This window comes from Arvicanthis niloticus, chromosome 5 (assembly GCF_011762505.2).
Source record: "Arvicanthis niloticus isolate mArvNil1 chromosome 5, mArvNil1.pat.X, whole genome shotgun sequence".
NCBI classification, from domain to species: Eukaryota; Metazoa; Chordata; class Mammalia; order Rodentia; family Muridae; genus Arvicanthis; species Arvicanthis niloticus.
The window spans coordinates 49300931-49373019 of record NC_047662.1 but is presented as its reverse complement, the minus strand read 5'-3'; the positions used below and the strand labels follow the sequence as shown (position 1 = coordinate 49373019).

General features: G+C 40.1%; 2 protein-coding genes across 2 annotated transcripts; both read right to left on the bottom strand.

Moving 5' to 3' along the window:
- Nucleotides 1–36266: 36266 nt before the first annotated feature.
- LOC117708706 (PRAME family member 12-like) lies at nucleotides 36267–40141 on the bottom strand. Its single transcript, XM_034502586.1, has 3 exons — nucleotides 39855–40141; nucleotides 37748–38329; nucleotides 36267–36873 (listed from the first exon to the last, which is right to left on the bottom strand). The coding sequence occupies exons 1-3, from the start codon at nucleotides 40139–40141 to the stop codon at nucleotides 36267–36269; spliced, it is 1476 nt and encodes a 491-aa protein (XP_034358477.1).
- Nucleotides 40142–62577: 22436 nt separating this feature from the next.
- Nucleotides 62578–65337, bottom strand: LOC117708705 (PRAME family member 12-like). Its single transcript, XM_034502584.1, is given in 3 exon segments — nucleotides 62578–63127; nucleotides 64025–64606; nucleotides 65051–65337. Coding segments are annotated over 3 exon segments (1419 nt in total).
- Between the last annotated feature and the right edge of the window lie 6752 nt (nucleotides 65338–72089).

The window sequence follows — 72089 nt, the reverse complement described above, 5'->3', positions numbered from 1 at the left end:
GTTCCTCTTTCTCCACATCCTTTCCAGCATCTGCTGTCAACTGAGTTTTTGATCTTGGCCATTCTGACTGGTATGAGGTATTCACCAAAGGCAGACACTGATGTGGATGTCAGGAAGTGCATGCTGACAGGAGCCTGATATAGCTGTCTACTTAGAGGTCTGCAAGAGCCTGACACACACAGAGGTGGATGATCACAGCTAACCAATGAACTGATCATGGGGTTCCCAACAGAGGAGTTAGGGAAGACTGAAGGAGCTGAAGGTGTTTGGGGCCCTGGCCTTTTGGATATAGCAAACATACCAACCAACCAGAGCTCCCAGGGTTTAAAGTACCAGTTGGGGGAGCACATAGGGAGGGACCCATGGCTCCAGCTGCATATATAGGGGAGGAAGACCTTGTAGGGCATAGGTGGGAGATAAGGTCCTTGGTCCCTTGAAGGCTGGATGCCCTAGTGTGTGGAATTTTGAGAGTGGGGAGGTGGGAGTGGGTGGGAGCACATCCTCAAAGAAGCAGGAGGAGAGGGGATTGCGATAGGGGGTTTCTGGGTGGGAGGGGGAAGTGGAAAAAGGGGATAACATCTGAAATGTAAATAAAATATACAATAAAAATTAATTTCAAGAAACAAAACAAACAAACAAAAAAACCCAACCAAAAAAAAAAACCATCATCATCAACAACAACAACAACCAAAAACAAATCATACCAAGCCAAGCCAAAACAAAACAAACAACAAAAAGGAGCCTCCTCTACGAGTGAGTTGCAGGATAGCCAGGGCTATACAGAGAAACCCTGTCTCTAAAACCAAAACAAAACAAAGGAAAAGATTAAGTTTTATTTTTTTTTAACAACAGACAAACATGACACATTAGTAAACAAACACTTTTTTACATGTAATGATCTGGTGATATAGCTCAGTGTTCTCTGCCCTTACTGTAAGGACATCACTACAAATCCTTATGTGAAATCCCTGGGTTCAAACCCTCAGGCAATGCTCTGAATCTGCCACAGTTGAGAGTGCTTGTTATGCATGCAGCCTGGGATAGATCTCAGAACTCCAAACATCAGGTGCAGAAGCACACACCTGCAATCCACCAGCCTTTAGAGAATGATGGAAGGACAGATTTAAGGTCTGTGGAGATTATTTCTTGGACTTCATATACACCTGCTTCCTGGTCCCCCAAATTAAAAAAAAAAAAAAATAGAAACGGATATGTGTAAACTTGAAAGACAAATGTTCTGCCAGACTTTTCAACCCTCGACTATTTTGTAGTTTGTGTATTTATTTTAGATTTGAAATATTTGGTTTCTAGCAGAGAGGAAAAGCTGGGTGATACAATGCTGACCCTGGACAGGTGGGTGCTTGGGAGAAGCTACCATGCTGACAGACAGTGAGAGAAGGGACGGTTTGGAAAGTAGCAATCCTCCTGTTCTTGTCTCATGTTGTAATGTGTGAATGTCCCCTCCCTGGCTTCAGTCTTTGATTCCATCTTCTCTAGGAAGAGCTGAGCTGGTTCCTTGATGAAACTCCTAGCTTCTTCTCCAGAGCTGAGCTGGTCACTTAATGCCCCCCTCTAGTTTCCCCTCTTGAGCCGAGCTAGTCCTTTCAGGACCACTCTCTTCCTTCTTCTCTAGAGCTGAGTTGGTTCCTTCATGACCCCCACACACACAGGTTCTTCTCCAACTCTAAAATTACAGGTGAGGATACCATTCCAGTAAAGTCAGATCTGCATGCTACAGAAACAGTCAACTGAACCACACCATCAGTACCTCTCAGAAGATGAATGAACTCACACCATCCACCTGCCTCAAGCTTCTGATTAACTGACTCACTAAGTGTCTGCCACAGCATCCAGCCTCATCAGAAAACAAGGAATCTTAAGAGTGTGGGGGTAAAATCAGTTTGGCAACTGCTTATGATTGGCTACAGTGAGGTTTGCTTTTGTCATCCTCCCTTATTAGAAATCAGCACATCAATTTCACAAGTTCTCTAATCCTTCTCTAATCTAATGAGGTCAGGTTTTTCCAAGACCTAATGAGTGAGGATTGCTTTGTTTGTTATTGTTTTGAGTTGACCCTCTCTCCTATAACACAATATGACCTAGGACTAGTCTGTGGCTTAAGCTGGCCTTGAACTCCTGAGCATCTGGCTCTATGTAATGATGCTGGCCTTACTTAGCTGTGCAGCAGCATACAGTGTCTGGTTAATGTTTTAAACTTGGGTGCTTCATATCAAGTTTAGTGATTGAATATTCCTTTTGTAAGACTAATTATCAGTTATAGTTGATCTCTGGAGTCTAGCAATACAGCTGAATGAGGAATGATGCTTGCTACAAGCCCAACAGTATGTGTTGTTACCAAGGACCTGATGGAAGAAAAGAGAATCTGCTCCTGCAAGTGGTCCTCTCACCTCCATTCAAACAAGGACATAGTCTCTGTGTCTGTGTGTCTTTCTGGTTTTTTTTTCTTTCTTTTTTTTTATTAGATATTTTATTTACACTTTAGATGGCATCCCCTTTCCCCATTCCCCACCCCCACCCCCCTTAGGAAACCCCTATCCCATGCCCCCTTTTCCTTTTTGCATTTATACATTTTTAAAAATAATGTTAATCATAGGCTTTATAAGTTTGGAATTGTTCAGTCACAGGTGTAACCCACTGACCAACCTAGATATAACAACTATCTTTGACTGGTGGAGATACTTGAACATCTGGCTCCCTGTCTCCCCCCTCTTTCTCTCTTTCATCACCTAGCTTCTCCTCTCTTTCTTCTTCTCCTCTTCTTACTCCTTTTCTTCCTCTCAGTACTCCTCCTACCTTAGCTCCTCCTACACATCACCCTTCCTGTTAAAATGAAACTTTTCTCTCAAAATACAATTAGAGCATAATTATGCCAATTTGTACCAGTGAGGTACAGGATAGTCCTAATACCCAGTCCATCCTTTTGTTGACTAACCAGCTCCTCTGTCATCTATTCTAACTAACACATTTAGTTCTGAACCTGGTTTTAGGATGAATGTCAGCTGACGACCATCCACTCAAATCTTTTCTCTTAAGGTCAATAGCTATATGTTTTCAACCCCATCAGAAATCCAGAATGACTGAGTTAACTATAATTGTGGGAAGCACAAAGGATAGCTTCTAAAACTTAGCCAATTTATAGAGACCTCTGAACACCTGGACACTCGCTCTACTTCAAAACGTTGGAGCATCTGTTCTTCTGCCTTCTGGCCCAGGATCATCTGACAGACCTTAGTGCTGCAGAATTATTAAGGGCTGATTACTCTGTCTAGGCAGATATAATCAGTCGACTATTCTGCAAGTGTGTCCTTTTCTGGACAGTAATTTGTTTGTAGAAGGGAAGTGGCAATTCTTGCCTAGTGGCTGTCTCACCACAACTGGAGTAACTCCAAGGATGCTCAATTTCTTCTTAGAATTCAATATAGGAAGCTGTCCGGAGCAGACAGGTCTCTAATGAAAATGAACATTAATACTGAAATGTTTGTCATGTCAATTCTAAGGATTTCTGATGTTTTGAAAACCAGCTATCCATGTAAGGTAATCTGGACTGTTGCCTGTTAACTCCACTCAGCTATTTCTAAATAAAACATAGAGAACACCCTTATAATAAACTCCAAGTCATGAATTTGCTATAGTCCCTTAACTCACAGGCTGACCATCTCAAATCAGTTAAAAAAGTTAAAGAAGGACTGGGTCTAAGCTTTGAATTCCTAAATGTGTTATACTGGTACAATGCCTATGAGAGTAACAATATTCATCTCACTCTTATATCACTACGAAGCTCATGCCAATGAAAACCTTAAAATTTGTAAACAAAGTAAATTGGTGCCATTTAAGAATCTATATCTTCATCTTGATATTAATTATACAGATTTCTACTAATAGGTTATGGCTATGCAATAAACCCTAGCTAATCCTCTCTATTCCGACAAAACCACTACTTTTCCCTAGAGACACAGCCCAACATTTACCACCTTAGTCCCCATGCCCAGGGAATAGGGGCGCTGACTCATCATTAGCTTCTTCAAGCTGATTATGGGCGTTGAGATATTAGAAGAGGAGTTGGGGGGGGGGGGAGAGAGCAAATTGACAATCCTCTGATGCTGTGTCTTCGCTGCCTCCAGATGGAATTCCCGGACCTCAGAGGTTTGAGCAGGTCTGCCCAGCTTGCTTGTTGAGTAGATACACCAAGGCTGATCATTCTGCAATATACAATTCTCAAAACAAATTTTAGTATCAAGATAGTTTTTTTTAAAAAGAGGGCTGACATTTTATTAAGAATGTTGGTTCTAACCGCTTTTCTATTTTTTCCCCTCTTTTATTGGATATAATATTTACATTTCAAATTTTATCCCCTTACCATATTTCCCCCACCACCCAGGAACCCCTTATCTCATCCCCCCTCCTCCTGCCTCTATGAAGGTGTTTACCCACCTACCCCCAGCCCCCCTCCCCACCCTCAGATTCCCCCCCCCCCAGTGCTCAGCCTTCAGGGTACCAATGATCTTGTCTCCCACCTATGCCCAACAAGGCCATCCTCCCCTACATATACAGCTGGAGTCATGTGTCTCTCCCTATGTGCTCCTAGGCTGGTGGTTTAGACCCTGGGGAGCTCTGGCTGATTGGTATTGTTACTCTCCTCATGGGGCCACCAGCCCTTAAGGCTCCTTCAATTTACTCTCTAACTCCTCCATTGGGAACCTTTGATCAGATTAATGGATAGCTGTGGGTATTTGTCTCTGGGTATGTCCGACTCTGAGAGACCTCTAAGGAGACAGCCTTATCAGGCTGCTGTCAGCTTTCCCATCCTGACATCCCTATCAGCGTCTATTTTTGGTGACTGCCCATGGAATGAATACCCAGATGGAATGGTCTCCCTACAACCCCCCTTCAGATTCTGTCCCACACTTTGTCTCCATATTTGCTCCCTTGGGTATTTAGTTACTCCTTCTAAGAAAGACCTAGGCATCCTCACTTGTTCTTTCTTCTTCATGAGCTTCATGTCGTCTGGTAGTTGAATCTTTGTTCTTTCAAATTTTTGGGCTAATCTCCACTTATCAGTGAGTAAATACCATGTGTGTTCTTTTGTGATTGGGTTACCTTACTCAGGATGATATTTTCTAGTTCCATCCATTTACCTAAGAATTTTCCAAATTCATTATTTTTAATAGCTGAGTAATATTCCATTGTGTAAATGTACCACATTTTTTGTATCCATTCCTCTGTTGAAGGGCATCTGGGTTCTTTCCAGCTTCTGGCTATTATAAATAAGGCTGCTATGAACATAGTGGAGCATATGCCTTTGTTATTTGTTGGGGCATTTTCTGGGTATATACCCAGAAGTGGTATAGCTGGGTCCTCAGGTAGTGCTATGTCCAATTTTCTGAGGAACCGCCAGACTGACTTCCAAAGTGGTTGTACCAGCTTGCAACCCCACCAACAATGCAGGAGTGTTCCTCTTTCTTCACATCCTCGCCAGCATCTACTATCACCTGAGTTTTTGATCTTAGCCATTCTGACTGGTGTGAGGTGGTATCTCAGTGTTGTTTTGATTTGCATTTCCCTGATGACTAAGGATGTTGAGCATTTCTTAAGGTGCTTCTCGGCCATTCGAGTTTCCTCAGTTGAGAATTCTTTGTTTAGCTCTGTACCCCATTTTTAATGGGGTTATTTTGTTGTTTGGCGTCTAATTTCTTGAGTTCTTTGTAAATATTCGATATTAGCCCCCTATCGGATGTAGGATTGGTAATGATCTTTTCCCAATCTGTTGGTTGCTGTTTTGTCATGTTGACAGTGTCCTTTGCCTTACAGAAGCTTTGCAATTTGATGAGGTCCCATTTGTTGATTCTTGATCTTAGAGCATAAGCCATTGGTGTTCTGTTCAGGAACTTTTCCCCTGTGCCTAGGTATTCGAGGGTCTTCCCCAACTTCTCTTCTAATAGTTTCAGTGTATCTGGCTTTATGTGAAGGTCCTTTATCCACTTGGAGTTGAGCTTTGTGCAAGGGGATAAGAATGGATTAATTTGCATTCTTCTACATGTTGACCTCCAGTTGAGCCAGCACCACTTGTTGAAAATGCTGTCCTTTTTCCACTGGATGGATTTAGCTCCCTTGTCAAAGATCAAGTGACCATAGGTGTGCGGATTCATTTCTGGGTCTTCAATTCTATTCCATTGATCATCCTGTCTGTCTCTGTACCAATACCATGCAGTTTTTATCACTACTGCTCTGTAGTACAGTTTGAGGTCCGGAATGGTGATTCCCCCAGAGGTTTTTTTATTGTTGAGAATAGTTCTCGCTATCCTAGGTTTTTTGTTATTCCAAATGAATTTGTAAATTGCTCTTTCTATCTCTATGAAGAATTGATTTGGAATTTTGATGGGTATTGCATTGAATCTGTAGATTGCTTTTGGCAGGATAGCCATTTTTACTAAGTTAATCCTGCCAATCCAGGAGCATGGGAGATCTTTCCATCTTCTGAGATCTTCTTCAATTTCTTTCTTCAGAGACTTGAAGTTCTTGTCATACAGATCTTTCACTTGCTTGGTTAGATTTACTCCAAGATAATTTATTTTATTTGTGGCTATTGTGAAGGGTGTCATTTCCCTAATTTCTTTCTCTGCCTGTTTATCCTTTGAATAGAGGAAGGCTACTGATTTGTTTGAGTTGATTTTATATCCAGCCACATAGCTAAAGTTGTTTATCAGGTTTAGGAGTTCTCTGGTGGAAGTTTTAGGTTCACTTAAGTATACTATCATATCATCTGCAAATAGTGAAATTTTAACTTCTTCCTTTCCTATCTGTATCCCTTTGACTTCCTTTTGTTGTCTAATTGTTCTAGCTAAACCTTCCAGTACTATATTGAATAGGTAAGGTGAGAGTGGGCAGCCTTGCCTAGTCCCTGATCTTAGTGGGATTGCTTCAAGTTTCTCTCCATTTAGTTTGATGTTGGCTACTGGCTTGCTGTATATTGCTTTTACTATGTTTAGATATGGGCCTTGAATTCCTGATCTTTCCAAGACTTTTAACATGAAGGGATGTTGAATTTTGTCAAATGCTTTCTCAGCGTCTAGTGAGATGACCATGTGGTTTTTCTCTTTGGGTTTATTTATGTAGTGGATTACATTGATGGATTTCCGAATATTGAACCATCCCTGCATTCCTGGGATAAAGCCTACTTGATCTTGATGGATAATTGTTTTGATGTGTTGTTGGATTCGGTTTGCGAGAATTTTATTGAGTATTTTTGCATCAATATCCATAAGAGAGATTGGTCTGTAGTTCTCTTTCTTTGTTGGGTCTTTCTGTGGTTTAGGTATGAGTGTAATGGTAGCTTCATAGAATGAATTGGGTAGTGTTCCTTCTGTTTCTATTCGATGGAATAGCTTGAAGAGGATTGGTATTAGGTCTTCCTTGAAGGTCTGAAAGAATTCTGCACTGAAACCATCTGGCCCCGGACATTTTTTGGTGGGAAGATTTTTAATGACTGTGTCTATTTCTTTAGGCGTTATGGGACTGTTTAGGTGGTTTATCTGCTCCTCGTTTAACTTTGGTACCTGGTATCTATCTAGAAAATTGTCCATTTCCTCCAGATTTTCCAATTTTGTTGAGTATAGGCCTTTGTAGTAGGATCTGGTAATTTTTTTACTTTCCTCTGTTTCTGTTGTTATGTCTCCCTTTTCAGTTCTGATTTTATTAATTTGAATGCTGTCTCTGCGCCCTTTGGTTAGTCTGGCTAAGGGTTTGTCTATCTTGTTGATTTTCTCAAAAGAACCAGCTCCTGGTTTTGTTGATATTTTGTATAGTTCTTTTTGTTTCGACTTGGTCGATTTCAGCCCTGAGTTTGATTATTTCCTGTCGTCTACTCCTCTTGGGTATACTAGCTTCTTTTTGTTCTAATGCTTTCAGGTTTGCTGTCAGGTTGTTAATGTATGCTCTTTCCACTTTCTTTTTGTGAGCACTTAGAGCTATGATTTTTCCTCTTAGTACTGCTTTCAATGAGTCCCACATGTTTTGATATGATGTGTCCTCATTTTCATTTAAATCTAAAAAGTCTTTAATTTCTTTCTTAATTTCTTCCTTGACCAAGTTATCATTGAGTAGAGCATTGTTCAGTTGCCAAGTGTATGTGGGCTCTGTGTCTGTGTGTCTTTCTGTTTATATGTCTGTCTGTCTTGTCTGTCTGTCTGTCTGTATGTCTATGTGTCTGTATGTCTATGTGTCTGTCTGTCTGTCTGTCTTTCATACTCACATGTACATAAAGAGTATAAAAAGATATTTCTTCCTAATTTCTTAATTAAAAGATATTTCTTCTTAATTCCTTGATTCCACACTTGTTTTTTAAACTGTTAATGGGTTTAATTTGTCTTATTGTCTTTATTTACCAAGAACTCCCCTTGACCATGTACTCCACAATTATGGATTGTGGGAAACTATTGGCTAAGTTTTGACAAACTGTTTCTGTCAGAGACTTAAGGGATGGCTCATTGATTAAGGCTCTTGCAAAGGATCAAACTGTAAGCCACAGTGTCTCGTATGTAGTTTTAAATAGAACCTATGCTAAATCCTGCTAAGAGTTGGCATTGGTGGTCTTGCCCACCTCCATGGGTAGCCCTAAGCTCCTGCTTGCATTTCTCAGGTCATGAACACCCTGTGGGTGGCCTGCAGAATCCCAGCTACCACTCACTCAGCTCCTCTTAGCTCCATGAAACTAAAACACCAGAGACTTATATTTTACCAGCCAGATTTATAATGGCAAATCTCCAACCTCAAAATGTCCATGCAAAGAACACATAGCTGAATAATCCAATTATAAGCTGCACTCTTAGGTTGGACAAATATAGCACTGGACAACTCGATTGCCCATCTATGAAATCCCTAGCTACTTTCAGGTCCTCTGTTCCATTTCAACCTCTACTTTCTCCATCTTCTTCTCCCTTCATCCTGTCTCTCTTCCCTTCTTCTCCTCCTCTCCCTTCTCTAAAACTTTCAGCTATATCTTTTTCTTCCACTGCTCAATCATGGACTCCTGAGAGAGCAGAAAGAACAACAGCAATCCATGACAACAGTGTTTTGGTAAGGAAATCTACAAATACCTGTAAGCTCTAGCACCTAAAGATTGCCACCTTCTTTTGGACCCTTAGACTACTGTACACATGTTTGGACATAAGCACATGCGTACACACAACATTTTATGTGAATAAACAAAGAATAACTTAAAAATACAGAAATTAGACTTCACCAAAATTAAATTGTTTATACATTGATTACACATAATTTATGTCTATAGGATTTTAATGTGTTTTTCCTTCTAGAGTCTGAAGGCATGACAGGTGATATCATGCGTGGGAAAATTATACAACATCCTCCACAACTGAAGGTCTGAGGAGGAAATTGGCTGTGTATTAGACATTCATTTTTCTGTTTTCTACTATCACTTTTATTATTCATACCTTTAATTTATTTTGGTTCTAGAGAGGTTTTCTCCAGGAAGCTCTGGCTCGTCTGGAGCTCACACTGTAGATGAGCCTCAGTGCTTACACAGAGATCCTCCTGCCTTTGCCTCATCATTGCTGAAATTAAAGACATGAAACACACTGTCTACCTGTGTATTCCTATCTTTCATATTAATTGAATGGGTCCTTGTAAAAGTTGTGTTTAATTTATTAGGACTGGATAACATTTGCCAATAATTTAGGGACAGCAATGGAGGTGTAGTTCCTTAAAAGGTGAAAAGAGAAGGGTGGATAAAAAGCTCAGGGAGTTAGAGAAGACACTGGAATCCTCAAGTTACCTCCTTACCCTGATGGAGCAGGAGACCTGTCACCACTGTTTGTGTATGTTAAGACACCCAGTCCTTCTCCTGTAGCCCAGTCACTCCCCACTGTGGACATTACAGCATTTCTGTCTCCTCTGAGGAGAAGATCATAAAGTGATTTTGGCTCCAAGGGTTGCTTTGCCTTCATCTCAAATGGTTTTTGTTTGTTTATTCTTGGCTTTGTTTTCTTGAGATAGAATTATGCTCTATTCTTGACTTTGGCCTGTCACTGGCCACTTGGCTCAAGGTGGTTGAAATTTATAGTCCTCCTGCTTCTGTCTCTTGAAATCTGGAGTTACATGAATGTGTCTCCAAGTGCCACCTCAGCCTCCTGATTTGGCTAAGTGAATAATTCTATTTCTCTCTCTCTCTCTCTCTCTTATTAAAATGTATCCAGTTTAATATTTCTGATTTTTAAAGAAAAAGTTTTAACATTTTCAATATTTTTTCCATGTGAATGTTTTGCCTACATTTGTGTAATTGTATCCACATATGCCTTCTGTATTAGGAGATCAGAATAAATATGGATCCCCTGGGACTAGAGATGTGGTTGACTTAGGTCACTATGTGCTTATTGGATCTATGGTGAGAACCATCTCTCCAGCTCCCATTTCTGTATTCTTTGTTTGCTGGTACATTTTTCTGTTTTGAAGCAGGTTCTCTAGTAGCCCAGGCTCATCTAGCATCTATATGTAGCTGAGATGAACTTGAGGCAGAGTTCCTTCCTTCTGCCTCTACTGTCAGATGACTTGAATCTTAGGTATGAGGTAAGGTGGCCTCTTTGTATAGTGCTAGATGTCTCCTGTCTCACAAGATACAAAATGTACATGGATTTTTTAAAATAGAAAATTAGAACAACTTCTGAATGGGAAGATTTTCAAGGGATTCTAGTTAAACCTGAAATAGCCTATGCAAGTATACAAGATGGACAAACTTTTGCAATGTCTTGCCTTGTCACAATATGTTATTGGGGGGCTTCTGTGAAGGTACTGGCAGAAAAACCCAAGGCTCTAAGTGGATGAGTCCTCTCTCCAGCCCCTTGATATAAATTAACATTTCCTTTATCCTGGGTGGAAGAATAATCCTGAGAACAGTGTGGGAAAACAGGCCATTGCTCATCACACCTACTCTGGCAACTGAGGCTGGTGGGTTGAAAGTTATGCCAGCTAGGACTTTTGAACTTCATAAGACTCTGAAAGAAATTAAAATCAAAAGGTACAAATTAGTTGGCAGCTCAGACTTGGTGGGCTGAGCTGAGGTATACAAATCTCCAGTTTCAGACTAGACTTAAATGCATAGGGATAAATTATGTCTAAAATGATGGAACCTACCCTTCTGTCCTATGCCTTCTGCTAGAGCAGATAACTAGCTTTTCTGCACCTCTGAAGACCCACAGTCTGAAGGCCTCCCAGTAGTTCTGTTGCACACAGGACAATAGGTAAGGGTCCCTCCCAAAACCTGCAGAAGCTGGGGACACTGTTGAGCCCAGTGGACTCTGTACTCACCAACCCCCAAACTTCCAGTCCCCTGAATTTCACTCTCATTCCAGTCTGTGCCTTCTGCTGGGAAGATCCCCAGGTTGTCTGCTCCTCTAAAGACCTCACAGTCTGAAGGCCTGTCATGAATTCTGTTGCACACCAGGCAACAGACACCACAGCTTGAAGACTTACCAGAACAGCTACAGGCAGTACAACAGCTTGACTGCTTCTGAAAGCCTCACAAGAAGTCTGCTACACCCTGGGCCACAGGCCTCCCAGGTGACATGTTACAATTCAGAGGCACAGCAGGCAGGCTACAGACAGAGACATCCATGCCATCTATCACCAGAGATAACCAGATGGTGAGTGGCAAGCACAAGACTATACACAACAGAAGTCAATATACTTTGGCATCATCAGAACCCAGTTCTCTCATCACAGAAAGCCTTGGATACATCAACATACCTAAAAATCAGGAAGATAACCTAAAATCCTTTGTCATGAAGATAAGAATCCTTTAAGGAGGATATAAATAACTCACTGAAAGAAATACTGGAAAACACAGGTAAACATGTAGAAGCCCTTAAAGAACAAATAAATAAATCCCTTAAAAATACAGGAAAATACAATGGAAACAGGTGAAGGAATGGAACAAAGCAGTCAAAGAACTAAAAGTGAAAGAAGAAACCATAAAGAAAACACAAATGCAGCCAACCCTTGAAATGGAAAATGTAGGGAAAAGGTCAAGAATTACAGATGTAAGTATCACCAGCAGAATACAAGAGATAAAAGGGTGAATCCCAGGTGTAGAAGATACCTTAACAGATATTGACAGAACTGTCAAGGAAAATTCAAAACATAAAAACCTCCTAACTCAAAACATCCAGGAAATCCAGGACACAATGAAAAGACCAAATCTAAGAATAATAGGAATAGAGAACAGCAAAGATTCGCAGCTCAAAGGACCCAAAGGCTTATTCAACAAAATCATAGTAGAAAACTGCCCAACCTAAAGAAAGAGATGGCCATGAATGTAAAAGAAGCCTATAGATCAACAAATAGATTGAACCAGAAAAGAAAATTCTCTTCTCATATAATAATCAAAACACTAAAGACAGAGAATAAAGAAAGAGTATTAAAAGCTGTAACAGAAAAAGGCCAAGTAGCATATAAAGGCAGACCTATCAGAATTACACAAAACTTCTGAACAGAGACACTAAAAGCCAGAAAGAAAGCCTGGAAAGAGGTCATGCAGATCCTAAGAGAACACAAATGCTAGCCCAGGCTACTATACCCAGCAAAACCCCTAGTCAATATAGATGGAGAAACCAAAATATTCTAGAACAAAATCAAATTTAGATAACACCTATCTACCAACCCATCCCTTCAGAGTTTTCTAGAAGGAAAACTCCAACAGAAGGAGTGGTACCTATACTAAAGAAAAAACAAGGTATTAATCATCTCATAACAAAGCCAAAAGGAGAGAGTCACATGCTCATAATGCCACCTACAACAAACATAACAGGAAGTAACAATAATCTGTCTTTAATATCTCTTAATATCAATGGAATCAATAACCACCTCCAAAAAAGACATAAGTTAACAGACTGGATACAGAAACAGGGAACAGCATTTTGCTTCATACAAGAAATACCCCTCAAGACAGACACTACCTCAGAGTAAAAGACTGGAACAAAGTCCTTCAATCAAATGGTCCCAAGAAACAAACTGGAGTTGCCATCCTAATAGCCAATAAAATAGACTTTCAACCAAAAGTTATCAAGCAAAATGGGGAAGGACACTTCATATTCATCAAAGGAAAAATCCACTAATAAAAAGTCTCAATTCTGAACATCTATGCCCCAAAGGCAAGGGCACCTACATTGATCAAAGAAGCTTTACTAAAGCTCAAAACACACATTGAACCCCACACAATAATAGTGGGAGACTTCAATATCTCACTCTCACTAATGGACATGTCACTAAAACAGAAACACAAGGAAAGTAATAGAGGTTATACACCAAATGCATTTAACAGATACCTACAGAATATCTCACCCTAAAACAAAAGAATCCACCTTCTTCTCAGCACCTCATGGTACCTCCTCCAAAATTAACCATATAATTGGACACAAAACAAACCAAAACATCACAAAAAGTAAACATAATAACAGAAAATATAGAAATGAAAAAAATAAAAACCACCAGCTCCTACTACAAAAGCTCATATTCACCAAAACTGGAAAATCTAGATGAAATGGATAATTATCTAGACAGATACCACATCCAAAGTTAAATCAAGAGCAGGTAAAATATATAAACATGTCTATATCACCTAAGGAAAATGAAGAAGTCATTAAAAACCTCACAAAGCCTTCTGGTCTGGGCCCAGGAACTGAGCATATCCAAGAAGGCAGCTCTGCCCTCAATCACACAGAACCCAGAGGAAGTGGGGCTCCCAGGTGCTCTAACTCTGGCAGTACCTTAGGTGAGCAGACAGCAAGGCCCGCCCCAAACAGGAAGTAACTGGGACCCACAAGGACCCAGGAAGTCACTCCCAGCTGGGAGCACTGGTTTGCTTTGGTCTGGGCCATAGCACTGAGCAGATCTTGGGCGGCAGCTCTGACCCCAATCTCTAAGAACCGAGGGGAAACGGGGCTCCCAGAGCTCTAACCTAGGGAGCATCCTGTCTGCACTTGAGTACTGAGCAGATTTTGGGTCCCAGCGCTTATCCCAGTAGTTACACCCACCCCACAAAGTTTTGATACAACCAAGATAATAGGAAAGACAGGGTCCAATCAGGGAAAGGGCAGGTAGCACCAAGGAGATACAGATGGCAAAAAGCAAGCACAAGAATATAAGCATCAGTAACCCAGGGTACTTGGCATCATTAGAACCTAGTTCTCCCACACTAGAAAGTCCTGAATTCCCCATATCAATAGGAAAGCAAGATTTAGATTTAAAATCACTTCTAATGATGATGATAGAGGATTTTAAGAAGGACAAAAATAACACTCTCAAAGAATTTGAGGAGAACACAGGGAAACAGGTAGAAGTGCTTAAAGAGGAAACACAAAAATCCCTTAAAGAATTACAAGAGAACACAACCAAACAGGTGACGGAATTGAACAAAACCATCCAGGACATAAAAATGGAAGTAGAAACAATCAAGAAATCACAAAGGGAGTCATAGACACAAGCATCACCAACAGAATACAAGCGATAGAAGAGAGATTCTCAGGTGCAGAAGATACCATAGAAAATATCAACATAACTGTCAAAGAAAATGCAAAATGCAAAAAGTTCTTGACACAAAATATCCAGGAAATCCAGGACACAATGAGGAGACCAAACCTAAGGATAGTAGGTATAGATGAGAGTGAAGATTCCCAACTTAAAGGGCCAATAAATATCTTCAACAAAATTATAGAAAAAAACTTCCCTAATCTAAAGAACGAGATGCCCATAAACATACAAGAAGTCTATAGGAGGCCAAATAGACTAGACCAGAAAAGAAATACCTCCCGTCACATAATAATCAAAACACCAAGTGCACAAAACAAAGAAAGAATATTAAATGGGAGAAAGGCCAAGTAACATATAAAGGCAGACCTATCAGAATTACACCAGACTTCTCACCAGATACTATAAAAGCTAGAAGATGCTGGACAGATGTCATACAGACCCTAAGAGAACACAAATGCCAGCCCAGGCTACTATACCCAGCAAAACTCTCAATTACCATAGATGGAGAAATCAAGATATTCCATGACAAAACCAAAGTTACCCAATATCTTTCCACAAACCCAGCATTACAAAGGATAATAGCAGGAAAGCTCCAATATAAGGAGGGAAATTATACCCTAGAAAGAGCAAGAAAGTAACCCTCTTCCAAAAAATCCAAAAGAAGATAGCCACACAAAGATAACTCTAATAACAAAAATAACAGGAGACAACAATCACTGTTCCTTGATATCTCTTAACATCAATGGACTCAGTTCCCCAATTAAAAGACATAGGCTAATGGACTGGATACATAAAAGGGACCCAGCATTTTTCTGCATACAGGAAACCCACTTCAGTGCGAAGACAGACTCTACCTTAGAGTAAAAGGCTGGAAAACAAATTTTCAAGCAATTGGTCCTAAGAAACAAGCTGGAGTAGCCATTCTAAAATCTCCAACCCAAGAACACAAAGGCGGGGGGTTGGGGGACTCATGACTCTACCTGTATAGGTAGTTGAGGGTGGCCTTGCCAGGCATCAGTGGAAGTAGACAGCTTTGGTACCTGAAAGTTTGGATTCCCTAGTGTTGGGGAATTGTAAGAGCAGGGAGGTAGGAATGAGAAGATGGTGGGAGCACACCCTCATAGTAATTGGAGGAGGGGAATGGGGTAAGGGGTTAGGCATCAGTGGAAGTGGAGGGCCTAGGTGCCCAAAAGTTTGGATTCCCTGACATTGGAAAATTTGAGAGCAGAAAGTCAAAAATGGGAGGATGGTGGGAGCACACCCTCATAGAAACTCCCAGAATTATATGGATTAGACATGACAGAAGCAGGCTGCCAGAAGACTAGATTCCAGTATTCAAACAAACAATTATCTTGATACTAAAATTTGCTTTGAGAATTTTTATATTGCAGAATACATCACCTTGGTGTATCTACTCATCAGGCAAGCTGAGCAGACCTGCTCAAACCTCTGATGTCCTGGAATTCCAGCTGGATGCAGTGAAGACACAGTGTCAGAGGCTTATCAATTTACTCTTCCCGCAACTCCTCTTCTAATATCTCAACACCCATAATCAGCTTGAAGAAGTTAATGAAGAGTCAGCACCCCTATTCCCTGGGCTTGGGGACTGAGGTGGTTAATATTGGGCTGTGTTTCTAGGGAAAAGTAGTGGTTTTGGTGGAACAGGGAGGATTAGCTAGGATTTATTGCATAGCCATAACCTACTGGTAGAAATATATATAATTTTTATTAAGATGAAGTTATAATTTCTTAAATGGTACAAAATTTACTTTGATTTCAAATTTAAGGTTTTCATTGGTATAAGCTTCTTATTAATATAAAAGTGAGATGAATATTGTTACTATCATAGGCATTGTGCCTGTATAACACATTTAGGAATACAAGGCTTAGACCCTGTCCTTCTTTAACATTTTTAACTTATTTCAGATGGTTAGCCTGTGAGTTAAGGGCCTATAGCAAATTCATGGCTGTGAGTTTATTGTTAGGGTGTTTTCTATATTTTCTTTAGAAATAGGTGAGAGGAGTTAACAGACAACAGTCCAGATTGACTTACATAAATACTTGGTTTTCAAAACATCAGAAATCCACAGAACTGATGTTACAAACATTTCTGTATTAATGTTCATTTTGATTAGAGACCTGTCTGCTCATGACAGCTTCCTGTCTTGGATTCTAAGAAGAAATTGAGCATCTTTGGAGTTACTCCAATTGTGGTGAGTCAGCCACTAAGCAAGAATATCCTCTTTCCATCTACAGACAAATCACTGTTCAGAAAAGGACACACTTGAGGAATAGTTGACTGATTATGTCTGCCAAGACAGAGTAATCAGCCCTTAATAATTCTGCATCACTAGGTCTGTCAGATGATCCTGCGTGATAAGGCTGAAGATCAGTTTTTTTTAAAAAATGTGTTTCTTGGAAGTGGAACTCATATGAAACTTCTGAATTGTAACTGGAATTAAGAATGCTCTTCTCTCTAAAACAAGTATTCTGGGTTCTGTATAACCATTGTCTGTGTATGTCTATTGGATGTCATTCTTTATGCATTTCTGATTTAGCAACATTGGTCCTTAGAGGTAAATTCTTCAGAACACAGTCTAACTTCTCCACAGAAGTCACAGTTTGTTCACCCACGATCAGGACAGCAAGCTTTTCTTGAAATGACTCTCTTGAAAATTCAAAATACAAATTTAGCAATTAAAGAAATGATTTTTGATTTTCTCAGTAGAACACTTAAATAGATTAAAAGGCAGACAAATGTCCTGAATGAAGGATATTTTAAATGATGATGGAAGTTGACCACACAACCACCATAAAGTTTAGTGGATTCTTTTTCAAATCAGAAAACATCTAAAGCCACCTAAAATATAGTCCTTTTGAATTAAAGATTATTGTACAAAATGGGTTTCATGCTTTGCTTGATTATATCTTTTCAAAATTTATTATCATGTCAGCCTCAATAAAAAGAATTTATCAGTTTTTAATCACGGAAGCATGAACATATCTTTCTTTTGTCACAAAAGCAGGCAAGAGTATTTTTTTTATTATATATTTTTTTATTAGATCTTTCTTTTACACTTCAGATGCCATCCCCTTTCCTCATTCCCCCCCTTAGAAAACCCCTATCCCATGCCCCCTTTTCCTTTTTGCATTTATACATTTTTTAAAAAAATGTTAATCATAGGCTTTATAAGTTTGGTATTGTTCAATCAGAGGTGTAACCCACTACCCAACCTAGATATATCTACTATCTTTGACTGGTGGAGATTCATGAACATCTGCTTCCCTGTCTCCCCCCTCTATCTCTCTTTCATCACCTAGCTTCGCCTCTCCTTCTTCTTCTCCTCTTCTTACTCCTTTTCTTCCTCTCAGTACTCCTCCCACCTTAGCTCCTCCTACACATCACCCTTCCTGTTAAAAGGAAACTTTTCTCTCAAAATACAATTAGAGCATAATTATGCCAATTTGTACCAGTGAGGTACAAGATAGTCCTAATACCCAGTCCATCCTTTTGTTGACCTACCAGCACCTCTGTCATCTCTCCTAACTAAAACATTTAGTTCTGAACCTGGCTTTAGGATGAATGTCAGCTGATGACCATACACTCATATCTTTTCTCTCAAGGTAAAGAGCTTTAAGTTTTCAACCCCGTCAGCAATCCAGAATGACTGAGTTGACTATAATTGTGGGAAGCACAAAGCATAGCTTCTAAAACTTAGCCAATTTATAGAGACCTCTGAACACCTGGACACTCGCTCTACTTCAAAACGTTGGAGCATCTGTTCTTCTGCCTTCTGGCCCAGGATCATCTGACAGACCTTAGTGCTGCAGAATTATTAAGGGCTGATTACTCTGTCTAGGCAGATATAATCAGTCGACTATTCTGCAAGTGTGTCCTTTTCTGGACAGTAATTTGTCATGCCAGATCTACAGATGCTCCAGTCCTCTATCAAGAAAGTGAGGAGGCCTGTATGAGAGTGCATTGGCTGGACCTCCCCGGGAACTGCCACACTTGGTGCCTCTTGACCATGGCAACAGTGTTGGGTTTGGTGTCTGCAGACACGATGTATCTTCTGGTGGGGCTGTTCACCCGTTGGCCCTTCCTTTAGCCTCTGTTCTATTTTTTTGTCCCTGTTCTTCCTTTGGACAGAAACATTTCTGGGTTAAAAAAACCAGGCACTGTGCATATCTACTACTGGTGATTGTGTTCCCAGGTTCTGTCTCCCCCTTCTCTGTGCATTGCAGCTAAAGTCAATCCCAGTGGGTCTTGGGAGCCTCACATTTCTCTGTTGTCTGGGACCCACCAGTGGCAATCCCCAGTTCCTCATGCCCCACCCCCGGTTACCTACTTTTATTCAATTTCCTGACCCTCTGTGTACCTGCCTCAAGTCTCCTCCAGATTCTGATACTGCCACCCTTATTTCCTCCTCTTCCTTTCTCCCTCCCTATGGGCAAAAGGGAGGGGGAGGGCATTGTGGGATGAGGAAGTGGCAGAGGGTTACCCTGGAAGTGGGATATCATGGGTCGGTGGAGGGAGTCACTGGGAAGTGGGATATAATTTGAGATGTAAATGAATAATACAAATAAAAAAATAGAAGAAAGTGAGGAGCAAAGACATTACAATCTGACTTCGTGTTTTATTTGAATGAGTGGGGTGGGACCATATCATCTGGGCTTATTTCTAATATCCCATGTAATAGCCATTTAAACAGGTGATGGATGTTTAGCCAGATAATTACTACTAATGGCTATACATGTAAATGTTCTGTGTTGTAAACTTCTATTTCAATTTATGATTTGATTTTTTGTGTGAACTTGTGATGAACTTTTAAACATGTGATCATGTATTCTGAAAGATGTGTAAGTACTGAGGACAAAGAGATGAGAAGCAGCTAGAGTAGCATTTTTCCTTTCACCCTCCTAGAAAAATTTTTTCCCTAAGAATTGTTCTTTTAACTAGATTTTTTTCCTTTTTCCCACTTAGGATCGTTCAGCTTTCCCCATTAGATAGCTTTCAAAGGAAAGTTTTTACAACCTAGTAATAAATGCTATAACCACTTTTCTAAGTGTCTTGTTTTCTTCCTGCAACTTCTGATTAGCAGGCTGAAAGTTAGAGCTGCACAGTGTCTCCTGAGATAGAGCAAATGCCACTTTGCTTAGTGTTCCACTGTTAGGTACAGGTATTAATCACCTAAGTCAGCAGTCTTTTACTCTCAGAAAGAGCAAAAAAGTTTTTAGGACTTTTAGACATTATTGTCAGCATTTCAGTACAGGTTAGAGAACTAGAAAGCTTCAGCCTTTAAAGCCATCACCCAGAGTCTGTGTCCCCACCACTACCCTCTCCAGATTGGGAGTCTCCCGTTATTTTCTATTTAGTTGTGCTAACTATTCAATGTGATGTATCTGCAGTAGTTTTCATTTTGCCTTTTGATGTGTTTACATTGTTTGTACTGAGCTTTTTGCACAGAGTTTTTTTTATTTGTAGCTGTTTGGCAGGAATTCATTGTTTTGTAACCATTGTTCTTATAAAAAAAACCATATTGTACATTTGTCTTTTGTGTTTGTCCTCATTTCATGTTTCCATAGAATATATGCTGACACAAAGTTATGTAGATAGAATAACAGTTTCAAGTCTGTCGATGAGTCTTTCACCATTATTATTTTCAGCAAATGGGAACTCTCAGTTGTTATTATGAGATATCTTCCAGCAGATTCTCACTGTGACCAGAGGTATGTATGTTAAGTCAATAACAGTAGGTTTAGCTTTGCAACTTACTTTGTATAAAGTAGATATTGCTACCATCTTTGGAAGACTTGTTTTTCCTCATTCTCATGTATTCCATTCTGTCATTGTTTTCATTTTGATTTTTTGTTTGTTTTTTGTTTTAGTTTTTGGTTTTTTTTATGCATGAAGATTAAATTTTCACTTTGTGGAAATATAATTTACTCTACAATAGAATGATTTTTTTTCAGAAGAGATTATTGTCCAGTTACAGTAAACAGTCAATACCAAGAAATAAGCACTTGTCAGCATGGTTCACTTACTTGTAGCCCATGACCATGATCAAGGGTCAAATTAATCCTTACCCATAAAGAGAGGTCCTGATATTTATGTTCACAGCAGTTGAAGAACTCAAGCCTGAGAGTTTTTCTTGTCTGATTAAAAAAAAAAAAAACAGACTACCCCTCTCTTCTGATTTTTGATATTTTAAGTTATCAGCTGCCAACTCTGTCATTTGTGGTTGACTGATGCACCTTGCTTTGAAACTTACACATTGGGCTTTCTGCAAATGGGACTGAATGAAGATGTAACATACTGAGCATTAAAATATGTCTTTTCTTTTAGCCTAAAACATTTGAGCATCTTTTTACCAAGCATGCAGAATCAGTAATATTTGATCTTTTTCTTCTGGAGCCTGAACTTCTTCCAAAAGAAATCCATGTAGATACAGCTTGGAAAAATACAGATGAGATTGTCCCAGCAGTTATAGTCTCACTTCTTTTGACCATGCCAGACTCTGAAAATGGTTCTATTTGTATTAGTGACCAGGGTAACAGTTCTAACTTCTCTTGGTCTCAGGGCACCCAGGTAACTTATGAGGATGAGTGTCAGAGACAACCCTCAGTTAAATAGGTGACTCTGGTAAGCAAAATCAGTTGAAACTGATGAAAAGAAAGGGCTTAAATATAGTTTTGTCTGTAAGTGCATCTCCAATAAATATTCCCCACTGAGACAGTCTTTCTCTAGCAGCTCCTGGGAAAGAGAAGCCCAGGCATTTTTTCTTTTATCGGATCAGCAACCTAACACGCACCACAACTTTCATTCTCAGGGGTGAATGAGCTTTCAGAACTGGAGGGAAATTTTCCTGAAGAAAATCACAGGGATAAGTCTATCTATTATCTTGAAGTCACCTAAGTGAACAAAAGAGAGAATGATATACCTTTGACTGATGAGGCAGGAGTATTGTAACCATTCCCAGCCCAGTGTCTGTTCAGTGACATCAGAATCCTCCAGGAGAGTTGCTCATACTTTGTAAACAATAATTTGAATTTAGGGACCTCTGGTAAAAATTTTGTACATTACATGCCCCAATTTCAAACCTGTTCCACTCACTGTCATAACATAATGGAGAATATGATGTGTGACTTAAGTGTGTGATCTCCTCCAGGAAGCCTCCACGTTCTGTTCGAATAGAGCATGTCATGTATTATATGTTCTTTTATTGTTGTGGATGTGGGAGACAAGTGTCAGAGTCTATTTGAAAATTAAATAGGAAACTTATTTTTTTCAAATTAAGTGTATGTATTTTCTCTCAATACTATAGATGAAACATATGAGGAAGCCTTTATGTATCTAGTAATGTAGTTGGATTATTATTGAATATACTTCCAACATATCCTTGTGGGGGAGGTCTCCCAATTCTAGCTAAAAATAAATCCAGGAAGTAGAAAGTGTCTAAACATTTGAAATTTGTGGAAAGAAAAAATTTCAACATTATATTTCAGCTGAAAAAAGGTTTCAAACTAACATCCCTGAGACATAGTTGTTTCAAGGGTGTATTTGTCTTACGTTGAATTGTCTTGTGTTGTGCAAGATCACATGTGCATGTACAAAGCTAAACTAAATAGATACTCCTGTTGCTTTGGAAGTATGTGACATGTTTGTAGTTTGTGCATCCTATCTGTATTATTTGAAGTATCACTCCATTGAATGTTCTTTACAGGTTGCATACTTTAACTTGATTACAGCTGTAATTGCAAAAGGTACATGCTGTACTTCTCACTCTATTATTGTCACCCTGTTAAGAATGAGGGGATTAACTCATTTGCCCAAAGTCCCAATTTTAGTGGTTGATGGAACCAGAATTGAGATTTAACTCACATCTTTTTAATGGTAGTGACTAAATTTTAATCTAAATCTTACATTTCCATCCTTAAAAGCAAAACAACTGTTGTTATCAAAGAAGGCCTAGTAAGAGGAATCAAGTAATTGAGACCTGGTCTAAGTACTGGGCAGGGAATTCTTTCTGTGTAATGGCAATTTGTACCATAATAAATTATAAATGTCAGCATTGAGACACATATTTCTTTTCTTTTTCTTTTTTTTTTTTTTGAGACAGGGTTTCTCTGTGTAGCCCTGGCTGTCCTGGAACTCACTCTGTAGACCAGGCTGGCCTCAAACTCAGAAATCCACCTGCCTCTGCCTCCCAAGTGCTGGGACTAAAGGCATGTGCCACCACTTCCCAGTGAGACACATATTTCTAATTGTGTTATCCTGCTTCTTTTATCAGTTCTCAAAGGTCTGAAATTGAGAGCCATAAAGCCATAGGGTCAGATATTTTCATGTTTCTATTGTATAGGATCAGTGTTGGGATTCTGAGAAGTGAAAGGCAGAGTAGAATTAATGCACACTGAATTTATTTCGCTATTTTTCTCATAACATTTTAGTTTATGTAAGTAGTTAATAGAAAGTTTCTATCTGATGTCAGCCTTTGTTTGTGCTTCAGAACTCCTATAAACATGCACCTTGTATCTGGTAGGATTCTGAAATCTCCAAGGTGCAAGAATATTCTTAAGGCTCTATAGTCCCAGTTAAACAGATACATTAGAGGAAGCATTGCCACCACCTGTAATGAAAGATGGCAGGCCTTAATCATGAGAAAGATTACCAAGCTTAACTCTTTGGAGCTTTTTTTGAGTCTTTAGTCTTCTATTGTAATGTCTCAGGAATGTGCTATGTTACTTAGACTTCTAGTAATTTGTGTTTTTGCTACTATTTTAAACTCTGTTCTGAGACGTTCTCTTTAGTTTTGAAATATAACTGTAAAAAACTCTCAAATAGAGAAATATAATAAAAAGTAATGGCTTCATTTGATTCTCAGGCAGCAGTTATCACTCCCCAAACCATCCCTGTTACCTAAATACCATGGTGGGGAGGGGATAAGACTTAGGGCCTTATACATATTACACAAGTGCTCTATCACTGAGCTATTTTCAGTCTCAGTGTGTCTTAAATATTGTATATAATTAGGATTACTTGGTAACTTTAGTAATACACCTAAAGATTGCTTAATAATTACAATGTGTCCTTTTTAAAAATTAGGGGATGAGAATACTTGGTGTTCTTGTACATATTAGACTGGTTTCTAGCAAGTACTTCACCTGGCTCAGAGCTATCTTTAACTCCAGCTTCTAGGGATCTGACACCCTCTTCTGAGCATGTCTTTGTTGTACACATATCCTGCTCCTATTGGTTAAGGTATTCCACTGTGGCAGGGGACTTACCTTATCTAACATTCATGTCTTAACTTGTCAACCAGGATGGCAGTTGTCTAACATTCTTGTCTTATCTTGCCAACTAGGGTATCAGTTACCCATGTACATATTTCTTTATGACAAGTAGCATGTTATTTCCCAGGAAGTCTTGGGAACTTAAACTTTATTCAACTCCTACTGAAAATAAAGTCTTATTCCAAATGGTTTCTAATATAGGTCTCTTTTATATTGGGGTTTATCTCAGAGTGAGCTTATGAAAGAAAATACTATAAAAAATTATACATAAGCACATGAAGTGCTGCTAGGCATTTTGTTTGGGTCCATGCTTATTGTGGGTAACTTTGCAAAGCAGTTCTACTGACTACTATTTTAATTGGTTTTCAAGGGAACAGAACATAACAATGTAGGCAATCAACTTGGGTATGAATAGACTTCTAGTAACAGCACAAGCAACATATGAGAAAGTTTCCTTGTATTATTATTAACAGCACAAAATGGCAAGCTAGCCAGAAACAGTTACATAGACTTTAACTATAAATAAACTATCAAATAAATCTTAAGAGAAAAATCTCTTAAAGTCTACAATGATTACTTAATAGTTCAAAAATCAGGATATTTAGATGATTTGTAATCTTTTATGAACAATTCTGAAGTGAGCATTCTCAGAATCAATTACATCTTGATACATATTTTTTGCAAAATACCCCAGAGAACTCGGTTGTGAATATTAGAAACAAACCAAGTTGATTTATGTATATTTTGATACTTAGATTTTAACTTGCAGTTGACCAAGTTTTCATGTTTAAGTCATTTAGAACTTTATGTTGTCTGTTTAATTTATAAAGAGTCATTTTGGGGGCTGGGGAGATGGCTCACAACCATCTGCAATGGGGTCTGATGCCCACTTCTTGTATGTCTGAAGACAGCTACAATGTACTCATATAAAATAAATAAATAAATAAATAAATAAATAAATAAATAAATAAGTTAAAAAAATAAAGAGTCATTTCAGTGGATCTAAATAATCTTCATTTTTGGACTATAGTGTTTCTTGGAGATAGCATGCTGAATACAGAAGCCTTCATCTCCCAGCTTTGTTACACATGAGTAGGGAATGAAGTAGATTGTAGAAGCCTAAAACCTGCACCCAAGAGAGAAAAGTCATATTATGATCTTTACTAAGAGCTGAGGGAATAGTGACATTTCCAAGTGTGCCATCATGGTTAACTGACACTGAATGTGTTTTTGCCTGACCAGTCAAGTTCACTTCTTCTGGTGTTAGGAATAGGCATTATGTTTGGGGAACTATTATTTCTTATAAAAGGAGTTGGTCAGTTTAGGTAAAATGGAGTCTGAGGTTAAACTGGCAGTATTTAAGTCAAGTTTCTTTTATCTGCTACCAACAGCTTAATACATTTGTATGCATCTCTTCCTGTGCTACAACCTAGAAATCACATTTTGTTGTTATTTATCTTTCCCACCTCCTGCCAAAGAACTATGGATTGTTTCTTAGCTTGGGTTTCATTGCTATAAAGTGGCACCATGACCAAGGCAACTTTTATAAAGGACAAAATTTAATTGGGGCTGTCTTGCAGGTTCTGAAGTTCAGTCTGTTACCATCAGGGTGGGAACATGACAGTGTCTAGGCAGGCATAAAAATGGAAAAGCTGAGAGTTCTGCATCCTTTTCTAAAGGCAAACAGAAGTCTGGCTTCCAGGCAGCTAAAAGGAGGGTCTCAAAGCCACACCCACTGTAACAAAACCACACCTCTGAATAGTGCTACTCCATGTAGTGAGTATATTCAAACTGCTCTATTCCACTCCAGGTCACCCATAGGCTCCTTAAAGTACAGGAGGTTGTCGGGGACATACTTAGTATAGCATAATAAAAATTCAATTTAGTCCACCATCAGAAGTCTCATAGTGTATAACTGTCTCAACCATGTTAAAAGTGTAAAGTTCGAAGTCTCTTCTGAGATTCATATAATCACTTTACTGTTATCCCAAACTACAAGCAAAGTCAGTCGGGAAATCTCCAAAGTCTGTCTCTTCATTTGTGAAATGAAAGCATGCTTCAGACCTCCAACCCCTTTCATCTTTGGTGACTACAGTGAACTTCTTTCTCTTGGACTACTTCCACTCCATGTTGTCTTTTCTATCAGTAGTTATCCCTTGGTTATGTCATCTCTAACATCTTGGAGTCTCAAAGGGATATATAACTTCACAGTTCTTATTCCAGTGTCTTTTTCCAATGTCTTGTTCCAATGATCCACACACAATCTTCTGGGCTTCTCAAAAGAGCTTGTGTTACTTCTCCAGCTCTGCCCTCTCTAGCACTCTAGGCTCTGGTTGACTCTACTCCATTGCTGTTGATGTTACTAGCATCACATGATGCTAGCATCTTCACTATGCTGGGGTCTTCTGCTACAAATAGGCTTCATCAATAGCCTCTCATAGGTTCCCTTCAGGGTACCAAACTTCAATTTCTTTGCTTGACCCTTCAATTTATCACTCCTTTATGCCTTAAAAAAACAGAACCACTTTGGTAATTCTTATACATTACCAAGTCTAGCTGCAGTAGGATGCACAACCTTGGCTATCTCTGGAACACAGCTTCTTTGTGCTCTCAGAAAATACTTCCCATAAGATTTCACCTCAGTTATGCTAGCCTTTTCTTAACCACCACTAAATTTTTAGCTCCAGATAACCAGCATCAACTGTCACAGTAACCCATTTTATTTTCGAATCTAAAGTCAGAGCCATAGGGCTGAATATTCCAAGTTCTGCTGCTTTGGGGGGTTGGAACAGGTCCCATTTTTTTTCTATTATCTCATTATCAATTCTCTGCTTCCAACTCTCTCACTGCCTAAGCATGACTGTCTTGGAAACTGCTGTGTTGATAGACTTTAAACTCACAGATCTGCATGCCTCAGTCTCCTGAGTTCTAGAATGAAAGGCATGTACTAACATTCCTGAAAACTCAGCTTTTCTCTACTTGGAAATTGCTCTCCACCAGGTTGGCTTTGAACTCAGAGACCTTTTTGTCTTTTTTCCTGGTATTAAAGATACCAGGACTAGAACTAAGCTTTTCATCGTCATGATTCCTCATGATCCAAATCTGTGTCTTCCCTTTCTTGATTGTAGTTCTTTGTTCAATGGTAAATGCATAAATGGTAAGTTTAGCTGAGTAGGATCTTGCTCCCAAATCACCAATCCCTTAATTGGTTTATCTTCTCAAACACAGAGTTTAGCTCCATTGTGCTTCCTGGTGCCTTTTTATTCCTTAAACCACACATTTCATATTTTTCCTTTCTAAGCTTCCTATGCTTGACTAGGATGCTCTCTATAAAAGTAAATCAGAGGACAAAGTCTATGTTGGAGTGTTTGGATAATTTCTTTGTCAATGCAATTCATCAAATCTGTTTATCCTTGGGTAGTCTCTTTAGATATGGACAAAATGCAGCAACATTCTTAACCAAAACAATATTTAGAATTCAAATCACCCTCAGCACCAATGTGTTTCATACTTCTACAGAATGGTCCATGAAGTCCCAATTAAAGCACTTTATTGCTTTCCACATACAAAGTCCCCATTTCCACAATTTTCCAATTAAAAACATGGTCAGGCTATCACAAAAATGTCCCATTGCCTGGCACCAAGTTCTGTCTTGGTTCAGGTTTTGTTGCTGTGAAGAGACATCATAACCAAGGCAACTTTTATAAAGGAAATTTAATTTGGGCTGGCTTATGTGTTTTGAGATTCAGTCCATTATCATCATGGTTGGAATGGTGGCAGTGTCCAGGCAGGCATGGTGCTGGAGGAATTAAATGTTCTACATCTTGATTTGCAGCCAACAGAAGAGGACTACTATTTTCAGGAAGCTAGGAGGAGGTTCTCAAAGCCCAGCTCTACAGTCACTTACTCTCTCCAGCAAGGTCACACCCTTTTCAAAGCCAAACCTCTTAATAGTGTTATTCCTTGGGCTAAGCATATTCAATCCACTATAGATTGCATCTGAACCACTCGTTACACCTCCGGACACTTCTAGTTGCTCCATAGACCACATTCCATCTATGGTGGGTTCTAGGAGTCCCTCCATAAACCACACAAACAACCATCTCTCAGAGCAGGGTGGTTTATTGAACACACATCTTAACTGTTCAATTAGAGCCATAACTCAGAATTCATGGGCTGAGGTTATGACCTCAGACATTTTTCTATGTCAGCTTATAAAGGATAAAACTGCAAAAACCACAATTAACTTATATGCAAGTGCTACCTGGTGGTTGATGCTAACTCAAGCCATTTCAGACATAGAAGGTCCAACTGACATTTGATTTGGTGGGTCCTATATGAAGCTCATTAAGATTAACAAAACTCATAACACAGAGAATATAACAGGGTATGTGGTCATCATGACCCTGCCCTGAACCAAGTTATTTTTCTGTGTCAATGACCATAAAGCATATTACAGTAACAATAAGAAACATCTGGCAGGCTTGGATCAAAATAATTACAGCTATGCTAGGCTAGGCTGCAGACCACAACAATCAGTATGGATCTTAATAGCCTTTGCAATTGTTATATTTGTGAGTGTTTAATTGTTGCCCGTGCTTTTATTATATGTCTCTCAATGCATATCATGTCTTTTGTCCTTCCTGTGGTCCTAAACTACCATGTTAGTTACTTTTATTATGTTTTATTTTGATGTAATTCCCTTTCTTCTTTCTTTCTTTTCTTCATTTTTCCTTCCTTCTCTCCTTCCTTTTTCCCTTTCTACCTTTTTTCCTTTGATTCTTTCTCTCTTTCTTTTTGAGACATTGTTCCACTATACTTACATCTGGCTGGCTTGGAACTCACTCTATAAAAGGAGGTTGCAATGGCTGGAATCCAACTGACAGATATTCACCTGCCGCTGCCTTCTGAATGCTGAGATTAAAGGCACACCAGGCAGGTATGTGCATTTTACAAACATTAAACTCATGGTTTTATTTTGTCCTAAGTGTTTCTTGTTGGATTTCTGAAGTGCTTTGTCTTCTTCTTTCTTCTCTCTGGGATAACATCTCTTTTTCATAAGGAAGCTAATAGTAATTTTTACAGTGTGGTTCAACAATAATGAATTCTTTTAGATTTTTCCTGAGAATATCCTTATTTGGCCTTCCATTTGAAATATATTTAACAATGTAATGGGCAACTACTTATTTTGCACATATGTAGGGTCCACTGTGACTGTCAAATATATATGTTTAAAAAATCTTGGTCAGATCTCAATGACTGGCAGAGCCATTGCTTTAAACATTTAATGTTTGTGTTAGGATATTCAAAATGTTCCCTGATAACTGTTTTGAAATAAGTAATTAGTGATAAGCAGACATGGTTATCATAGCATAGATAAAACAGTAGCTTTTTTTATCCAGTTCATGAAGATCTTTAAATGGATAGTGTATGATTTGCAACTCCACTTAAAATGTGAGAAAGCAGATAGACATCAGAGTCTGAGCTTCAACAGACAGGTCTGTGTTTATTAGAGTACATAATTAGGGTAATCTTTTCTACCACAGGATAGTGAGGGGTTTGCCAGAAAATAAAGCTGGCTATGACCCTGTATTGTGGCAGAGTGAAGGGTTTGGGAATAAAGAAATTGTTACAGGTGCATCACGGGATGTGTTTCTCTCCTGCAGCCTTTTCTCTCTGAAATAGTTTCCCCAAGGTAATACAGACTGTATTGGGAGACAAGCTGTCCTAAGAGACACTTTCTGGGTTGACTAATAACTATTGTCATCACTAATTTTTTACTATTCTTAGCTTAAAACTGAAAAATGCTGTCATTCCAAATCCTAATAAGCACAGAGATACTGGAAGCAAGAGCCTTCACAGAAGTTGGAAACGTAGCATCAAAAGATGAGTGGAAAAGGGCCATCATCTCTTCAGTGCCTTGAACTGAGGAGAATACTGTCTCAGATTAGTTTCAGGTCTGCAGAAGAGGGAGCTCTCTGGTCATTTAATTGGAGTGGAATTTGAACTGAATCAGCTGCAATGGGTTATGAGATTGCCATCATGTGTTCCAGAAGAGACTTTTGAAAATTCATCACTAGGGAGTGATAAGCAGATGACTTGGTTATAGAGTAAAACCAAGGAACTGCCAAGAATGGTGGGGGGAGGCAGAGCAGTAAAGCCGGGAAGGCCACTGAGAGGAAGTAAGTGTTGAGTTCTTCGGATGTGAGAGTGCCTAGTTCCAATGCCAGGAATGCTGCAGCAAAGTGATCTAGCAGAGGCAACAGGGAAGTAGAGTATCAGAGCAAGAGAACAGCAGAAGCCAGGACTAATATAAATGTTTCTATTTGGCCTGGGGTGAAAGGGATGAAAGTGTCTTGTAGCCAGAGTCTTCCCACAGCCTCTTAAAGGTCTTTTTTCAGTTGTATCAGAAACAAAGGGAGCTGTTATAGGATGACAGCCATTGGATGAGCTTCTGTGGCACATTTTGTTTGGGTAGCAGGTACAATTCAGTAAGTAAAACTGTTCTCTTCCTCTGATCCTCTGTACTTTCCTGTTGCTTGTGCTAGCTCACTTTATGGCAGCACTGTTGGCATTGGGACTAGACACTGTCACTCCAAATCATCTCTACACTTACTTCCTCTCACTTGCCTTTAAACACAGGATAAAAACAGAACTATGGAGAGAGTAAGAAGGAAAAAAATGATCAAGAGGAGGAACCAGGAAAGAGGTTGGGCCTAGAAGCTCTCGTAGGAAAAGGCTTGTGGTTCAATTTTTATCTGGTTTCTGTGTCTTTAGGCACCATCGCAAACTAGTTAGAATTTATTGGTGTGGGAGCAGCTTTGTTTATGGTGGAAGACACAAATACCATTCTTCACAGTATTCAGACCTTGTCTTAGAGTACTGTATCAGCCAAATTTAAAACCATTCTAAGGCTTACCTCAAAGATAGAACATTTCTTGTATGTAACAAAGATTTTCTTTGTTTTCTTTCCCTTTTTAATTTCAGTTTCTGTTAAAAAATTTTTGGGACAGATTTCCATGTTACATAGACAAATGTATTAGTCAGGATTCTTTAGAAGAACAGAACTTATAGCAAGAATATATAAATGGGGGTTTACTAGCATATCTTACAGGCTGTGGTCTAGTTAATCGAACAATGGCTGCCTGTGAGTGGAAGGTGCAAGATCTCAGTAGTTGTTCAGTCCATGAACTTGTTGTCTCAGCTGATCTTCTATATGCAGGGATCTCTGGGAAGTAGACTCTATTAACAGTGAAGTAATGGACTTGCAATGTAACAATTCCATTTTGCAATGGAGCAAAAGTAGGCAGACACAGATATAGTGAACTTTCTTCCTCCATGTCATTTATACATTGTGCCAGAAGAAAGTATGGCCAGTAGAAGGTGTGTCTTCACAACTCTAAAATCCAGATTAAACCAAGTTTCCATTTTAAATGCTTTAATTAAGAAAATGATACTGGAGAGATGACTAGGCTTACTGGGCATGCTTTTGTGCCTGCCTCCCTTTGTGCCTCCCTAGCCTGCTCACCCTGGCCTGCACAGCCTGTCATGCCACCCAAATCTCTGTGAAGAGCCATGGCCTCAAAATCCCTGCCACCCTCAACCTCAGGTGGACAACCCTGCACAGGAGAGTGGTCCCCAAGAGCTGCCCCTGGCCATGCTTGAGTTTGAAGAAATTAAAAACCTGAATTCATTGCATTATGTCAGAAGTTAAAGGTACCTGATCTTGTCAGAGAAAGAACTTTTATAACTTGGGAGAAAGTTTCATCTGTGGATGGAATTCTGAGGCATCAGTCTGTGATAACTTGCTCCATTACTTCCAGCTGAGGCAAGACCAAACATGGCTCAGAGTGTCCAGTAGAGCACAACTGCACCTCTTATGCAGACTAAGATGTAGGAAAAGTGAAAGAAAAGGGCCAGGGGAAAGCAACATACCCTTGAGTGGAGTGCCTCCAATGACAGTCTCCCCCAGCTAGATGCAACTACAGCAGTTTCCATCACTTCTTGATGGATCATTGAGTTATGATCCCATTGATAGATTGTCCTTGTTATACAGTGACCTACCAAAAACTGCTTCTGAGTATTGCTACATTGAGGACCAAGTCTTCAACCTTTTGGGAACAATTCAATCAAAAATATAGTGCCTTGTTAATTTTAAATTCATTTTATTGAATTTATTGATCTTCTTGATTATTTAGGTCTCTTATTTTTAACTAGAATTTTATGGTTTTCCTCACGTTGATTTTGTATAGACTTTATTAACTTTATGTGTATTTATTTCATTTTAGATGCTCTGTAACTATATATATATATATATATATATATATATATATATATATATTCATTCTCTATCTCTATTCCTTTTTCCTTTTTTAAAGGCAGGGTCTCACTATGTATTCCTGGCTGGTCTGGAGCTCACTATGTAGGGCCAGGGTGGATGCAAACTCACAAAAATCAAGAGTTAAAGGCAAATGCACCATATCCTGCTTAATTGTATTTTTGAAAAATTGCAGTCTATTTTTTGAGATACAACAAACAATTGGATTCTGTGCCCTAAACTTGTCTTCTGTATCCTCATTATATCATTTATTTGAACTCATAGTCTACATTGAGTTGTTTGGGATTTCTATAGAAATGATTGAATAATTTTAAACAAAGGCATTTTTGTTTCTTTTCAGTTCAAACAACTTTTATTTATTCTTTTTTGTTTTATTGCATTATTCTGGAAATCTGTATGATGTCAGTTTTTGGTAATGGATAATGCTGATACCATGTTTCTACCCTCTCAGCAATAAATATGATATTAGCTATAGGGAAAAAAGGAAAAAGATACCAGGTGTGTGAAAGGCCCAGACCTTTCATCTTAGCAATTAGGAATTAGGGTCAGGTGAATCCTTTATGAGTTCAAACCAGCCTTTTGTACTGAGTAAGTTCCACATGAATTGACTCTGTCTAAATCAAAACAGCAGCAGCAACAACAATAACAATATCAAAATTAAACAAAACATGTCCCCTTCCAGAAAAAGAATAATAAAGAGAAAAAACCCCTCAAACTTAATATTATTCACAGATATGTCCAGCAAATTGGCTTCTAATTAATTGTAGATGTATTTCAATGGACAACCAAGAATAACTTTCACATTAAGTAACTAGGACAATCTTGCAACTCTCTGGTCCTCTGCCTCTCCCTCTACTTCAGGTATGCACTCCTGTGTCCAGTATAGTGTGGTTCTGATATTTAACCCATGCCTCTGCAATGTTAGATGAACACTGTAGCAAGTAAGGTACATCCTACAACTTTTGTAGGAGAAAGAATAGCTTGGAATGCTGCTATATAAAAATGCATGGATTTATATTGAGTATATTACCCTCCCACTTGTGTAAAAATTGATCTGTCCTGAAGAAACTGACTTTGAAGCCTCATCATCCTTAGATACAATAACTTACTTTGTTTTCTCTTTGGGATCAAAATTTAATTACATATCATCTTTGTTTACCAAGTTATAAACCTTCCCCAAAACCCTGCAATGCTCTCCAAGTTTATTGCCTCTTTTTAGCTAATTATTATTGCAAGCATACTTTTACATATATATAGTCTTGAATATAGTCTATTAAGTCTGTATGAAGCTACTCATATCATGTTTGCCTGAATATGGCCCCCACAGACTCATAGGGGTGGAATTATTGAAGACATGACCTTTTTGGAATAGGTGTGGCCCTGTTGCATGAATAGTATGACTTCAGAGTGGGCTTTGCCATTTCTGAAACTCAAGTCAGACCTAGTGGCTAACTCTCTATTTAAGCTGCCTGTGGATCTAGATGTAGAAATCTCAGCTCTGTCTTCAATACCATGTCTGCCTGCATGCCACCATGATTTCTGCCATGGCAACAATGGACTAAACCTCTGAAACTGTAAGGCAGCCTCAATGAATTGTTTCCCTTTATAAGAGTTGCCTTGATCCTGGTGTTTCTTCACATCAATAAAACTCCAACTAAGAGATACATGTGTGTTTTTAGGGGTGACAATTTAGGAGATTCTACAAGCACTTGTGTAGTAAACAAGCATAATCCCTAACAACACTCTACAAACATCTGCCCTTATACCCACTGATGATTAGAGTCTTTATCCAACATAAAGGAAACTTCTCTTTTCAAGAGGCAAAACTCCCCACAGAAAACGACAGACAATAAAGTTGCAGAATTATGGACATCAATATCAAAGGGTACATCTGCAAAATACACAGGGAACATTACTGAAGATGTGGAAAGAGGACTGTAAGCTCTAGAGAACCAGTGAATGTGCTGTGAGATTGCATCTACTAGTAGTGTGAAAAGCTATAGGCAAAGCTTGAAATACACAGTTGAACTTATAGGAGCTGAACAAGCATGACACCAGTGAACATGGCAAACTAGACAGAGACAATGCCTTAGGGTCTCAGCCCTACATAAAGAACTGTAGAAAACTGAAAAGCAAGAAAGAGAAGAGTTGGCTTTCCCTAGGGAAGGCAACCTATTGGTTGTCCGATGCTAAAGTGTATTTTTTAACGGTGAATATTTATTGTAGGTGTATTTATTTTAATGTAAGCGTATGTTTCACCAGCATGCACTTATGTGCATCATATAGGTGTTCAGAAATGAGCATAGGACCCAATGGAAGAAGAGTTACAGATAGCTAGGTGAATGGGAGTCTTCAGGTTGGTACCAGAAAAGATCCTAAGTTGTTTAAAAGTGTAGAAATTGCTTATCTGCTGGGCCATCTCTTTTCAATCTAAGGAACCCTATTTGAGGTAGGGTACCAACTAAAAACCCGGTACTCATTTGGCTGGAAGTAGAGGGTGAGTTTACTTTATATGCTGGTATCTTCTGGATAACACAGCCTAAAACACAATATATCTCTCTGTGTGTGCTCTGAACTGCTGAGGCAGAGGTCCAAATCTGAGGAAACAGAGTCTTGACTTGAAGCTGAACTGAGAGGTAATGATCCAGAAGATGAAGAATGAAACTCGTCCATAGGGGACTTGCTGAACTAACTACATTGTCTTAAAGAACACTGGCATGGCATGGTGTTGGTTTAGTATTTAAAATGGACTCCGTTTAAGCTGACTATTTAAGCTGCAGGGGCTTTGCCTAGCTCAGCTGCTATGTTCTGTGGCCAGAGGCCACATGCGCGCTGCAGCTAGAAACAGCCAGGCAGAAACACCAGCCCTGCCACACCCGAGATGCTAGCATGTGAGATGCCTCTGCCAATCTTCCATGCTGTCTCTGCAAGGCTGGGCATTGCCAAGATCATCCCACACTCCATGCAGGCCCAGTAAGAAAATGAGACTCCAAGGTGTAAATATTAACCAACGGCTTTATATATTTAGTAATGCTCAATAACAATATGCCCATACAAAGAGAGTTGTTTCCCAATTAGCTAACCTAAAAAAATGTTGCTACCCACAACTGCTCTCCATACCTGAACGGCTCTCCATTGCCCCTAATCTGTGCTCTCCCTAGCTCCTCCTCCTTCTCTCCTCATCCTCTCCTCTTCCTTCTCCTTAATCCTCTCACCTTAGCTTGTTCTACAGCATGGAGAGTAGGAATCCCAGATATGCCTGAAGCATGACAGGCCTGCTTATCCCATCTCTACATTTCTGTGAATGAACTGATCAGTAGAGGGTTCAGCCTCTAGGGGATTGGAGACAGTATGCATTCTACTTGTGCTGAAGAAGGTGTGCTGTGGGACCACACTTTCCCTGATAAAACTATGCAATATTTTGGTAGAGCATGATACCCCATGGTCATAGGGAATCCTATGATAGCCCATCTCTGTTAGCACTGATGGAATGTGGGTACTAACAACAACCCCATATCCTGTTTCTAGAATGTGTTTACTTTCATAGTCTTGTGTAGAAATGCATCTGTGCTCACAATCACGTCCCATCCCAAGGATGGTTCAGTACAGAGAGTGGTTTTTAAGAGCCCTTTACATTCAATTCGACAGTTCTGTGCACATAACAAACCAAGGAGACAACAATGGGAAGTAAAGAGAAGAAGATAATGCCATAATTGAATTTAATGAATTTTGCCACCAACAAGGCTCAGATGATAATTTCCTTGACCATACATCAGGGAGTCATAGAATAGCACAAACATAAAACTGGGCTCAATGACATGAGTAGCACACAAGAGGAGACCAGTCAGTTCATAGATTGGCTTTATATTTCCAAAATAGGGAAGCCAGTGTGGATCCTGTCCTGATGTAGGCATATTTAGACATGCAGAACTGTCTTTCTGATTCCACAAGACACTCATTTGTACTATCCTATTGTCCTTCATATCAAGTCACCCGAGGTCTCAATCCACTGAACACAATTTTGATTTCATTATAGCTAAAGCCATGAATTCAGGGACTCTGGGGTGAATGTACTTCTTCAGATTTCATTTCTCAGCATGCAGAATAAATCTTCTATTTCCTGCCAACAAAGGCAAAGTCTAATCTCCATGTCATAGACACAATATTTCCAACAACGAGGGCAGGTGGCTGTAGCAAACATGATTGTCTTGGGCTGCCTTTTGGCCATGAGTATTTGCACCAGCTGAGGACACAGTTGAGAAAAAATGTCCACCACAACATAACCCAGGGGATTATAGCACTCTTTTGGGGCAGGGTACACCTCTACAGTCAAGTTGCTCAGATTGGCCATGCATTGCAGAAGATCCTTCAGTACAGGACTGGAGAAGTCGTTATCATAGAAAATGATACTGTTGAGCTGTGAGCACTGGCTCAGGGCTGGCAAGAGGACTTTGAGCTGAGAGTCCTTCATCCTGCAGTGCTCTAACTGTAGACTCTGCAGAGTTTCAGATACATTCTCTAGGAGAATTCGGAGACTCTTGAAACATGACTTGGAAAACACTACAGTATTAAAGTGCAGTTGTTTCAGTTGATAGAGGCTCTGACATTTTGACATGTGTTTCAGGTCTGATGTTGACAGTTGGCAGAAAGACATAGAAAAGGACTCCAAGGGGGTCTTCAGGCATCTAGAGTAAGAACAAGAAATAGGTTCTGACTCATGTTGCTGGAGGACAGTAGTAAGATTGACAGAGAAGCCACATATGTATAGTCAAATCTGTGCTTCTGTTTAATGTCCACCCCAGGGACACAGCATATTGGTGTCTGCACATAGTATTGCCTATTGAGGCATACTACAATCATGGGGGATTGGCTCAGACCACAGGTCTGCAACTCTCCATACTCACTCTGTCAAAGAACTAGAGCTTGCCTCATCATACCAGAAGAACATACCTAGAAAGAACTAGCACGGGAAGGTTCTGTGTCCTGCAGAGTTTATTTTTGTCCCTGCTATCTCCACAAATCCCATCCTTGATTTCAGTGTTCTACCCTTGACTCTAATGACCCCCATCCCAGTGTCACAATCTTCTTATCTACTTAGTCCCAACTTGTGTTCAAAGCATCCTTCCATTTAGGGAGAATTAGAGGCTGACTGACTCCAATAAAAATACAAACTGGTTCCTGTACATGTATATCTTTGTAGAGGGCAAGTGTGGAGCCTCTCTAGCTCAGGGCTCTCTGCCCTGTCCTGTTTTCTTCCATTAACTTTGCCTGGATCCCAAAGAGGAATATGCAAAGCACACTTACTGCATCTGACTCACACAATGAACCTGTTTGCAAGGCTGCTATCTCAATATCCCCTACTCCAGCACAGACTCAGCTAAAGGAGTAGGAATGAACCAAGTGAGTTCAGTTAAGAAAGAAACAGTTCACACTTTGATACTGTAATGAGTCTGTCATTGTAACACCCTTCATGAATGCCACACTTCAGGTGCTCAGTATGCTTCAAGTAAAAGGAAAGATTTTCTGCCAGAACAGAAAAAGCTCACCATCCTTCCTTACCTGAACAAAGTTTTCATGTTGTCATAGGAAAAGTAGGCACCATTCAAATAGAGACTCTGGAGATGGTTGAGTTTGGAGAACTGAGAAAAGAACTTTGCAGAACACTTCTTTACATCTGTCACTGTATCCAAAACATCATGTTGGAAGTCGATTTGATGTAGCTTGAATTTGATAATATTTCTCATCTCACCAAGGAAATGTGGAAAGAAACTTAGGAAAGACAGGACTTCATGTGTGCATATTTCCAATTCCTCAATATAGATTGGCTGGAAAATGTTCAAGACCTCCTCGATAATCTCTAGAGGGAAGAGACAAATCTTCATCTTCAAACAGATTAGCTGCAAAGAGTCTCTGCACTTCTGGGCCCACTGGAGTAAACATTTTTGGTCTTCTTCCAAAGAGAAAAAGAGGCTCAGGTTTGTCACCACCTGCAATTGCTTCGTCATTGCATAAGTAGGAAGACTTTCTGGGCCTTGCTTCTTCTTTAAAGCATCTGGTGAGCACACTTCATCTCTTACAGCCCATGCATCCCAGAATTCCTCATGCACATCTCTCAAGTCCAACATTTGTAGCTTCCTCTTTCTGTGATGGAAAAAGTTAAAGTTTCATAATTTAAATCAGGAACCAATATGGAGTCAGCTTGAATCCCACTTGTCTAATGTCAACTCCAACATAACACTTCAGTCAAGGCAGTCAAGGACACTACATGATCTGCATCTGTACCTGGAGCCTCCCAGCCCAGAGAGGGCAGTGGTAGGGGCACAGATTAGGACTCTGGTGTTGGCTTTAAAGTCTGAGGGTCTCAGGGCGTTCTGGCTCTCTGACTTGTACTTGGTGATGACTTGGACTAGGTGATGATAATTTCTCAAAAGGTCTAAAAACTTCTGAGGGTAAAAGACTGCAGGCTTAAGTGATTAACACCTGAAGCCTAACAGCAGAGGATTATGCAATGTGGCCTTTGTTCTATCTCAGCAGGAACTGCTGGTCTCTAAGTTATGCCTACTAGTATGAGGTCAGAGAAAGAAATAGACACTTAGATAAGTTACTATAGAGTTTATTAGTAAGTGTAAAAAGTTTCCTATGAGAGCTATCTAAGGGGAAAAGCAGAAAGATCCTAACTGGGGAAAAGGAAAAAATTCTAATTAGGAAAAAATTCTAAGGGAAAAAATTCTAGGCAGGGGAAAGGAAAAGAAAGGGACAAATGACAATGACAATGATGACAACTAGGACGAATACTACTACTTTCTTTGTCTTTGTCTTCAGTACTTATACATATTTCAGAGTACATGATTACATGTTTCAATAAGTGATCTTTGGTTAATTGCTTTACAACCACTTGGAATGTGCTCTGAGTAGGAGAAAGTCTGATTCCTATCTAAAAGCAATTAACTGATAACATGTGGGAGACTGGCAGAGTTCTCATTGCAGTTTTGACTATCAGAAAGAGACCTAATCGCAGACCCACTACAAAAGAGCTTAATAACAATCATTGATATAATTTGAGGAATTCTTATAGGATCATCAATAAGACTTAAGTTATTTATTTGTCTATATAACATCAACACAAGACAGTACATCTTTATGGATCTGCAGATATCTGCTCCAAAGGGTGTGCTATTGTTTAGTGATTGTTAGATATGTCTAATATTAATAATATGAAAAGCATATTAATTACAGAAATCTTTCCTAAAATAAGTCCCTTACAGCCTTGCTGAATAAGGGCTCACTTGTCGCAGATGATATAATAATCCAAGGCAAGCCATTTCAGGATGATCACATGTTAATTATTAGCTTGTCTTATTATGGCTCCTGACACATCTGGACACATGACCCAGCTCACTCCATTCACTTGCTCTTAACTTGTATCTCTTTCAATTCTAGTGTCTGTAGGAAAGCCAGGGAAAGGCTCATCCTACTAGGGCTACTAGTACTCTGAGCTGTCCACTATGAATGTCATTTAGATCAGCTTTCAACTTGAATAGTATTTCCACAAATACCCATGTCAATGACATCATTATTCTCTGTCCTGTTTGATCACAGTCTTTCTGTCCTCATGTGTGTTTTACCACTAACCCTATTCCCCTTTAGCCATTTGGTCCTTGCCTACCTAGGACGATCATTCTGGGTCATCAGTAGATCTATGCCATCCAGCACCGCTTGCATCATCTCCACATCAGCAGTTTTCAGTAATGGTCCCACAGGGAGATAGGAAAAGGGCCAGGCTGCCACAGCTGCCTTCAACATCTCTGTGTGTCTGCTATTGAATGCCTCTAGGAAGAGTGGTGGGAAGAGCATAGTAGGCAGGTATTCCAGATCAGAGAAGTCTATGGCATCATTCCTCAGCAGCGCCTCCAGTGCCAGCTGCTCCAGTGTGGGAGGGTTGTAGGTGCTCATCCTAATAGATACCCAGTCAGAAGGAACCTGGAGAAAGATTTAGGGGACATAATTTCAGGCTACATTTTGGAAATCCCTATTTCTCATACATTGCAGGAATCAGAAGGCCAGAGCCCATGTTCTGGCAATAATGGAGACCCCAGTCTTCACAGTTATCCAATCTCAAGGTCTCCAAGCCTTCTTCATCACTCTCAGAAAGTAGACTCCTTTGTAAACAACCAAGTAGAAAAAAATTAACCATTTTCACATATGATACCAATCCCTGTTCCTCTAAATTGCATGCCTAGTCAGAAGGGTTATTCAGGAGCATACAATCTGACCAGAGTTTTGTTTCAGGGAAAAGATACTGAACAAGATTTCAAGCCTTTTAAGAAAATATAGAGCCAATGTCATAGACCCAACCCAGCCTAATTGTCCTTTCAACAGATTGATCTCTCCTGGGAAGGGCTAAGAAGGACCTGTGAGATCCCTGTCTGTGAGTACTATGCAACCATTTAGAGACAAACACAAGCAAGCTGGGCTTATGCTAATTTGGTTAATGAGGTAAAAGGTTTGTCAACTCATGGCCACCTGCATACACAACCATACCACATCTGAAATGCCAAACATAAGTCAAATTCACAACTTTCCCCAGAGCATTTGGAAAGCCATGCTACTGAATGAGAGCACCTGCCCATGTGAGTCTTAGGGGAGAAGCCAAGTGTACATAGGCTACAGGGAGAAGAGTTTCTCATTACAATTTGGAGTCCAGAGGAATAAAGAGATGAGACAATATATCCATCAGCAATTCTAAATCCATCCTGCATCATGATCATTTGTGCCCAGAGTTGAGAACTGCTCTGCCCCACGTTTGGGGGCCCAAGTGTCTCTGACCATTCTGTCAGTGTTGGAACCTGCTCTGCCAAAATCCTTGGGGGCTCAATTGTCCTGCATTGTCCCAAGCAGCTCCCTTGGGTCGGGGTTCAGCAAGAGAGAGAGTGAGGAGGGATACGAGGAATGGAGACCATACAGAGTGTGAGTCAATCCCGTTTATTCTTCAGTCTCTCTTCTTAGTCTAAGTCCCAAGTCTTGAATTCCTAGTCCCTAATTCCTACTCCCTAGTGCCTCCAAGTTCCAAGTTTCTTCTTCCAAGTGCTAAGTGCCTAATGTCTAATTCCAAGTTCTTCCACCAAGTGCCAAGTGCCTAATACCTAATAATCTTCCAAGTGCCTAATTCCTACTCCAAGTTGTTCTCTCTGAAGTGTCTGATTCTCTGTTCTCCAAATTGTTCTGATTCTCTGATACTCTCTTCTGTCTGCCTCTCACCTTTTATATGTCTCACTTCTAAGCCATGCCTCTAAGTCATGCCTTTAATCATGCCCTTAGGTCTTATCTTTAAATCTGATCTCTAAGTCACACACCTTTAAGTCTCACACACCCAAGGGAAATCCTGGGTATCTAAAGCAAGATGTTATCAGAGTGTGCTCAGCTGTTGTAGGCTAATGCAATCAAGTCTCTTATCAGGGGATATGGCTCAAGATGGCTACAATGGATGATAGCCACCTTCTGTCAGCTCCTCACAGGCCAGGACATTAATTCTAGTTTCCAGTTGTGGCAACTGTATATTTTAACTCATACATGCATACATATCTTATACAATGTACTCAGAGCAGCAGCAGATTTCAGGATCCCAGAGGCATCCTGATTCCTAAGAGCTCTTTTACCTAGCTTTTCAGGATCACTGGAACACAGAGACAGCTGGATTCTGAGGAGTTCTGACAAAAGCAAGATAATTGGGAAAACAGGCTCCAGTCAGAGACAGTGAATGCAGGTAGCACTAGAGATAACCAGATCCCAAAAGACAAGCACAAGAACATAAGCAACAGAACCCCAGTTTACCTGGCATAATCAGAACCTAGTTCCCCCAGCATAACAAGTCTTGGATACACCATAACACTGGAAAACAAGATTAAGATTTAAAATCACTTCTCATGTTGATGATGGAGGACATTAAGAAGAACATAAATAACTCCCTTAAAGAAATATAGGAGAATACAGGTAAACAGATAGAAGCCCTTAGAGAGGAAACAAAACTCTCTCAAAGAATTGCAAGAAAACACAACAAAACTGGCAAGGAAGTTAAACAAAAACATTCAGAATCTAGAAATGGAAGTTCAAACAATAAAGAAATCTCAAAGTGTGACTATCCTGCAGATAGAAAACCTAGGAAAGAACTCAGGAGTCATAGACACAAGTATCATCAACAGAACACAAGAGATAGAAGAGAGAATCTCAGGTGTAGAAGATACCATAGAAAACATTGAAACAACTGTTAAAGAAAATGCAAAATGCAAAAAAATCCTAACCCAAAATACCCAGGAAATCCAGGACACAATTCGAAGACCAAACCGAAGGATAATAGGTGAAGATGAGAGTGAAGATTCCCAACTTAAAGGTCTAGTAAATATTTTCAACAAAATTACAGAATAAAACTTGCCTAACCTAAGGAAAGAGATGTTTAAGAACATACAAGAAACCTACAGAACACCAAATAGAGTAGACCAGAAAAGAAATTCCTCCTATCACATAATAATCAAAACATCAAATTCATAAAACAAAGAAAAAAATACTAAAAGCCAAGGGTAAGGGAAAAAGGACAAGTAACATAAATGCAGGTCTATAAGTATTACACCAGACTTCTCAACAGAGAGTATAAAAGCCACAAGTTCCTGGACTGATATACAAACCAGAAGAGAACAAAAATGCCAGCCCAGACTACTATACCCTGCAAAACTCTCAATCACTATAAATGTAGAAACCAAGATATTCCATGACAAAACCAAATTTACACAATATCTGTCCACAAACCCAGTCTTACAAAGGATAATTGACGAAAAACTCTAACACAAAGAGGGAGACTACAACCTAGAAAAAGCAAGAAAGTAGTCTTTCAACAAACTCCAAAGAAGATAGCTACACAAACATAATTCCACTTCTAATAACAAATAACAGGAAGCAACAATTATTTTTTCTTAATATCTTATAACATCAATAGTTTCAATTTCCCAATAAGAAGACATAGACTAACAGAATGGATCTGAAAACAGGACCAGAAATTTGCTGCATAAGGGAAGTGAACCTGTGACAAAGACCAACACTACCTCAGAGTAAAAGGCTGTAAAACAAAATTCCAAGCAAATTGTCTCAAGAAACAATCTGGAGTAGCCATTCTAATGTTGAATAAAATGGACTTTCAAATAAAAGTTATCAAAAAAGATAAGGAAGGACACTTCACACTCCTCAAAAGAAAAATCTACTAAGATGAACTCTCAATGCTGAACATCTATATAGCAAATGCTAGAGCACACACATTCATAAATGAAACCTTACTAAAGTTCAAAGAACACATTTCACCTCACACAATAATAGTGGAGGATTTCAACACCACACTCTCTGCAATAGACAGATCATGGAAACAGAAAATAAACAGAGATACAGTGAAACTAACAGAAGTTATGATCCAAGTGGATTTAACAGCTATCTATAGAACATTTCATTGTAAAATAAAAGACTGTACCTTTTTCTCAGCACCACATGGTAACTTGCCCAAAATAGACCATATAATTGATCACAAAAGAGGACTCAACAGATACAGAGAGATTGAAATAATCCCTTGCATATACTATCAGATCAACACAGACTGAAGACTGTCTTCAATAATAACAAAACAATGGAAAGCTCACATATACCTGGAAACTGAACAATGATCACCTCAATGATGACTTGATCAAGAAAGAAATAAAGAAATTAAAAATTTTTAGAATTTAATGAAAATGAAGGCTTGGACCAAAACTTATGGGACACAATAAAAGCAGTGCTAAGAGGAAAACTCATAAAGAAACTGGAGAGAGCATACACTAGCAACTTCACCTGAAAGCTCTAGAAGAAAAGGAAGCAAATGCCCCTTAGAGGAAGAGATGACAGGAAATAATCGAACTCAGCACTGAAATCAACCAAGTAGAAACAAAAGGAATTATAGGAAAAAAATCAATGAAATCCGGAGTTGTTTCTTTGAGAAAATTGACAAGATAGGTAAACCCTTAGCCAGACAAACCAGAGGGCACAGATACAGTATCCAAATTAATAAAATAAGAACTGAAAAGGGAGCCAGGACAACAGAAACTGATGAAATTAAAAAAAACCATCAGATCCTACTTAAAAAGCCTAGACTCAACAAAACTGGAAATCAGAATGAAATGGACAATTTTCTAGACAGATACAAGGTATCACAGTTAAACCAGGAGCAGATAAACAATCTTAACAGTCCCATAACCCCTAAAGAAATTGCAGGAGTCATTAAAAGTCTCCCCACCAAAAAAGCCCAGGACCAGATGTTTTTCATGCTGAATTCTATCAAACCTTCAATGATGACATAATCTCAATTCTCTTGAAACTCTTTCAAAAATTAGAATCAGAAGAAACACTACACAATTTGTTCTATGAAGCTACAATAATTTTCATGCCTGAACCACACAAAGATACAACAAAGATAGAACACTTCAGACCAATCCCTTATGAATATTGATGCAAAAATACTCAATAAAATTTTCACAGACTGAATCCAAGAACACATCAAACCAAACCAAACCAAACCAAACCAAACCAAACCAAACCAAACCAAAGCAAACAAACCAAACCAAACCAAACTAAAACAAAACAAAAACTGAAGTCTATCAGTTTTTATAAAATTATTATAAATAGGAAATGAATTCATACCTGGATGGTGATAAGGCTATCCAAGAAAGCAAGAAGCCTCCTTATGGATGTAAATTCCTTAAGTGATGTGGACACTGGCTACACGGCTCCTATTCCCAGCACGAACAGGCAGCAATTCCAAGGTTCAGAAATCTGGCAGTCAGCTTGGCTTCCTCAGACTTTTATACACCTTCTGCCCCATCCCTCCCTAAGTAATCCCACCTCCCTTCCACACCTTCTATCTCATTAGTCCATTGAATCTCCAATCACTCATTCCTGTTAAAGATCCATTTTTTTTCTGCTGTTGGTTGATTGAATCAGACCTTTTAGAGTGAAATGAATCATGGAACTAGAAGTCAGGATGGTGACTTTTGCTTGATTAACCGTTCTTGTGTGTGTATCTATATGCACTTGTTTATGTATGGATACAATTAGTTTGTGGTTTTAATGTCTGTATTTGTGTATTTATTTTAATGTGTTAATTACTGTGATCATGTACTTGAGTGTGACTTCAGTTCTAGATTATCCAAAGATTAAAAAGTGAGGTTTTGTCTCAAAACAACTAGGACAACAACAATTAAAAGCCAAACACAAAACAAACAAACAAAAATACATGAGTATGTTATAAGTGTGAAAGAGGCCTAAGAGGTTTTAGTGGAAAAGAACTTCAGTATGGGGTATAGAGACTATTTTGTACTATTTTGGTGAAAAACATATTTCTTCTTTGCTCCATCTGAAGAGTTTGCCTGTGGCTAAGTTGAAGAGACTCAGTTTAATTGAATTCACAAAGGAAGTCCCAAAAATGTCTATCATGCCTCTGGAGAGATGGCTCAGAGGTTAAGAGCACTGACTGCTTTTCCAGAGGTCCTGAGTTCATTTCCCAGCAACAACAGGGTGGCTCACAACTATCTGGCATGGGATCTGATGCCCTCTTTTGGCATATCAAAGAGAGAGCAACAGTGTACTCATGTACATAAATAAAAATAAATAAATAAATAAATAAATCCTTAAAAAAAAAAAAAGGCTAGAGTGATGGCTCAGCAGTTAAGAGCCCTGACTGCTCTTCTAGAGGTCCTGAGTTTAATTCCCAGCAACCACTTGGTGTCTCACAAGCATCTGGAATGGGATCTGATGGCCTTTTCTGGTGTGTCTGAAGACATCTATAGTGTACTCATATAAATAAAATAAAACTTTTAAAAAAGAAATGTAGGTCATAGTCTTTGTTCTCTGGTTAAGTCTTATGAAGCATGTTTTGAATAAGCAAGCTTAGAAAGAAAAAGTATAAATTATAAAATTTGGGTATTAAATGGGCCTCAGGAAGTCAAATGGAGCTGTAACATGTGTTTAAGAATATTTAATTGAATTAAGGCAGTGGTAACCTTGGGGCAAGATTTTTACCAACAAAATTTGATCCAGGGATTGTGTTACACACCTTTAATCCCAGGAGATAAAGCCAAGCAGATCTCTGAGTTCAAGGCCAGCCTGAGACAGAGCAAGATCTGGGTCAAGAAAAGATTTAAATCCAGGAATGGTCGTACACACCTTTAATCCCCAGAGACTAGTCTGGAGATCTGTGAGTTCAAGGTCAATCTACAGAGCAAGATCTAGGACAGTCAACTTAGGAGGCAATGAAACAGCTGGAAATGCCAAAGCCAGTAATAAAATGATATAACAAATTCCAGCTTCTGTAAGAAGCAGAACTTGGCAGGTTTGGCCATTTCGCTCTGGCTTTACAGTCAAGAGGAGAAGGAGACTACCAGAACAATTAAAGCTAGTTAGCTAGAGCTAAAGAATTAGTGGTGATGAAGACCTAGGTAATGTGTACAAGGCACCCAATTAATATTGGTTTTGAAAGCCTGAAGGAGCCATAAGGAAAAGATGAGGCTTGGCCCCATGAGAGGCCTTGGAAGGTCATTGGTGAAGGTGCATCTTTAGCTTTTATTGATGTTCTGAGACTGAAGGGATTATGTAAAGAATTTGAGGCTTAGCACTATGAAGAGACCATATAAGAGGCTATTGGTGAAGCCTAATTTCAGGGGAAGACCCCAGTGTATTGGAGATGTCAGTACTGTGAGATGATCACTAAGAAGAGCAGCAGCAGTAGAGTGGATCAATAAGTCTTCCTCCTCCTCCTCCTCCTCCTCCTCCTCCTCCTCCTCCTCCTCCTCCTCCTCCTCCTCCTCTCCTCCTCCTTCCTCCTCCTCCTCCTCCTCCTCCTCCTCCTCCTCTTCTTCTTCTTCTTCTTCTTCTTCTTCTTCTTCTTCTTCTTCTTCTTCTTCTTCTTCTTCTTCTTCTTCTTCTTCTTCCTTTCCTCCTCCTCCTTCCCCTCCCCTCCTTCTGCTCCTCCTTCCTCCTCGTCCTCCTCCTCCTCCTCCTCCTCCTCCTCCTCCTCCTCCTCCTCCTCCTTTTATTTCTATTCTGTAGCAAGAATTGACTAGTTCTGGGTGTGTTTGATAGGAGACCTTTAATCCCATCACAGAACAGGCAGAGATAGGTGGATCTCTTTGAATTCGAAGTCACCCTGGTCTACAGAGCAAACTCCAAGATACCCAAGGATACACAGAGAAACCCTGTCTCCAAGCTCTACCACACACCAAAAAAAAAAAAAAAGACAAGAAAAGAAAAAAATAAACTTCAAGTTGACTATAGAACTGAGACTCCCTTGAGTCTGGTAGAATTCTGCTGTACATCCATCTGGGTTGGATTTCTTTAGCATCAAGAATTTTGATTACTTCATCAGTTTCCTCATGTGTTATTGTTCTTTTTACATTGATGACTTCTTTGTTTTTTGATCATTAGTATTGGTTTATTTGAGACTGGGTTTCTCTGTAGCCCTGGCTATCCTGAAACTCAGTAAGTAGACCAGGCTAGCCTTGAACTTACATGGAAATCTGTCTTGTTGTGCCTCAGGAGTGCTGGGATTAAAGGTATGTACCCCCACCATTAACAGGCTGTTGACTTCTATTTGGCTTAAATTTGTTGGTTCAGCTGAATCTCAAAATTTAAGTATTTCCTTATGTTTCCCAAAGTCATGGAGTACAGGTTTTTAAAGAAGTGATATACAGTCAACCTTAGAATATTATAACACTCTCAATTTCTCTTCTGATTGTTACAATCTTCAATACCTGTTGACCTCATATCTTGTTATTCAGGGGCTACTAGTGGTTTCCTTGGCATAGTTGGGCCAAGGTTGTGTCAATTTTCTTTATCATTCCTTTTTGTTTTGTTTTGTTTTTTGTTTTTTGTTTTTTTTTTTTTTTTTTTTCAAGACAGAGTTTCTCTGTATAGCCTTGGCTATCCTGGAACTCACTCTGTAGACCAGGCTAGCCTCGAACTCAGAAATCCGCCTCCCAAGTGCTGGGATTAAAGGTGTGCACCACCACTGCCCGGCTTCTTTATCATTCCTAAAACATACCACTTAGATTTGTTTATTTTTGGCATTGATTTATTTGTTTTCATTTTATTAATTTCACTTATTTGTTTATTTGAGTTTCAAGGCTGAGATTCTCTTTGTATCCTATGATGTCTTAAAACACATTCTGTAGACCAGGTAGGCCTCAAACTCAGCAATGCATTGTCTACTCACTACCTAACTATTCTGTATAGCACTTAAAGTTATACCTAGAGAAGTTGGACAACAAAATTAAATCAAGGGGATACAAATTGGAAAAGAAGTCAAGGTATAACTATGTGTATATGATAGGATGGTATATACATGCTACTCTAAAAAATTCTACCAGAGAACTACTACAGCTGATAAACAACTCCAGCAAAGTGGCTGGATATAAAATTAACTCAAATAAATCAGTAGCCTATTTTTATACAAATGATAAATGGGGTAAGAAAGAAATTAGGGAAATGATACACTTTGCAATAGCCAAAAATAATATAAATCACCTTGGTATAGCTCCATGCAAGCAAATCAATAACCTGTATGACAAGAACTTCAAGTTCCTGAAAAAATACAAAAATACACACACACACACACACACACACACACACACACACACATATATATATATATATATATATATATATATATAATTTTTAAATGTCAAAACTGAGAGCTACAAATTGCCCTTATCGGGTCAACATCCCAGAAAATGTTGTCTTCTCATTTTTTTTTAGTTTCAGGGATTTTTTCTTTCTTTCTATTGTTCATTCTTTCTTGATTTTTTTATAAATGCAATCATCATTCCATACCAAAGTGTTTCAGTCTTCATGAGTTTGTTTACTTAGTACTTTCAGTTTTATTGGAATGTGTTAATATAGTGCACAAGATCAGGCTTTGTGCCCAGAACTTGGTTCCAACATATTTGAATCCAAATGTTCTTGGGACCCACCCTCACAGATCAGAAAGTTCAGTGATTTTTCCTTCAAATGCAGTATCCAAAGACCTTAAACAGGTGGTCAGGATAATGGCCAACAAGGAAGTCAGGCTGCATCACTCAGCATTTCATACTCTGGAATTAAGAAATAAAGGAGAAAGAAAGAGGAAAAACACCATTTAATGTGGAGAATTTCACTAACCTGGGTTTTGAGGAGCTTCTTTTAGATAAAGTATATATTGTTTGACTTTTAACTCACTTGATCCCTTGGAATCTCCTGTTTTCCACATATTGTGTCTGCTTGACAAGACAACATTCCTGTGGACTTCACATCACAGTGCTTAGAGTAACCCTGTCCCTTCCTTGCCTAAGAACACAAGTCTGGTATCTAGTCATAACACACAATACATGAATCAAGAGGAAAGCAGACAGACTTGCAGTGCCTTATGTCCCTGAGAAGATCCAAGAAGTGAGGACAAGTCAGGCCAATTTTTTCCCAAGTTCAATACCTATGTCATCATTGCACTCTCAAGAGGTAAAGTACAACTCCAAAGTGAGCTGATTTTATTTAAGGTGTGGTGGAAAGTGTTCTGAAGAACAGCTGTGGTGCTCTCATTGTCATAGAAAATGATCTTAGAGAGCTGGATGCTCTGAGTAAAGGCAGGCAGGAAAGCACTGTACGGGGAGACTTTCATCCTACAGCCTTCCAAGTCTAGGATCTTCAGAGTGGCTGTAGTTTTCTTTGACCTGACCCGCGGGTCCTAGTAATTTGTGGGAGGAAGGAGGACAGCAACCTGAAAAAAGAATGGGTGAGAGAGAGAAAGGACTCAAGGAAGCAATTGCTTGTCAAGAGCTGTGTATTGGAAGCACCTTTTTAAAATACATTTTGCAAGGGGAGCGGTTAAGAGGGGCCAGGTGGTGGAAAAGTACAGAATCTTCTTTTCCTGTGCCCTGAAACATTGTGTGGTCTACCTGCTTTTATCGGAAGATATGGTACACTGCTTTTCCCATAAGACACAGTATGCTGCTTTGAGTCTATGAGTCTATCTGCAGCTGGCAACCTGGATCTTGTGGTTGCCAGGCAGGATGAAGCTGCAGGGGACGTTGTGCAGGTGGGAAGAGGTAAGGGGTGAGGGTAAGGGGTGAGGGTCCTGGCTTCTGACATTTCTTGAGAAGAATCTGGGGTGTCCCAGTACTTAAATGGTATATGATCACAAGACTGAGGTTCAAGAGCATTAGTTGATGGAGGTCCAGGCTCAGGGATATATGACTAAAGTCTTTCTGTGACACATGACAGTGAGTGATGGATAGGGGCTCCAAGGGGGTGTTCAAACACCTTGGAAAAGACAGATGTACTTGGAGAGTTTTGGTCACAGGATTGACACCAGTTTAGAAGAGTTACATTGTTCAAGTTCTCAGGATCTGGGACAAGTCCATCATGAGTCTGCTATTGTTTTGTCTTTGTCTTATCCTTCGTCTTAGAGAGAGTACTATGCTTTCTCTGCAAGCCATCAAGTTCTGGTACCATGTCCAGGATGGGCCCTTTGCTTCTCTTGCATATAACTCTGTTTTACTACCCTCAACTCTGCTTCCATTAAGTCCTGCCTGATTCTACTGTGTCTGGAGGAGCTGAGACAGCCTCACTCCTCTGTGGCTAAATATGAACTGTGCTGCCCTCCAAGTCTGACTGACTTTTGCTTAAGGCACTTTAAGCAGTGATGACTCTGCACTGTTCCAAGCTGGATCAGTGAGATAATCCCTGTGTACATGGGACCCCAGTTTCTCTGTTTCTACTTGTCCTGTCATTTAATCTTTGTGTACCATTAGCTGGGTTTTGCCTACCTGGGTTAAGTGTTCTGTATAATGGAAACATCCAGTGCATCCAGCACAACCTTCCAAGTCTCCATGTGTGGGGTCCCCAAGTGAGACAGTGAAAGGGCCAGTCTCCCATCATTGCCTCAACAAGATTATTCTGTCTGCCTGTGAAGGTCTCCTTGAAGTGTGGTAGGAAGACTCAGTTCTCAGGTACTCCAGAGCAGAGATGGTCAAGGTCACTTCAGTCAGGAACCACTGCCTTCCTTCCTGCAGAAGTGAGAGCTGAGCTGAGAAACTCATTCTGATAGTTTGTCAGTGTCCAGAATCTTGTGTAGGCTCCTAGAAAAGAATGAAATTCATGGCTAAGGCTTGGGAAATCTTTTATCACCCAAATCAAAGAAGTCACAATCACCCAAGGGCAGAGTCACAATTAAGACAATGCCTGGTTCTCTCTTTACCCTATGCCCCTATTTTCCATTGGTATCAAATGATCAGTTAAACAAAAATGAAGCCATGAAAGTTTTGGAGGGCACCCTGGGCAATCTCACAGTTACCAAACAAATCACACATTCCCCCCAGTCCCATCATATTATAGCCACTGCTCTCCACAATCTATTCCCACTGGGGATCTCAAAGTTTTGACCAGACATTTATGCACAACTGATGCAGATCAACAGTCCAGGGCCCCAACACCAGCTCCCAACCACACAAACTGCAGTCTGAAAATGTTTTGGTATTATGTAAATTGATTGAATCATGTCTCAAGGGGAAAGAGAAACTTATCTGACTCTATTGTCAGAGGGACCTTCGTGGTGTCTCTCCAGAGACCGAATTCTTGATTTTTTAAATTTAATAATTTTTGACTTTCTTTTTAGAGAAGGTCACAAGTATACCTTATGTCTACCCAGAACTCCAAGTAAGATGACATCCATCTTTCAATCATCCTTCTGCCTTAGCTTTTTACTATGGAGTAGGATTACAAAGGAGATCATTCACATCCTGTCACTTATCTGGAATTCTGTGTAAGATGCAGCACTATCTGTAGTCTGTTGTTGAAAGAGAGGAACATGAATCCAAATATATTATGACCCATTGTCCTGTGTCCCTGTCAAAACAAAGAGTCTATCAGAATTAAGGGCCTGTTCTGGTGGCTGTGGCAATCATCTGTGCTGACTGATACTAAGGAAGGGACTGGGAACAGGTGCTGGCACACCTTCAATCCAAATGCTCAGAAAGCAGAGGCAGGAGGATCACTGAATTCATGCTTAGCATGAACAAGAGAGGGAGTTCCAGAATACACAGGACTAAACAGAGAAACTATCTCTTAAAATATCAATACAAAACAAAGAAAGAGAAGAAGAAATGGAGGGATGGAAGGAGGACAGAAGGAAATATTTTCCTGGGCTCTGTGTCTGCATTACCAATGGGGTACCATGCACTGTTAGGCCAAATCTTTTAAGTTCAGACTCTGTTTTAGAAGACCTGACCTAAGTTTCAACTCAGGTAAACAAACAGGTTGGCACTTACTATTACTTTTCAATTTGCCACCCACCCAACAAAATCAGAGTGTAGCTCCAGTCTCTAGGCTAATCTCCAACAAGACCAGCATATCCAGGTTACACCCTCAAGAAGACCAGTGTCTCCAAGTTATTCCTCCAACAAACATGCAACCCCTATCTACAAGCTCACCACGTGCCTAATGACCAGCAATGCAGAGGGGTTCAGAAATTAAGTTTATGTGACTCACATCTCCAGTCAATTATGGTAGCTTTCCAATTAGATGTTTCCATAAGTGCTCCCTGCTTGCTTCTTACTATAAAGCTTTTCCCCGTTTGACATTCAGGGCTCCACTCCCATCCAAAAAGGTCCTGACTCCTATTGAGACTCTGTCTCAGACAACAGTAAAACATAGGACATACAGGAAAAAAACAAATGTGAATGAAGTACAGTAAGAGTTAACAATAGGTTTTTTTCTCCCACATATTTCTCCTACACTGCATGCAAGTGCAGGTCCTCTTGGAGACAGATCTCAGCCTGTGTTCCCAGCACAGGAATTGACCTTTCACCCTTGCTGTTTAAAAGATTTTCTTACTTTCAATTCTGTTGCTGTGCTTATGCTGGACACTGTCCATGTCCCAAGGTAGCATCACTTTGGCAATTGTGTTCCTTCATTCTCCTGTGCTCAGGAATGGGACCCAGGCTCTGCATTCCCCTTTATAAAGGTAATGACAGTGAAAGTAACCAACTGTACCCATTTCAAAGTTTGCTCAGAGACAAGTCCCATGGATAGAGTACAAAATGTAGGAAGATTTTTCAGGGAGCCTTTCATATTTCTTTGAGAGTGTTTATAGAGAGATGTTCCACCCTAAAAGGATGAGGCTCCACTGTCTCCAGAGTGCCTACTCCTTTGAGAAATAGCATTCATAGCAGAAGGGTTGGTGTTGGCAGAATAACAGTAAGTAACACCTCACATGAATGATTCACAATCTGCCATGGTGACTTGGGGAGCCCTGGCTGTGAGATGAGCAGAGGAAGTGAAGTTGGAGAATCAGTTTTCTACTGTGTGGACAGTAAACCTAGTCCTGAGGTGCCTTCTGTAAAGGCAAGTGAGAAGCCATCTTAACTTGTTCTGACAGGATATGCTTCTGGATGCTTCCACAGGATTTCTGTACCTGAATCCCTAAGGATAAGTTTCTAGGCTCTTCCCAGGTGGCAGTCCAGGAGCTGCTGAGTAATGAAGACTTGGCTGTTTCTGCTCTTGAGTACCTCCCCACAGTGTTTTTTCACCACTGTTCAAGGAGGCCTTCATTAAGAGATGTAGAAAGATTGTGAAGCACATGACAGCAACATGATCCTACACCAACTTCTATGTTGGGAAGGGAAGTTGAGACAAGGGAACAAGGCAGAGTATATGTTGCATCTCCAACCACCCTAATCACTTTCATGTTTAATCTACATGAGGTATAAACTCAAAGAGGTCTATTTGCTTGACACCAACCACCATGACTTCTTGGAAATATGGATTCCAACACTGGATCGTCTCTTCATTACACAGCCCCAATTAGAGTAGGAAGCTAACACACAGTACTGATGCAACCAATAATTTTTCATGCAGATGTTGGCTGCCTGATGTGCACTCTCAAATATACCAGAAGCTCTTCATGCAGTTGATCATGCAGAACTCACAAATAATGCACTGCAGTTTTTATAATTGGTACAAAAAATGAAATGAAAGTTGATATAGTATAAAGTGTTAAATCCATTGCCATATCTTGGGATCTGTAGCTACATACAGGTGGTTTTAAGTCACCTGGAATGGATGCTCTGGAAGAGCAACCTGTGCTCTCACTTTTAGGCATCTCTCTAGCCTCAAAACAACCATAATACAACATAGGCTGGCTTGGAACTTTCTATGTAGACAACCTTCATCAGCTTCTGCCTCTGAAGTATCGAAATAAAGCCGTATACAACCAAACCTGACTATGTGTTTGTTACTCTACTTGATGTATTTGCATGTTTTCTCAGGCTAGACTCCAAGTTATGACAACCCTGTTTCTATCTCTTGTTGTGGTATGTGTAATCCTTCATGCTAGATCATACCCCATTCCCTTTATTTTTGAAGTGGGCTTTTATTATTAGCTCTGCCTTTTCAGAACTTGTTATATAGACCAGGCTGCTGCAAACTCACAGATCTCCTTGTATCTGTCTCCTAGATGCTGGGATAAAATGTGTGTGGGACCAAGCCTGATTTGTCCCCCAGGCAGGATTTAATTCCTTTATTTGGCATGCTGTTATGGTCTTCTCTAAAATGGTCTTCTGGCAGAGAGATTTTAGTGCTCATCTTCCTCCTAAACATAGTTTTAACTTTCTGTGAACAATAGGTGTATGTAGCCCAAGTAGGCTCCACCTTATTATACATCCAATGATGACCTTGCACTTCTGATCTGCTGGCCTTTAACCATTGAATTCTGGGATAGCAGGCATATTGCATGATGCCTAGTTTATGGAGAATAGAAGAGAGAGACCAAGGTTTCTGATTCTTGGCAAGCTCTCTCCCAATTCACATATATCTCCAAAATTTCTATTTATTATTGAGGGATGCAAGCCATCCTCTTGTCCCAACTAGCTAACACTGTAGAGGACAGGAAATGGAAATCAGTGGTACAGGAAAGGATGAAGATCATCTTTCTTTGGGCTCTGGTCCTTGAGCAAAGCTGTGAGTACAGAAAGGAAGAACACTGTAAGCTGGTGTGTCATGTTCCACACTCAAGTGGTGAATGTGGTAACTGAAGCAGTTACAGGACAGAATGGTACACACACACACACACACACACACACACACACACACACACACACACACATACACACACACACCCAAAGCCAGAGGCTTTATGCAGCAAAGATTCTGGAGTGTCTACAGCTTAAAAGATGAAGATTGGCAGTGCTGCCTACAGGGTCTGCAGTTGCAGATGATGAGTTCATCATAGCAGCTTTAACTGCTGCTCTGACTCAGAGTTTAAAAATGACTATATGGAGAGACTGTGCAAGTGCATTCTAAAACAATGTTTTACTAAACTTCAAATATAATAATAGTCAAAACAACTGTTAATGTGGTCACAGTGTACTTTTATTTCTCCTTCAAACATATTTATTTTAGTTTTTGCATATATGAAAATTTGCCTACAACAAATGCATCCCTGACGATCTCAGGGGCCAGAGAGAATCAGATATCAGATATCCTGCCACTGGAGTTATAATGTTTGTCTGGTGCCCTGTGGTCAGTGGGAACTGAACCACAGCCCTCTGTGAGAGCACTAAGAGTTGTGCTCTTAGCCCCTGAGCCACCTCTGCAGACCTTCTTTTCTTCTTTTTGGAAGTACTATAGACATATGTGGAGTTAGAATGTGTTCTGCACATGATTTTACAGAATAGTTTTGTGTAGGTTTCAGATTATATCACAAAGCACCAGAATGACACATTGTTTTATGTCATTTGTACTCATAATTATTTCCTCTTGTATCCTGCTTCTTGGAACACTGTTAAATTCACACGAGTGTTATCTCAACTGGATAAAGTCCTTCGCCATAAAAATTTTAACTTAAGTATATTTGAAAAATGACGTAAATCCTAACTCATAATATTAACAAATATAAATGCATTAGAAAAGTTTTGCATATACTCTATATGCAATTAACATGACAGGAAACAAAGAGTGTTTTCAGGAAATCACTTTTCAGCTTGATATGAGAGCATATCTACCTGTCTCTACGTCTTCAGTGCTTGGATTAAAAGTAAATCACCATGCCCCACTTTTGTTCATCTTTTTTCCTGTTGCATTATTTTGTTTTATCTCAATCTTCAGCTCTGGCTGGCCTAGAGCTCACTATGTTGAATAGACAGGTCTCATGTTCACAGACATCCACTCTTATTGCCTGCTGAATGATCGGATTTAGGGTGTGTGCATCCACTCCTGACCGTGCCTTTTCTTTTTGAAGCTTTGTAGCTACTTTCAGATCAATTAGCTGCTAGCTGGGCCAGATTAAATTGACCTATCTCTCTAGCTATTAAAAATTTAGTTATTGTTATAAGTGGCTTAGCTCTACAGCTGGCTCACCTGAAACTGTCACTTTAGACCTGAGTCACCATGACCTCATACTCTGAAATATCACCCTCTTGCCTCAGCTGCCTGAGTACCTTGATTCAGGGGACTCATGAATGGACCCTTGTCTTTCTCCCTAGTCTGGGTTCACTCTGTCCTGAGTTCAATAAGTATTAACTGGGTGGAGACTCTACCAATGGAGTGAGGTGGTAGCCTGTGTTTGGCCAGTTTGTTTGCAAAGGGAAGGTGAGAAGTTCAGGGAGGATAAAAGGCTCAGGGAGACAGAGAAGACACTGGGAATCTTCGAGGGATCTCCACACTCTACTGGTCTTGGAGACCTGTCACCTTTGTCTGAGTCTGGTAATTCCCTCACCTGGATCAGGCAGGACTCCCAATCTATCTCCCACAGCCCAGCCCCTCCCTACTGGGGCATTACATCACAGGTGACACAAGAATTCCAGTTCTCTCTCTTCTCATGAGAAATTGTAGAGCGATTTTGGCTCCAGGGGTCTCTTTTGCATTCATCTAAAATGGTTTTTGTTTGACAACTCATGGTTTTATTTTCTGAAAATAGAGTCTTGTGCTTTTGATGATTCTGGCCTGGCACTTGCCATTCAGCACAAGATGGTTGAACTTTACAGACCTCCTGCTTCTGTATCTTTTTTTTTTTTTTTGCTTCTGTATCTTTAATGCTGTATTATAAGAATGTGTCTGCAAGTGCCACCTCTGTCTATTGATTTCTGCTATTTCTGGATAAGCTAACCCTCTATTCTGTGCCTCTCCCTCTCCTCACTTTCCCTCTTTCTTCCCATCTCTTTTCCCCTCTCCCCCTTTCTCCCTATCTTTCTCTCTCTCTCCCACTCCCCTTCCTACCTTTCTCTCTGTTTTGCTACCATACTCTTATTCTCATTCTCTTGCCCTCACTTGCTGTCTCTGGGTCTCATTAATAGTTTTTCAGTTAGTTTGATATTTCCAATGTTTAAATAACAGATTTTAAGGACTTAGATATTTCAGTGGTGTTTTTTGCCTGCATTTAGGTAATTGTATGCATATGTGTCTTTTGCATTAGGCAATCAGAAGAAATATGGATTCCCTGGTACAGGAGATGATACAGGTTGGTTTTGTTTATTTTATTTACTTTTTTATGTTTTCTTTTTTAAATTTTTTTCTTATTCTATTGGACATTATATTTACATTTCAGATTTTATTCCCTTATTCCATTATCCCACCACCCAGGAACCCCTTATCCCATCCCCCCTCCTCCTACTTCTATGAGGGTGTGCCCCACCTACCCCCCATTCCCACTTCCCCACCCTCGAATTCCCCCCCCCTCAGTGTTCAGCCTTCATGTGACCAAAGATCTCCTCTCTCACCTATACCTGACAAAGCCATCATCCCCTACATATATAGCTGGAGTCATGGGTCCCTCCCTTTGTGCTCCCAGGCTGGTGGTTTAGACCCTGGGGAGCTCTGTTGGGTTGGTATTGTTGGTCTCTTTATGAGGCTATCAACACTATCAGCTCCTTCAGTCTTCTCTCTAACTTCTCCATTGGGTACCCTTGATCAGATCAATGGTTAGCTCTGAGCATCAGCCTCTGGATATGTCAGACTCTGGCAAACCTCTGAGGAGACAGCCATATCAGGCTTCTGTCAGCATGCACTTCCTGACATCCACATCAGAGTCTTATCTTTGGTGACTGCACATGGGATGGATACCCAGGTGGAATGATCTCTAGATGGCCTCTCCTTCAGTTTCTGTCCCACACTTTGTCTCCATATTTGCTCTCTTGGGTATTGTGTTACACCTTCTAAGTAGGACCTAGGCATCCACACTTGTTCTTCCTTCTTAATGAGCTTCATGTGGTCTGTTAGTTGAATCTTGGCTATTTCAAACTTTTGGGCTAATATCAGCTTATCAGTGAGTAAATATCCTGTGTGTTCTTTTGTGATTGGGTTACCTCACTAGGGATGAGTTTAATATGTGGTGTGTGGGAACTACACATAGATCCACTGTCAGAACCTCTCTCCACCTCTGATTTCTGGAGTATTTGTTGGTTAGTTTCTCTGTTTTGAAGCCGGGTCTCTAGTAGCTCAAGGTCATCTAGCATCTATTTGTAGCTGAGATGAACTTGAGGCAGGGATTCTTTCTCCTGCCTCTACTGCCTGATGGCTGGAATCTTAGGTGTGAGGTAAGGGGGCCTCTTTGTATGGTTCTAGGCATTGAACAACCAAGGCATCCCTCATTCTAGCCTCATCAAAGCATCTACCCTTAGAAGTTTCCATTCTTATAAGATGAAGAATGAACATGGATTTATTAAGAGAAAATGAGAACTAATTCTGAATGAGCAGAGTTCAAAGAGATTCTAGTTAAAACTGAAATGGCCTGTGTAAGAATAGAAGATGGAGGAACCTTTGCATTGTCTTGCCTTGTCACAATATGGTATGGGGGGCTCCCTTCAAGGTACTGGCAGATGAATCCAGTGCTCTAAAAGGATGAGTCCTCACTTCAGCCCTTTGATATAAATTAACATTTACTTTCGGTTGAGCCATAAGAAAAATCCTGAGAACAAAGTGGAAAAATAGGCCCCTGTTCATCTCATATTCTCTGGCAACTGAGGCAGGTGGGGCACAAGTTAGGCCAGCTAGGACGCTTGAACAGTAGAACTTGATAGATCCATGAAAGAAATTAAAATCAAAAGGTACAAAGTGGGTGGCAGCTCAGAAATGGTAGGTTAAGCTGAGGCATGAAGGTCTCCAGTTCCTGGTTAGCCTGTAATGCACAGGGATAAGTTATGTCTAAAAAGATGGAACCCTGGCATGCAGGCACTTGCCATTAATCCCAGCAGTGTTTGTGAGAAGTAGGTAGATTTCTATTAGTTGAAGACCAGCCTGGTCTACAAGAAAGTGTCAGTCCAGAAAATGCCTCTTAGTGAGACCCCGTCTCAAAGAAGAGCAAAACACACAACATACAGAGAAAACAAATGGGAATGAAGTACAATAAGAGCTAACACTGGTGTGTTTTTCCCACATATTTCCCCCCTACAATGTATGCCAGTGCAGGTCCCCTTGGGAACAGGTCTCAGCCTGTGTTCCCTGCATGAGAGCTCATCTTTCACATTTGCTGTTTAAAAGCTTTTCTTACTTTCATTTCTGTTGCTGTGCTTGTGCTGGACACTGTCCTTGTCCCAAGATAGAATCATATTTGCTGCTTCATTCTTCCATGCTCTAGAATATACAGACCTCTGCATATACAGACCTGATACTAAAGGTTCTGACAGCAAAAGTAACTAACCTTACCCATTTTAAAATTTGCTCCCAGCCAAGTTGCATGGGTAGAGTATAGGAGACAGTAATGATTCTCAGAGAATCTTTCATATTCGTTTGAGAGTTTTTATGAACAGATGGATCACCCTATATCATTGAGGAGGGTGCCTACTCCGCTAAGAAGTAGCATTCAGAGAAGTAGGGGTGGTGTTTGCAGAATATTGGTAAGGCACACCTTATGGATGACTCACAATGTATCATGCTGCCTTGGAGAGCCCTGGCAGTGAGATGAGCATAGAAAAAGTGAAGTTGGAAAATCAATTTTGTCCATTGTGGACAATCACCCTGGTTCTGAGGTGCCTTCTGTAAAGGGAAAGTAACAGTTATCCTAAGCTTTGATCTAGGAGGATCTGTTTCCCGATGTACCCATGGGATGCTTTTACTTGAATCTCTCAGCATGAGCTTCCAGGCTGTTCCCACAATCCAGCAGCTGGCAATCCAGGTGCTGGTGAATTATGAAGTGTTAGCTGTCTGTGCTATGGAGTAACTTCCCCCAGTGTTTTTCCCACCACTGTTAAAAGATGCTTTCATCAAGAAGAGCAAAAAGATTGTAAAGAGTATGGTAACAACTTGGCCCTACCCCAACTTCATTATTGGCCCCCTAAGGAAATACTTCCATGTAGATAATTTCCAGGCTGTGTTGGATGGGCATTCTCAAATGCTACTATAAACACTTCAAGCTGTGTTCCAGTCAGAGATCAAATAACTCCTGATACTCTGAATTCTTGCATAGCAGGAATGTTCCAACCCATCTAGGTCATGGAGTGCAGAAGAGTTAGTCCAAGGTTTGTCATTCTAGGTGCATGCTCTCCCAATTCATAGACATCTCCAAAGACTATGAGATTAATGAATGCAATCCATGCTCCTGCCTCAACCTGCCTAATAGCTAAAACATCGCATCACAAAGTACCCAGCTTGCCTCTTTATTCCAGAACAGATTTTCAGAATTATGAAAAGGTTTTTCCTCAAGGTATACTGGTAGTTTTTAATGTCAACTTGATGCAAGCTAGAGTAATCAGAAAGAAGGAATGCTCAATTGAGAAAATGAGATATAGCTGTAATACATATTCTTCGTAATGACCTATTGTGGCTCAGGACACTTTTAGGCTGATGGTTTTTTTCTATTAAGAAAACAGTTGCCTAGAGCACTTGCCTAGTATGGGCAAGACCCAATGTCTTTTCCCCTCCCTATCAAGGTGTTTAGGTAACAGGGATGGTTTGGGGACTGCTGCTAGTCCGCAGCTGAGGATTTTTCCCATGTTTCAGCAGCATGCACTTGCATGCATCACATAAATGTTCAGAAATAAATAAGATCCAATGGAAGGGGAGTTACAGAGTGCTAGATGGATGGGACTCATCAAGTTGGTACCAGAAAATAATCCTAAGTGGTCTAAATGTATAGCAATCACTCTAATCTGCTGGTCCATCTCTCCTGACCCTATAATGACCTATTTGAAGTACCACCTAAGAGCTGGGTACTCAGTATGCTGGAAATAAAGGATGAGTTTACTCTATAGGTTGGCATCAACTGGACAGCACAGCCTAAAACAGTGAGTGTGTGTGTGTGTGTGTGTGTGTGTGTGTGTGTGTGTGTCAGTGTTGTGAGCTGCTGAGGTCCAGCTACAAGGCTGAGGAAACAGTCTTGACCTGAAGCTGAACCCAGAGAGAACAAACTAGAATATGCAGGAGAATGAGTCTCCTTCATAGGGTACTTCTTTGTTGAACTAACTACATTGTCTTAACCCTCTCCAGACATGGAGATTAGGGATCCCAAGTGTGCCCGAGTCATGACAAGCCTGCTTATCCTTTCTCTACATTTCTGTGAATAAATAGTAGAGGGTTCAGCCCCCACAGGCGATGGATACACTATATATTCTCCTTGTGCTGAATAAACTGTGTTGTTGGACCATGCTTTCACAGAGAAAACTATGTAAAACTTTTGAAGAGCAAGAAGATGCCCCATGGTCATAGTAAGTCTCATGATAGCCCATCTCTGAGCAATGATGAAACTGTAAATTGCAAAAACTCCCTCACCTCCTTTTTAAAGAATGTGTTCACCTTCAGGGTCTTGTGTAGGAATGCCACTGTGCTTACAATCACTTCACATTCCAAGAATGGTTCTGTAAACAAGGTGGTTTTCAAGAGCCATTCACAATTAGTTTGACAATTCTGTGCACATAATCCAGCAAAGAGTCAAACTTTGGAAGTAAAGAGTAAAAGGCATTGTTATAATTGACTTTAATGCATTTTGCTACTAACATGGCTTAGAGTATAATCTCCTTGAGCATACATCATGAGGTCGGTCATAGGATACCATGATTTTAAACATAAGACTGGGGTTAGTGACTCAGTAGTACACAAAGGAAAAGGAGAACTTTCAGTTCATAGATTGGTCATATAATTACAACATGGGGAAGCCACTGGTGATCGCATTCAGAAATGCAGTACTGTCTTTCTGATTCTACAAGTCACCTGATGTTATTATCTTATTGTTCTTCATGTCAAGTCACCCCTGTGTTCTCAATCCAGTGAATACCACATTGATTCCAATGCAACTGAAGCCATGAAGTCTGGGACTCTGTGATGAATGTACTTCCTTAGATTTCATTTCTCCAGAATCCCCTTCCTCTTTACTGTCAACAAAGGCAAAGTCTAGTCTTCATGTCATAGATGCAGCACAGCCAACAACAAGGGCAGAGAACTGTAGCAAAGATGATTATCTTGGGCTGTCTTTGGGCCATGAGCATATGCATGAGGTCAGGACACAGTTCAGAAAATCTCTTCATCACAACAAACCCCAGGTGATCTTGTCACTCTATTAAGTCTACAGTCAACCCTCTGCAATTGGCCAAGCATTGCGCAAGGTTCTTCAATGCAGAACTGGAGAATTTGTTGCCATAGATATTGATTCTGGTGAGCTGGCAACATTGACTCAGGGCAGGCAAGAGTACTTTGAGCTGAGAGTCCTTCATCCTGCAGTGCTCTAACTGCAGGGTCTGCAGAGTTCCAGACACATTCTCTAGGAGAATTTGGAGACTCTTGAAACAGGACTTAGAAAACACTACATTACTGAAATGCAGGTGTTTCAGTTGATAGAGGCTCTGACACACTGTCATGTGTTGCAAGTCTGACTTTGAGAGATGGCAGAAAGTCATAGACAAGGATTCCAAGGGGCTCTTCAGGCATCTAAAGAAAGAACAAGAAATTGATTCTGTGTCATGGTACTGGAGGAAACTAGTAAGACTGACAGTGACACAGAGAAGCCACATACATAGAGTCAATCTATGTTTATGTTGAAGGTCCATCCTGGGGAACCATCAAGTTCGTGTCTCCTTGTAGCATTGTGTACTGAGGCATATTACTCTCAGGTGGGATGAGCTCAGACAACAGATCTGCAACTCTCCATTCTTACTCTGTCAGAGAACTAGAGCTTGCCCCATCATGCCAGGAGAGCATACCTAGAAAGAATTATCATAGAAAGGCTCTGAAAACATTTGTCCTGTGTCCTGCAGAGTTTAACCTTGTCCCTTATATCTCCTTAGCCTCATCCCTGATTTCAGTGTTTCAGCCTTGTCACTGATGACCCCCACTCCAGTGTCACAGATTTCCCAGCTACATAGTCCCAACTTCTGTTCAAACCATCCTTTCCTTTTAGGGAGAATTAAAGACTGACTGAGTCCAAAAGAGGAACAAACTAGTTCCTGCTCACATCTATTTTTTAGAGGGCAGTTGTGGAGCCTCTCCAGCACATGGCTCTCTCTTCTGTCCTGTTTCCTTCTGTTACCTGTATCTGAACCACAAAGGGTAATATGAAAAGCACACTTGATGCTTCTGACCCACAGAATGGACATGCTTGCAAGGCAGCTATCTCAATATCGCCTACCCCAGTGCACACACCGATAAAGGAGTGATCATTAAACCAAGTGAGCTTGGTTAATAAGCAAACAGTCCACACTTTGATACTGTAATGAGTTTGTCATTGTAACATCTTCTGTGACTGGCACACATCAGGTGCACACTAATGCTCCAAGTAAAGGAAAAGGTTTTCTGCCATAGCAGAAACAACTCATCATCCTTCCTTACCTGAACAACTCTTTCATGTTGTCATAGGAAAAGTAGGCACCATTCATGTGGAGATGCTGGAGCTGGTTGAGTTTGGAGAACTGAGAAAGGAATTTGGCAGCACACTTCTTTATATCTGTCATTGGGTCCAGAACACTAAATTCAAAGTGGATTTGATTTAGATTGAATTTGAGAAGATGTCTCATCTGTCCAAGGAAAGGTGCAAAGAAATCTAGGAAGGACAGGACCTGCTTTGTGTGTATTTTCAATTCCTCAATAGAGTTTGGCTGGAAAATGTTCAAGACCTCTATGATAATGTCTGGTGGCAAGTCAAAAATTTTCATCTTCTGACAGATTAGCTGCAAAGAGTCTTTGTTCTTCTGGGCCCACTGCAGCAAGCATTTTTGGTATTTGTTCAGAGAGAAGAAGAGGTTCAGGTCAGTGACCACCTGTAAAGGCTGCCTCAGTGCATAACTGGGAAGGCTCTCTGGAACTTGCTTCTTGCTCAAAGTATCTGCAGAGTAGACTTCATCCTGTCTTTCAGCCCATACATCCCAGAAATCCTGGTGCATATCTCTCAGGTCCAACACTTGAAGTTTCCCCCTTCTGTGATGGAAAAAGACAAATTTTCATAAAGTAATACAGAAACCAATGTGGTGTCACTTGAATCCTATTTGTCTATGATCAGCTCTATCATAGAACCTTACACCAGGCAGACAAGGACACTGCATGGTCTGCATCTGGAGACATGCCCCACTTCCCTCTATTCAGTTGCTCTTGACTCGGGTCTCTTCCATATGTAGTGTCTGCGCAAAGCTAGAGAAAAAAATCATCCTACCATGTCTAGTTGTAATCTGAGCTGTCCCCCACCTATGACTGTCATTTAGATCAGTTTTCAACCTTAATAGTAATTCCATAGACCATGGAATTCCATAGATCAATGACATCATTAGCCTCTATTCTGTTTGACCCCATTTTTCCTGTCCTCATTTGTTTCTTATCAGTAACCCAATGAATCCCCCACTAGCCTCCTTGGGGTTTGCTTACATGAGTCGAACATTCTCTGTCAGCAGTTTATCTATGCCATCCAGCACAGCTTGCATCATCTCCACATTGTCAGTTTTCAGCAGTGGCCCCACAGGGAGGCAGGTAAAGGGCCAGGCTACCACTATTGATTTCAATATCTCTGTGTGTCTGCCATTGAAGGCCTCTTTGAAGAGTAGTGGGAAGAGCATATCAGGCAGGTCCTTCAGATCAGAGAAGTGTATGGCATCATTCCTCAGCAGATGCTCCAGTGCCAGGTGTCTGAATCTGGGAGGGTCGTAAGTGCTCATCCTGAGAGATATTCAGGCTGAAGGAACCTGGTGAAGCATTTAGGAGACATAAGTTTAAGCTAAGTTTTGGCAATCAGTATTTCTCACAAAATTCAGGAATCAGAAGGCCAGAGCAAAGGCTCTGGCAATAATGGAGGACTCAGTCTGCACAATTATCCAATCTTATGGTCTCCAAGACAAAGGTTCATCACTCTCTGCATGTGGATTCCTTTTTGTTTGTTTGTTTTTGTTTTTGTTTTTGTTTTTTTTCGAGACAAGGTTTCTCTGTATAGCCTTGGCTGTCCTGGAAATCACTCGGTAGACCAGGCTGGCCTTGAACTCAGAAATCTGCCTGCCTCTGCCTCCCAAGTGCTGGGATTAAAGGCGTGTGCCACCACTGCCAGGCTACATGTGTATTCTTTTAGAAGCCCCAAGAAGAAAAAAATTAACCATTGTCCCATAGGATACCAATCCCTGCCCCTCTTAATTGCATGCCTAGTCAGAAGAGTTATTCAGTAGCATATCATCTGATCAGTGTCTTGTTATAGGATAAAGACAATGAATAACTTTTCAGGCCCTTATGAAAATATAGTGCTAATTTCACAAGCCCAATCCAGCCTTATTGTCCTTTTAACTCATTGATCTCTCTTGGGAAGGGCTAAGGAGAACCTGTGAGATGCCTGTCTGTATGCACTACTTAACCTTTTAGAGACCAGTGTGAGCAGGCTTGTTTACATTATATTAGTTTAGGAAATGAGACAAAGGTTTGTTAATTTATGTCCACCTGGCTACACAATCAGTCCACATCTGAAATGCCAATCATAAGTAAAATGTGTAACTTTCCCCAGAGAATTTGGAAAGCCATGCTCCTGAATGAGAGTGCCTGCCCATGTGAGTCTTAGAGAAGAAGCCAAGTGTACATAGGTTACAGGGAGGAGAGATTCCCATGACATTTTGGAGACCAGAGGAAGGAAGTGATGTGGCAATATATATATTTGTACTTCTAAGTTTAGCCTGGATCATGGTCTTTTGTGTCCAGGACTTAAATTCTGGTAACCAGGTGTGGTTGCTGTATATTTTTCTCATACATACATGCATTGTATTTTCTCATATATATGCATTTTCTCATACATACGTACATACATACATATGTAAACACACACATACATATCTTATAAAATGTCTAATCACCAGGACAAGGCTGAAGCAACCTAATGCTTATAGCTTTGTTTCTGGGTGACCTGTGGCTTTAGGGATACAAGCCAATAGCTAAAACTTTGGGCTTGTGTGCCTGAAGCCTTTCCCAGCACAATTCGTAAGGTATATTTAAGAGAAAATTCCAGTTCATATTATTGCAAAACCTTAATCTGTGAAACATAATTTTAGATACTCTAGGATTAAATTATAAAGATGATTCTAATGAAATTTCAGAGTAAATCAATTTACAGTATTCTCCATGCAGATCGACAGTTGAAACAAAACCATTTGATGAAAATGTCTTTTTTTCCAAATTGGTATAGCCACTCAAGGATCTCAGACACTAGAGAAAAGAGAGACTTCCAGGACACAATGTGGATGACACTTGCAGAAATGCACAGGGAAATAGGACATAGATTCTGTAGAGATCACTGCCAGTAGAAAAGAACATATGCCAGTCAAGTGATAGGGGGACCCACCCATCTCAAAGTTTTTAACCCAGAATGTTCCTGTCTAAGGGAAGAAAAGGAACAAAACTGGAGCAGAGACTGAAGGAAGGGCCATCCAGGGACTGCCCCACCTGGGATCCATCCTGTCTGCAGACACCAAACCTCACACTGTTGCTGTGGTCAAGAGGCATGTGCTGATAGAAATGTGGGGTGACTGCTCCTTGGGAAGTCTGGCCAGCAACTGACCAAATCAGATGTGGATGCTTGGAGTCAACCATCAGACTGAGCTCAGGGACTCCGCTGGTGAGCTTGCTGAAGAACTGGAGGAGTTGAGGGGCATTGCAACCCCAAAAAGAACAAAATCTGCTGGCAGGACCATCTAGTGCTCCCAGAGACAAGACCACCAACCAAGTAGTTTATAGGGAAGAATCAATGAATCCAGATGCACGTGTATCAGATGCTGGCCTTGCCTGACAGCAATGGGAAGGGAGGGCTTTGGTTCTTTGGAGGCTTGATGCCCCAGAATAGGGAGATGCTGGAGCTGTGGGGTGGCAGAGGGTGGGTGGGTGGGGGAACATCCTCATGGAGACAGAGGGGAGGGGGGAACTGGTAAAAGTAGAAAGGGGTTTTTGGAGGATGGGGAAGTGGAGTATCATTTCTGATGTAAATGAACGGAATGATTAATACAAAATAATAAAACAGAGGAAATTCCCATGTAATCCTATTTCTCATTAAAACTGAAATCTACCACACATAAACATAAATTGGAAATGAAATTGTAGCTGAATGGTGATAAGCATAGCTCAGCAAGCAAGAGGACTCTTTATGGAGGTAAATTACTTACTTGATATGGACACTGATTACAGGTCTTCTACTCCCAGAATGACCAGGCTGTGACTTCTAGGTTCAAGATTCTGATATTCTCCTTGGCTTCCTCTCACACTTTTATACACCTTCCTCTTCCCTCCCTCCCCATGTAGTCCTTCCTTCCTTTCACAAGCTCCTAGCTCATTGGTCCAATGAGTCTGCACCCACTTAATCCTGCTAAAGATTCAATTTTCCTATTGTTGCTTAATTGAATCAGATCTTCTTATGTGAAATCAAACACTGAACTAGAAGTCTGGTTGCCATTGTTTGCTTGATTGGCTCACCTTGTTGTGTATCTTGTATATGCATGGATATATCTTATGTGTGTGTGTTTTTTTAATTTCATTTTATATTTTATTTACATTTAAGATGCCATCCCCTTTCCACATTTCCCCTCCCTAGAACACCCCTGTCCCATGCCCCCCCTTTCCTTTTTGCTTTTATACGATTTTTTAAAAATGTTAATCAAAGGATTTATAAGTTTGGTAATGCTCAATCAGAAGCGTAACCCAATACCCAACCTAGATATAAAAACTATCTTTGACTGGTGGAGACATGTGAAGAGCTGCCTCCATGCCCCCTCTCTCTTTCTCTCTCTCATCACCTAGCTTCTCCTCTTCTTCATCGTCTCACCTTGCTCCAACTCTTCCTCTCAGTACTCCTTCCCACTTAGCTCCTCCTACATATCACTTCCTGTTAAAGTAAAACTTTTTTCTCAAAATACAATTAGAGCATACTTATTCCTAATTGTACCAGTGAGGTACAAGATAGTCCTAATACCCAGTCCATCATTTTGTTGACTAACCAGAACCTCTGTCATCTCTTCTAACTAAAACACTTAATTTTGATCTTGGGTTTTTTGGCTTTAGAATGAATGTCAGCTGAAAACCATCTACTCAGATCTTTTCTCTCAAAGTAAATAGCCAGGATTTGCTATGAGACTATAGGTCTTCAACCCCATCAGAAATCCAGAATGACTGAGTTAACTGAAGTTATGGGAAGCACTAAACATAACTTCTAAAACTTAGCCAATTTATAGAGACCGCTGAACACCTGAAAAGCCCCTATACTAACAAACGTTGGAGCATCAAATCTTCAGCCTTCTGGCCCAGAATCATTTGACAGACCTTAGTGATGCAGGATTATTAAGGGCTGATTACTCTGTCTGGCAGATATAATCAGTCGACTATTCTGCATGTGTGTCCTTTTCTGGACAGTAATTTGTCTGTAGATGGAGAGAGGCAATTCTTGCCTAGTGGCTGTCACCACACAACTGGAGTAACTCCAAGGATGGTCAATTTCTTCTTAGAATCCATGACAGGAAGCTGGCAGGAGCAGACAGGTCTCTAATCAAAATGAACATTAATATATAAATATTTGTAGCATCAGTTCTATGGACTTCTGATGTTTTGAAAACCAACTATCCATGTAAGGTAACCTAGACTGTTGTCTGTTCACTCCTCTCAGCTATTTCTAAATAAAATATGGAAAACACCCTAACAATAAACTCAAAACCATGAATTTGCTATAGTCCCTTAACTCATAGGTTAACCATCCCAAATCAGTTAAAAAAGTTAAAAAAGGGCTGAGTCTAGGCCTTGTATTCCTAAATGTGTTATACAGGCACAATGCCCATGAGAGTAACAATATTCATCTCATTTTTATATTAATAAGAGGCTCGTACCAATGAAAACCTTAAATTTGAAATCAAAGTAAATTTTGTACCATTTAAGAAATTATAACTTCATCTTGATAATAATTATACAGATTTCTACCAATAGGTTATGGCTATGCAATAAGTCCTAGCTAATCCCCCCTGTTCCAACAAAACCACTACTTTTCCCTAGAAAGACAGACCATTATTAACCACAGTAGTCCCCAAGCTCAGGGAATAGGGGGCGCTGACTCTTCTTTGACTTCTTCAAGCTGATTAAGGGTATTGAGATTTTAGAAGAGGGGTTGGGGGAAGATTAAGTTGATAAGCCTCTGATACTGTGTCTTCACTGAATCCAGATGGAATTCCAGGACATCGGAGGTTTGGGCAGGTCTGCTCAGTATGCTTGATGAGTAGATACACCAAGGCTGTGTATTCTGCAATATACAATTCTCAGAACAAGTTTTAGTATCAAGAAAAAAAAAAAATTCCTCCCCCCCCAGGGGGGCTGACATTTTTTTTTTAAAGATGTTGGTTCTGACAACTTTTTTTTCCCGCTTGTTAAAATTGGTTGTAGTATTTAGGTTTCAGATTTTATCCCCTTACCCTACTTCCTCCCACCACCCAGAAACCTCCTATCCCATTCCACTCCTCATGCTTCTATGAGGCAGTGATTGCACCTACCCCCCCTCACTATCCCCTCTCTGCCCTCACATTCCCCCCCACTCTGTGTTCAAGAAACTCCTCTCCCACCTATGTCTGACAAGGCCATCCTCCCCTACATATACCTCTGGAGTCTTGGGTCCCTCCCTATGTGTTCCCAGGCTGGTGGTTTAGACCCTGGGGGGCTCTGGTTGTTTGGTATTGTTGCTTTCCACCTGGGGTCACTAACCCTTTCTGCTCCTTCAGTCCTCTCACTAAGTTCTCCATTTGGAAACCCCTGATCATATCAGTGGTTAACTGTGAGGATCGTCCTCTGTGTATGTTAGTCTTTGGCAGACCTCTAAGGAGATAGCTATATCATGTTCCTCACATTATGCACTTCCAGCCATCCACAGCATTGTTTAGCTTAGGTGGCTGTACATGGGATAAATACCCAGGTGGAATGGTCTCCTGATGGCCCCTCCTTCAGTTTCTGTTCCATGTTTTGTTTCCCTACTTGCTCCCTTGAGCATTTTTGTTTCTCGTTCTAAGTAGAACTGAGGCATCCTCTCTTGGTCTTCCTTCTTCATGAGCTTCATGTGGTCTGTGTATTGAGTCTTCGCTAATCCAAGCTTTTGGGCTAACATCCGTGGAGATATGTTTGTGTAGCTACCTTCTTTTAAGGCTTTTGGAAGATTACTTTCTTGCTTTTTCTAGGTTGTAGTTTCCCTCCTTGTGTTGGAGTTTTCCACCAATTATTCTTTAAAGTGCTGGATTTGTGTTGAGATACTGTGTAAATTTGGATTTGTCATGGAATATTTTGGTTTCTCCATCAATAATGATTGAGAGTTTTGCTGGGTATAGTAGTCTGGGCTGGCATTTGTGTTCTCTTAGGGTCTGTATGATATTGGTCCAGGATCTTCTGGCTTTTATGGTCTCTGGTGAGAAGTCTGGTGTAATTCTTATAGGTCTGCCTTTATATGTTACTTTGCCTTTTTCCCTTACTGCTTTAAGTTTTTTGTTTTTTGTTTTTTTTGTTTGTTTGTTTGTTTTGTACATTTGATGTTTTTACTCTTATGTGGTGGGAAGTATTTCTTTTCTGGTCTAAACTATTTAGAGTTCTGTAGGCTTCTTGTATATTTATGGACATCTCTTTCTTTAGGTTAGGGAAGTTTTCCTCTATAATTTTGTTGAGGATATTTACTGGTCCTTTAAGTTGGGAGTCTTCCCCCTCATCTATACCTATTATCCTTAGGTTTGGCCTTCTCATTGTGTCTTCGATTTCCTGTATGTTTTGGGTTAGTAGCTTTTTGTATTTTGCATTTTCTTTGACAGTTGTGTCAATGTTTTCCATGGTATCTTCTGCACATGAGATTCTCTCTTCTATCTCTTGTATTCTGTTGGTGATACTCATGTCTATGACTCCTGATCTTATTTTTAGGTTTTCTATCTCCAGGGTATTGTCCGTTTGAAATTTCTTTATTGTTTGAACTTCCATTTTTAGATCCTGCATGGTTTTGTTTAATTCCTTCTCCCATTTGGTTGCATTTTCTTGCAATTCCTTAAGGGATTTTTGTGTTTCCTCTTTAAGGGTTTCTATCTGTCTACCAGTGCTCTCCTTAAGTTCTTTGAGAGTGTTATTTATGTCTTTCTTAAAGCCCTCTATCATCATCATGAGAAGTGATTTTAATTCTGAATCCTGCTTTTCTGGTGTGATGGGTTGTTCAGGGCTTGCTCTGATGGGGGAGCTGGGTTCTGATGATGCCATGTAACTTTGGTTTCTGTTGCTTACGTTCTTGTGCTTGCCTTTTGCCATCTGGTTAACTCTAGTGCTGCCTGTACTTGCTGTCTCTGACTGAAGCCTGCCTTTCCCAGTTATCTAGCTTGTGTCTGATCTCCTAGAGGTCCAGATGTCTCTGTGATCTTTTCCAGCTGCACTGATTACAGTGGTACCTCTAGGATGC

Excerpts from the sequence above, each read along its gene's own strand:
- LOC117708706 (XM_034502586.1), bottom strand. The coding sequence starts at position 40,141 with ATGAGCACCTACAACCCTCCCACACTGGAGCAGCTGGCACTGGAGGCG. Across the intron at positions 38,330-39,854 it reads ACCCAGAATGATCGTCCTAG|AAAGAGGAAGCTACAAATGT; the intron begins GTAGGCAAGGAC and ends TTTCCATCACAG. Across the intron at positions 36,874-37,747 it reads AACATGAAAACTTTGTTCAG|ATGCCTGAAGACCCCCTTGG; the intron begins GTAAGGAAGGAT and ends TTCTTACTCTAG.